Genomic DNA, 72,089 nt, shown 5'->3' with positions numbered 1-72,089 from the left:
TATTACCAGGATAAAATTCTTATGAGATTGTATAAACCACCTCAACTTTTAGATGATGCCACTTGGGCTGAGCTCCATCAAGTAGTCCTACCCGTCACCTTAAGAGAGCCAGTGATGGAGATCGCTCATGGGAACCTAGCCGGCCATCATGGGATCAGGAAAACTTGTGAGAAGCTACTTAATGAGTTTTATTGGCCCGGTCTTAGGAAGGATGTTGCCTCATTTGTTAATTCTTGCCACACTTGCCAGGTAATGGGAAACCCAACCAGAATATCCTCCTTATCCTCTTCAGCCCATCCAGGTGCCTGAAGAACCATTCTCAAAATCATCATCATTGACATCGTGGGCCCATTACCCAAAACAAAGAAAGGTAACCAATACATCCTCACTGTCATGTGCCCTACCACCCGTTACCCAGAAGGTTTCCCTATCAAAACATCTCTGCCAAAACTGTTGTATCCAAACTTACACACTTGTTTACCACTTTTGGCATCCCCAGGGAGATTCAGAGTGACCGTGGCACTAATTTCACGAGCGATCTCTTCACGGCAGTTCTCACCGAGCTTGGCATCACACAAACTTTATCTACGGCGTACCATCCACAGTCACAGGGAGCTTTAGAAAGATGTCACCAAACACTGAAGGCTCTTCTTCGTAAATTTTGTCACGATCAGGACCAGGACTGGGACGAGGCTCTACCTTACGTCCTGTTTGCCATAAGAGAGACCCCTAACGAGTCCCTTGGAGTCTCCCCCTTTGAGTTACTGTATGGCCATAAGGTAAGAGGTCCCCTTAAAGTCATCAAGGACCAATTGCTTAATAACACCTCAAGCAAACTTGTCACTGTCACCCAGTATTTAGTTAAACTTAAAGACACACTAACCAAAGTTCGCTCCTTTGCCCGTGACAACCTCAAACAAACTCAAAGAGGACATGAAGAAACACTTTGACACTAGAGCTAAAGTTAGGGAGTTCAAACCAGGTGATAAAGTCCTTGCCTTTATTCCAGTCCCAGGATCACCCCTGCAAACTAAATACCATGGTCCCTATACAATCAATGAGAAGATCAGTGAACAAAATTACATTATAGACACTCCTAACCGCCGGAAAAGTACCCAGAAAATACACATTAACTTACTTAAATTATATAAAACTAGAGCTGGCCTTGCACCTGGCTCACCAGAGAGACCTGTATGTTCTATTTCGTTAGAAACCACCACCACTCATGCAGAAGGGACAAATAATTCATCCATATTATGTAACCCATCTAATTACCTGTCCCATCAGATTCTCTCATCCTCTCAATCAAAAGACATCCTATCCATCCTTCACCAGTTTAATGTGTTCAATGATCATCCAAACCTGTGTAACCTCACCTCTCATGACGTCAAGCTCCTCCCCGGCACCTCTCCTCTTCGTCACCCTCCATATCGCATAAGCCCCAGGAAACGTGACCAGATGAGGCAAGAGGTGGACTATCTACTCGAGCAGGGGCTGGCGAAACCCAGCCAGTCTCCTTGGGTGTCACCTTGTCTACTCGTCCCCAAGGAAGATGGACAGCTGCGTCTCTGCACCGACTACCGCAGGGTCAACGCTGTGACAGTCCCAGACGCCTACCCCCTGCCACGGATAGACGACTTGATCGATGAGGTGGGAAGGTCCCAGTATATAACAAAGCTGGATTTATTGAAGGGCTATTATCAAATTCCCCTCACAGAGAGAGCACAAGAGATATCCGCTTTCATCACTCCCTTTGGGCTCTACCAATATAATGTAATGCCTTTTGGGATGAGGAATGCCCCTTCAACCTTCCAGAGAGCCATGGATTATCTGTTACAGGATCTTATTGGAGTGTCCGTTTACCTAGACGACATTCTAATTTTTACAGAGCATTGGGAGCAGCACCTTACGAGACTCAGGGATGTGCTGACAAGGCTGCAGGCAGCCCACTTCACCGTGAAGCTGGCTAAGACTACCTTCGGCCGAGCAACGGTGACGTACCTGGGCCACGTGGTGGGCAATGGCAGAGTACGACCCAAGGAAGCCAACATCTCTGCCATCCTTGAATACCCTGCCCCCACTACTCGGAAGGCCCTGCGGCGCTTTCTGGGCATGGCAGGGTATTACAGGAGGTTCTGCCCTAACTTCGCGGCCGCCACTGTCCCTCTCACACGGCTCACGAGTGGAGCCGTACACTACTTGTGGACAGAGGATGGCCAGGCCGCCTTCGACCAACTCAAGAACTTCCTGGCCCAGGGTCCTGTACTCATCGACCCAGACTTCACTCAGCCCTTTGCCCTGCAGACTGATGCCAGTGATGCCGCTCTTGGTGCTGTATTACTGCAGGAGGTGGAGGGTATCCTTCATCCAGTGGCGTACCACTCCAGCAAACTTAATATCCACCAGAGAAGATACAGCACCATTGAGAAAGAGCTCCTGGCCATCGTCTCAGCAATCCAGAAATTCGAATGCTACATACAGCCTGCTCAAGAACCACTCCAAGTCTACACAGACCACAATCCATTGGCCTTCCTCAATCGCAGCAAGTTTACCAATCAGCGACTTCTCAGATGGTCCCTGTTTCTCCAGCCCTACAACCTGAATGTCAACCACTTAAAAGGGAGGGAGAACATCATCGCCGACGCCCTCTCTCGCATCTAAAAACGCGACGTGACCAGAAGTCAACCACTCCGACTCCCCTGGGCAACACCGGCTACCTACAACTCCACATCAACCCAGTGGTGTCGTCTTCAGGGGGGAGGTATTACTGCAACCAGACTATCTCTGTTGCTAACTACTGAATTATCAATTATTGTACCTGTTGCTCCCTGAGCTAGCTTCGGCTAAGGCTTTAGGCTTATCAAATAGCCTTGGGCTATTTCAGAGGCATTGTCGAAACCTCCACAAAGTGTGAGAGTTAGTCTCATCTCAAAGGCCAAAGTGTACTCATCTCCTGAGGGTTCGGCTAGCAGCAACAACAACTCTCACGTCATCAGCCGAGTCAGTGAGTCAGTAACCACTTACAAAGTGACCAGTGAACTATAGGAGGTGAACAATACTATTTTCTCATATCTCATCATTTCTGTGTCCATCTTATCTTTTCATTCATCCATTCATCAGTGATTATCATCCATTTATTCATTGGTGGTGGTTATTATTATCTATTATTATTGTGTGTCATTGTGTGGGTTTCTTGTGTTTTCTTTTTCTCATTGTTATCTGTGTGTCATTTTGTCTTTGGTTTAATCTTCGTTTTGGTATATTATCTTGTTATGCTTAATGACCTTCACACCATTTACTTGATTTAAACGACCATAAGGTCTTAAGAGCAAGTAACGTAATTACTCTCACTTGCTACAGGTGTTGTTAATATTGTTGTTTCTTACTTATACATTAAATTTATGTTAAGGACTATCTTCGTATTTTCATCACCTCATTTAATGTTCGGGTAACCAGTTTCTTAAATTATCACCCTAGACAAAACTACTGTGTCGCTCGTAACAATATATATAGATTATTTCATAGGTATTTTGTATACATATTTTTATACGCATGTACATTATTTAATGTGTGTTTTGTATATATATTTTTATGCAAATTTACTTTATTTTATGTGCCTTTTTGTACATATATTTTTATAGAAATTTGTGTTATTTTATTTGTATTTTCTTGTTTTCTAATACAAATTTACATTATTTTATTCGTATTTTGTTTATTTATTTTGATACGAATTACATTATTATATGTGTATTTTGTAAAAAAAAAAATTACGTATTTACATTATTTAATGAGTATTTTGTATATATATTTTATACAGATTCACTTTATTATATGTGTATTTTTAAAATATTTTGATACAAATTTACATTATTTTATGTACTTTGTATGTATATTTCAATTCAAATTTAGCTTATTTTAAGTGTATTTTGTATATCTATTTTCATACAAATTTAACTACTTTTGTGTATTTTTGTGTATAGTTTTCAACAGATTTACATTATTTAATGTGTATTTTGTATATTTATATTTATACAAATACACATTCTTTTATTGGTATTTTGTTTATTTATTATGATACGAATTTACATTATTTTATGTGTATTTTGTATACATTTTTTTATACGTATTTACTTAATTTTATGTGTATTTTGTATATATATTTTTATAGAAATCTACCTTATTTCATGTGCATTCGTATATATATTTTGAAACAAATTTACATTGTTTATATGTATTTTGCATATCTATTTTTGTGTATTCTGTATTTATTTTTGTTATACATATTTACATTATTTAATGTTTATTTTGTTTATATATTTTATTCAAATTTACGTTATTTTTATGTGTATTTGTTTATATATTTTCAAACAAATTTACTTTATTTATGAGTATTTTGTATATGTATTTCAATACAAATTTTCCTAATTTTATGTGTATTTTGCATATCTATTTTCAAACAAATTTAATTTATTTTTGTGTATTTTTTAATATATTTTCACACAAATTTTAGTTCTTTTATATGCATTTTGTATATATATTTTCCTAAAAATATACATTCTTTTATTGTAATTTTGTTCATTTATTTTCATACGAATTTACATTATTTTATGTGTATTTTGTATATATAATTTTCTACTTATTTTAATTATTTTATGTGTATTTTGTATATACATTTTCATAAAAATTTACGTTATTTTATTTTGTGTATTCGTATATATTTTGATACAAATTTTATACAAATTCATGTTATTTTATGTTTATTTGTATATATATTTTCATACAAATTTATATTATTTTATGTGCATTTCTACATTTATTTCATAATTAATTTACCTTTTTTTATGTTTATTTTGTATATTTATTTCATTAAATTTAAAATTATTTTATGTGTATATTTGTAATTGTATTTAGGTTATTTTATATTTATTTTCTTTATATATTTACATTCAAAATTACAATATTTTATTGGTATTTTCTTAATTTAATTCGATACGAATTTAGATTATTTCATAGGTATTTTGTATAAATATTTTTATACTCATTTACATTATCTAATGTGTGTTTTGTATATCTATTTTTATGCAAATTTATTTTATGTGCATTTCTGTACATATATTTTTATAGAAATTTACGTTATTTTATGTGTATTTTGTATATGTTTTCTCATACAAATTTACATTATTTTATTGGTATTTTGTTTATTTATTTTCATACGAATTACATGATTATATGTGTATTTTGTATATATATTTTTTTATACGCATTTACACTCTTTAATGTGTATTTTGTTTATATATTTTTATACAAATTTACGTTATTATATGTGTATTTGTATAAATATTTTGAGACAAATTTGCTTTATTTTATGTATTTTGTATATATATTTCAATTCAAATTTAGCTTATTTTGTGTGAATTTTATATATCTATTTCCATACAAATTTATTTATTTCTGTGTATTTATGTATATAGTATTATATAAATTTACGTTATTTTATGCGTATTTTTTATATTTATATTTATACAAATACATTGGTATTTTGTTTATTTATTTTGATACGAATTTGCATTATTTTATATGTATTTTGTATACATTTTTTTTATTCGTATTTAATTCATTTTATGTGTATTTTGTATATATATTTTCATAGAAATCTACGTTATTATATGTGTATTCGTATATAAATTTTGAGACAAATTTACATTGTTTTATATGTATTTTGCATATCTATTTCAATACAAATTTAAATTAGTGTATGTGTATTGCGTATAATTATTTTAATACAAATTTAAATTTCTTATGTGTATTTTGGTATATATATTTTTATAAAAAAATGCGTTATTTTATGGGTATTTTTCTTCTTTATTTTCATACAAATTTACATTATTTTATTAATATTCTGTGTATTTATTTTGATACGATTTTACAATATTCTATTTGTGTTTTCTATATATTTTTTATACATATTTACATTATTTAGTTTGTATTTTGTATATATATTTTATACAAATTTACGTTATTTTAAGTGTATTTGTTTATGTATTTTCATTCAAATTTACATTATTTTATGTGTATTTTATATAGGTATTTCAACACAAATTTACCTAATTTTATGTGTATTTTGTATATTTATTTTCATATAAGTTTAAATTATTTTTGTGTATTTTTGTATATATTTTTATACAAATTTAGGTTATTTTATGTATATTTTGTATATCTATTTTCATACAAGTACACATTCTTTTATCGATATTATGTTTAATTATTTTGACGCGAATTTACATTATTTAATGTGTATTTTGTATATATATTTTTATACGTATTTACATCCTTTCATGTGTATTTTGTATATATATTTTATACAAATGTACGTTATTTTATGTGTATTTGTTTTCATTTCATACAAATTTACATTATTTTATGTGTATTTTGTACATGTATTTAAATACAAATTTAACTAATAATATATTTATTTTGTATATCTATTTTCATACAAATTTAAATTATTTTTTTGTTTTTTTTTAATATATTTTTATACAAATTTTCGCTATTTTATTTGTATTTTGTATATTTATTTTCCAACAAATATACGTTCTTTTATCGGAATTTTGTATATTTATTTTGATACGAATTTACATTAATTTAGGGGTAGTTGGTATATATATTTTTATACTTATTTACATCATTATATATGTATTTTGTATGCATATTTTCATAGAAATTTACTCTATTTTAGGTGTATTCGTATATATCTTTTGATACAAATTTACATTATTTATGTGTATTTTGCATATCTATTTTGATATAAATTTACTTTATTGTATGTGCATTTTTTATATTTATTTTAATACAAATTTAATTATTTTATGTGTATTTTTGTATATTTATTTTTACTACATTTACATTATTGATATTCTGTTTTTTTTTTATACGATTTAACATTATTCTATGTGTATTTTGTATATATATTTTTTTATACTTATTTACATTATTTAATGTTGATTTTGTATATATATTTTATCCAAATTTACGTTATTTTATGTGTATTTCTTTATATATTTTCATTCAAATATACATTATTTTATGTGTATTTTGTATATGTAATTCAATACAAATTTGCCTAATTATATGTATATTTTGCATATCTATTTTCAAACTAATTTAACTTATTTTTGTGTATTTTTGTATATATTTTTATACAAATTTTAGCTATTTTACTTGTATTTTGTATATATATTTTCTTACAAATATACATTCTTTTATTGGAATTTTGTCTATTTATTTTGATACGAATTTACATTATTTTATGTGTGTTTTGTATATATATACTTTTCTACGTATTTAAATTATTTTATGTGTATTTTGTATATCATAAAAATTTACGTTATTTTCTTGTGTGTATTCCTATATATTTTGATACAAATTTTATACAAATTCATGTTATTTAAGTGTATTTGTATAAATATTTTCATACAAATTTAGATGTGTATTTTGTATAATTTTTTTTATACGTATTTACTTAATTTTATGTGTATTTTGTATATATATATTTTTATAGAAATCTACTTTATTTTGTGTATTCCTATATATATTTTCAAACAAATATTTCAATTCAAATTTACCTTAATGAATATGCATTTTGTATATTTATTTTAATACAAATTTAAATATTTTATGTGTATTTTGGTATATATATATTTTCTAAAAAATGCGTTCATTTATGGGTATTTTCCATCTTTATTTTCATACAATTTTACATTATAATATTTATATTCTGTGTATTTATTTTGATACGATTTTACCCTATTCTATTTATGTTTTGTATATATTTTTTTCATTCATATTTGCATTATTTAATGTGTATTTTGTATATATATTTTTTACAAATTTACGTTATTTAAAGTGTATTTGTTTATATATTTTCATTCAAATTTACATAATTTTATTTGTATTTTGTATATGTATTTCAATACAAATTTACCTAATTTTATGTGTATTTTGTATATTTATTTTCATTCAAATTTAAATTATTTTTGTGTATTTTTTTATGCATTTTTTTATTTTAATTTTATAGAAAACTACTTTTCTTTATGTGTATTCGTATATATATTTTGAAATAAATTTACCTTGTTTTATGTGTGTTTTGCATATCTATTTCCATACAAATTTAACATATTGTTTGTTCATTTTGTATATTAATTTTAATACAAATTTAATTATTCAATGTGTATTTTTGTATATGTATTTTTATAAAAATATGCTTTATTTTATGGGTATTCTGCATCTTTATTTTCATACAAATTTACTTTATTTTATTGACATTCTCTGTATTTATTTTGATACAATTTTACATTATTCCACGTGTATTTTGTATATATATTTTATAAAAATTTAAGCTAAATTTGAATTGAAATATATATACAAAATACATAAAAATAATATAAATTTGATTCAAAATATTTATACAAATACACATATAATAACGTAAATTTCTTTAAAAATATATAAACAAAATACACATTAAATAAAGTAAATACGTATAAAAAAATACGTACAAAATACACATATAATCATGTAATTTGTATCAAAATAAATAAACAAAATACCAATTAAATAATGTAAAATTGTGTGAGAAAACATATACAAAATACACATAAAATAACGCAAATTTCTATAAAAATATATGTACAAAAATGCACATAAAATAAAGTAAATTTGCATAAAAATATATATGCAAAACACTCATTAGATAATGTAAATGAGTAAAAAAATATGTATATAAAATACCTATGAAATAATCTAAATTCGTATCGAATTAAATTAAGAAAATACCAATAAAATAATGTAATTTTGGATGAAAATATATATAGAAAATATATATAAAATAACCTAAATACAAATACAAATATACACATAAAATATTTTAAAATTAAATGAAATACATAAAAAAAATAAACATAAAATAAGGTAAATTTGTAATGAAATATATATAAAAATAAACATAAAATAATATAAATTTGTATGAAAATATATATACAAATACACATAAAATAGCATGAATTTGTATAAAATTTGTATCAAAATATATACGAATACACACAATAAAATAACGTAATTTTTTATGAAAATATATATACATAATACACATAAAATAATGTAAATACGTAGAAAAATATATATACAAAATACACATAAAATAATGTAAATTTGTATGAAAATGTATATACAAAATACACATTAAATAATGTAAATATGTATAAAAAAATATATACAAAATACACATAGAATAATGTAAAATTGTATCAAAATAATTGCACAGAATATCAATAAAATACTATAAATCTGTAACAAAGATGTATACAAAATACCCATAAAATAATGTAAATTTAAAAAAAATATATACAAAATACACATAAAATATTTGAATTAGTATTAAAATAAATATACAAAATGCACATCCTATAAGTTAAATTTGTATAGAAATAGATATACATAATACATATAAATACAATCAAATTTTTTTCAAATATATATACGAATACACATAAAATAACGTAGATTTCTATGAAAATATATATACAAAATACACATAAATGATGTAAATACGTATAAAAATATATACAAAATACATAAAATAATGTAAACTCGTATCAAAATAAATAAACAAAATACTAATAAAGAATGTATATTGTATAAATATAAATATAAATACAAATAAAATAACGTAGATTTATATGAAACTAAATGCAAAAATACACAAAAGTATTTAAATTTATGAAAATAAATACACACATAATAATGTAAAATTTGTATAAAATATACAAAAATACATAAAATAATGTAATTGTAAAATAAATATACAAATACACATATAAATAATGTAAATTTGTATAAAATATATACAAAATAATAAAATAATGTAAATTGTATAAAATATATAAAATACACATAATAAAATAATGTAAATTCTATAAAATATATATACAAAATACATAAATAAAAGTAAATTTGCATAAAAAATATATACACTAAACACACATTAGATAATGTAAATGAGTATAAAAATATGTATAAAAAATACCTATGAAAAAAATCTAAATTCGTATCGAATTAAATTAAGAAAATACCTATAAAATAATGTAATTTTGGATGAAAATATATATAAAAAATACACCTAAAAATACCTAAATACAAATACAAATATACACATAAAATAATTTAAGATTGAATGTAATAAATATACAAAATAATCATAAAATAAGGTAAATTTGTAATGAAAACTATGTAAAAATACACATAAAATAATATATATTTCCCTATAATAAAGCATATTTTTATAAAAATACATATACAAAAATACACATTCAATAAATAAATTTGTATTGAAATTAATATACAAAATGCACATACAATAAGGTAAATTTTTATTAAAAAAATATGCAAAATACACATAAAACAATGTAAATTTGTTTCAAAAAATATATATGAATACACATAAAATAACGTAGATTTCTATAGAAATATATATACAAAATACATTTGAGATGCTGTAAATACGTATAAAAATATATATACAAAATAGACATTAAATAATGTAAATTCGTGTCAAAATAAATAAACAAAATATCAGTAAAAGAATGTGTATTTGTATGAAAATAGATATACAAAATACACATAAAATAACGTAATAATTTAGATTTGTTTGAAAATAAATGTACAAAATACACATAAAATTAGGTAAATTTGTATTGAAATACATATACAAAATACACATAAAATAATGTAAATTTGAATGAAAATACATAAACAAATACCCTTAAAATAACGTAAATTTGTATAAAATATATATACAAAATACACATTAAATAATGTAAATATGTATAAAAAAAAATATATTCAAAACCAAAATAGAATAATGTAAAATCGTATCAAAATAAATACACAGAAAATTAATAAAATAATGTAAATTTGTATGAAAATAAAGGAGCAAAATACCCATAAAATAACGCATTTTTTTTTATAAAAATATATATACCAAAATACACATGAAAAATTTAAATTTGTATTAAAATAAATATACAAAATGCACATACAATAAGGTAAATTTATATTGAAAAAGATATGCAAAATACATATAAAACAATTAGATTTTTTCATAAGTATTATGTGTACATATTTTTATACTCATTTACATTATCTAATGTGTGTTTTGTATATATATATATGTGCATTTTTGTACATATATTTTTTATAGAAATTTGCGTTATTTTATGTGTATTTTGTATATGTTTTCTCATACAAATTTACATTATTTTATTGGTATTTTGTTTATTTATTTTGATACGAATTACATGATTATATGTGTATTTTGTACATATTTTTTTTTACGTATTTACATTATTTAATGTGTATTTTGTTTATATATTTTTATACAAATTTACGTTATTATATGTGTATTTCTATAAATATTTTGATACAAATTTACATTATTTTATGTATTTTGTATATATATTTCAATTCAAATTTAGCTTATTTTATGTGTATTTTGTATATCTATTTCCATACAAATTTAATTACTTTTGTGTATTTATGTATATAGTTTTATATAAATTTACGTTATTTTATGTGTATTTTGTATATTTATATTTATACAAATACACATTCTTTTATTAGTATTTTATTTATTTATTTTGATACGAGTTTACATTATTTTATCTGTATTTTGTATACATTTTTTTATACGTATTTACTTCATTTTATATGTATTTTGTATATATATTTTTATAGAAATCTACGTTATTTTATGTGTATTCGTATATATATTTTGAAACAAATTTACATTGTTTTATATGTATTTTGCATATCTATTTCAATAGAAATTTACCTTATTGTGTGTGCATTTCGTATATTTATTTTAATACAAACTCAAATATTTTATGTGTATTTTGGTATATATATTTAAAAAAAAAATGCGCTATTTTAAGGGTATTTTGCATCTTAATTTTCATACAAATTTACATTATTTTATTAATATTCTGTGTATTTATTTTGATACGATTTTAAGTTATTCTCTTTGTGTTTTGTATATATTTTTTTATACATATTTACATTATTTAATGTGTATTATGTATATATATTTTATACAAATTTACGTTATTTTAAGTGTATTTGTTTATATATTTTCATTCAAATTTACATTATTTTATGTGTATTTTGTAAATGTATTTCAATACAAATTTACCTAATTTTATGTGTATTTTGTATATATATTTTCATACAAATTTAAATTATTTTTTGTGTATTTTTGTATATAGTTTTATACAAATTTATGTTATTTTATGTGTATTTTGTATATCTATTTTCATACAAATACACATTCTTTTATTGATATTTTGTTTATTTATTTTGTCGCGAATTTACATTATGTAATGTGTATTTTGTATATATATTTTTATACGTATTTACATCATTTCATGTATATTTTGTATATATATTTCTATAGAAATCTACGTTGATTTATATGTATTCGTACATAGATTTTGAAACAAATTTACACTGTTTTATGTGTATTTTGCATATTTTTTCAATACAAATTTACCTTATTTTATGTGCATTTTGTATATTAATCTTAATACAAATTTAATTATTCCCTGTGTATTTTTGTATATGTATTTTTATAAAAATATGCTTTATTTTATATGTATTTTGCATCTTTATTTTCATACAAATTTACATGATTATATTGATATTCTGTTTATTTTTTTTAAACGATTTTACATTATTCTATGTGTATTTTGTATATATTTTATACAAATGTACGTTATTTTATGTTTATATGTTTTCATTTCATAAAAATTTACATTATTTTATATGTATTTTGTACATGTATTTAAAGACAAATTTAACTAATTATATGTGTATTTTGTATATCTATTTTCATACAAATTGAAATTATTTTTGTGTTTTTTTTGTATAAATTTTTATACAAATTTTCGTTATTTTATGTATATTTTGTATATTTATTTTCCTACAAATATACGTTCTTTCATCGGAATTTTGTTTATTTATTTTGATACGAATTTACATTATTTTAGGTGTACTTGGAATATATATTTTTTACTATTTACATAAGTTTATGTGTATTTTGTATGTATATTTTCATAGAAATTTACTCTATTTTATGTGTATTCGTATATATATTTTGATACAAATTTACATTATTGATGTGTATTTTACATATCTATTTCAATACAAATTTACTTTATTGTAAATTTATTTCAATACAAATTTAATTATTTCATGTGTATTTTTGTATATATATTTTTATGCAAATATGCGTTATTATATGTGTATTTTGCATCTTTATTTTCATACAAATTTACATTATTTAATTCCTATTCTGTTTATTTATTTTGATACGATTTAACATTATTCTATGTGTATTTTTTTATATATATTTTTATACATACTTACATTATTTAATATATATTTTGTATATATATTTTATCCAAATTTACGTTATTTTATGTGTATTTGTTTATATATTTTCATACAAATTTACAATAATTTATGTGTATTTTGTATATGTATTTCAATGCAAATTTGCCTAATTTTATGTGTATTTTGCATATCTATTTTCAAACAAATTTAAATTATTTTTGTGTATTTTTGTATATATTTTTATACAAATTCTAGCTATTTTATTTGTATTTTGTATATTTATTTTCCTACAAATATACATTCTTTTATTGGATTTTTTTTTTTTTTATACGAGTTTACATTATTTTATGGGTATTTTGTATATATTTTTTTCTACGTATTTACATTATTTTATGAGTATTTTGAATATATATTTTAATAAAAATTTGCATTATTTTATTGTGTGTATTCGTATTTATATTGATTCAAATTTTATACATATTCATTCAATCTTAAATTATTTTATGTGTATATTTGTATTTGTATTTAGAGAAATTTATGTGTATTTTCTATATATATTTTCATCCAAAATTACATTATTCTATAGATATTTTCTTAATTTAATTCGATACGAATTTAGATTTTTTCATAGGTATTTTGTATACATATTTTTACACTCATTTACATTATCTAATGTGTGTTTTGTGTATATATTTTTTATGCAAATTTACTTTATTTTATGTGCATTTTTGTACATATATTTTTATAGAAATTTCCGTTATTTTATGAGTATTTTGTATATGTTTTCTCATACAAATTTACATTATTTTATTGGTATTTTATTCATTTATTTTGATACGAATTACATGATTATATGTGTATTTTGTACATATTTTTTTATACGTATTTACATTATTTAATGTGTATTTTGTTTATATATTTTTATACAAATTTACGTTATTATATGTGTATTTGTATAAATATTTTGATACAAATTTACATTGTTTTATGTTTTTTGTATGTATATTTTAATTCAAATTTAGCTTATTATTGTGTATTTTTGTACATAGTTTTATATAAATTTACTTTATTTTATGTGTATTTTGTATATTTATATTTATACAAATACACATTCTTTTATTAGTATTTTGTTTATTTATTTTGATACGAGTTTACATTATTTTATGTGTAATTTGTATATCTTTTTTTTATACGTATTTACTTCATTTTATGTGTATTTTGTATATAAATTTTTATTGAAATCTACGTTATTTTATGTGTATTCATATATATATATATATATATATATATATATATATATATATATATATATATATATATATATATATATATATATATATATATATTTTGAAACAAATTTACATTGTATTATATGTATTTTGCATATCTATTTCAATATAAATTTACCTTATTGTATGTGCATTTTGTATATTTATTTTAATTCAAATTCAAATATTTAATGTGTGTCTTGGTATATATATTTAAAAAAAAAAAGCGTTATTTTATGGGTATTTTGCATCTTAATTTTCATACAAATTTATATTATTTTATTAATATTCTGTGTATTTATTTTGACACGATTTTACATTATTCTATTTGTGTTTTGTATATATTTTTTTATACATATTTACATTATTTAATGTGTATTTTGTATATATATTTTATACAAATTTACGTTATTTTAAATGTATTTGTTTATATATTTTCATTGAAATTTACATTAGTTTATGTGTATTTTGTAAATGTATTTCAATACAAATTTACCTAATTTTATGTGTATTTTGTATATTTTTTCATACAAATTTAAATTATTTTTGTGTATTTTTGTATATAGTTTCATACAAATTTAGGTGATTTTATGTGTATATTGTATATCTATTTTCATACAAATACACATTCTTTTATTGATATTTTGTTTATTTATTTGACGCGAATTTACATAATTTAATGTGTATTTTGTATATATATTTTTATACGTATTTACATCATTTCATGTGTATTTTGTATATATATTTCTATAGAAATCTACGTTGATTTATGAGTATTCGTAGATAGATTTTGAAACAAATTTACACTGTTTTATGTGTATTTTGCATATTTTTTCAATACAAATTGACCGTATTGTATATCCATTTTGTATATTAATTTTAATACAAATTTAATTATGCTATGTTTATTTTTGTATATGTATTTTTATAAAAATATGCTTTATTTTATGGGTATTTTGCATTTTTATTTTCATACAAATTTACATTATTTTATTGATATTCTCTGTATTGATTTTGATACGATTTTATATTATTCTATATGTATTTTGTTTATATATTTTATACAAATGTACGTTACTTAATGTGTGTTTGTTTTCATTTCATACAAATTTACATTATTTTATGTGTATTTAGTACATTTACATTATTTTATGTGTATTTAGTACATGTATTTAAATACAGATTTAACTAATTATATGTGTATTTTGTATATCTATTTTCATACAAATTGAAATTATTTTTGTGTATTTTTGTATATATTTTATATAAATTTTCGCTATTTTATGTGTATTTTGTATATTTATTTTCCTACAAATATACGTTCTTTTATCGGAATTTTGTGTATTTATTTTGACAGGAATTTACATTATTTGAGGTATATATGATATATATATTTTCATACGTATTTACATCATTTTATATGTATTTTGTATGAATATTTTCATAGAAGTTTACTCTATTTTATGAGTATTCGTATATATATTTTGATACAAATTTAGATTATTGATGTGAATTTTCCATATCTATCTCAATACAAATCTACTTTATTGTATGTGCATTTCGTATATTTATTTTAATACAAATTTACTTATTTTATATGTATTTTTGTATATATATTTTTATACAAATATGCGTTATTATATGAGTATTTTGCATCTTTATTTTCATACAAATTTACATTATTTTATTGATATTCTGTTTATTTATTTTGATACGATTTAACATTATTCTATGTGTATTTTGTATATATATGTTTATACATATATACATCACTTAATGTATATTTTGTATATATATTTTGCCTAATTTTATGTGTATTTTGCATATCTATTTTCAAACAAATTTATATTATTTTTTTGTATTCTTGTATATATTTTTTTACAAATTTTACTTATTTCATTTGTATTTTGTTTATATATTTTCCTACAAATATATATTCCTTTATTGGAATTTTGTTGATTTATTTTGATACGAATTTACATTACTTTATGTGAATTTTGTATATATATTTTTCTACGTATTTACATTATTTTATATGTATTTTGTATATATATTTTCATAAAAAATTACGTTATTTTATTTTGTATATTCGTAAATATTTTGATACAAATTTTATAGAAATTCATATTATATGATGTGTATTTGAATATATATTTTCATAAAATTTTACATTATTTTATGTGTATTTTTACATATATTTCATTACAAATTTACTTTATTTTATGTTTATTTTATATATTCATTTCATGCAATTTTAAATTATTTTATGTGTAAATTTGCATTTGTATTTAGGTTATTTCATGTGTATTTTTTTTATATATTCTCATCCAAAATTACATTATTTTATGGGTATTTTGTTAATTTAATTCGATACGAATTTAGATTATTTCAAAAGTATTTTGTATACATGTTTTAATACGCATCTACATTATTTAATGTGTGTTTTGTATATATATTTTTATGCAAATTTACTTTATTTTATTTGCATTTTTGTACATATATTTTTAAAGAAATTAGCGTTATTTTATATGTATTTTGTGTATGTTTTCTCATACAAATTTACATTATATTATTGGTATTTTGTTTATTTATTTTGATTCGAATTACATGATTATATGTGTATTTTGTACATATTTTTTATACGTATTTACATTATTTAATGTGTATTTTGTTTATGTGTTTTTATACAAATTTACGTTATTATATGTGTATTTGTTAAAATATTTTGATACAAATTTACATTATTTTGATGTATTTTGTATATATATATATATATATATATATATATATATATATATATATATATATATATATATATATATATATATATATATATATATATATATATATATATATATATATATATATATCAATTCAAACTTAGCTTATTATGTGTATTTTGTATATCTATTTTCATACAAATTTAACTACTTCTGTGTATTTTTGTATATAGTTTTATATAAATTTACGTAATTTTATGTGTATTTTGTATATTTATATTTATACAAATACACATTCCTTTATTGGTATTTTGTTTATTTATTTTGATACGAATTTACATTATTTTATATGTATTTTGTATACATTTTCTTATACGTATTTACTTCATTTTATGTGTATTTTGTATATATATTTTTATAGAAATCTACGTTATTTAATGTGTATTCGTATTTATATTTTGAAACAAATTTACATTGTTTGATATGTATTTTGCATATCTATTTCAATATAAATTTCCCTTATTGTATGTGCATTTTCTAGATTTATTTTTAAATAAATTAAATTTTTTATATGTATTTTGGTATATATATTTAAAAAAAAATGCGTTATTTTATGGGTTTTTTGCTTCTTTATTTTCATAAAAATATACATTTTTTATTAATATTCTGTGTATTTATTTTGATACGATTTTACATTATTCTATTTGGGTTTTGTATATATATTTTTTTATACATATTTACATTACTTAATGTGTATTTTGTATACAAATTTACGTTATTTTAAGTGTATTTGTTTATGTATTTTCATTCAAATTTACATTATTTTATGTGTATTTTGTAAATGTATTTCAATACAAATTTACCTAATTTTATGTGTATTTTGTATATATTATTTTCAAACAAATTTAAATTATTTTTGTGTATTTTTGTGTATAGTTTTATACAAATTTAGGTTATTTTATGTGTATATTGTATATCTATTTTCATTCAAATACACATTCTTTTATTGATATTTTGTTTATTTATTTTGACGCGAGTTTACATTATTTAATGTGTATTTTGTATATATATTTTTATACGTATTTACATAATTTCATGTGTTTTTTGTATATATATATTTCTATAGAAATCTACGTTATTTTATGTGTATTCGTATATATTTTGAAACAAATTTACACTGTTTTATGTGTTTTTTGCATATTTTTTCAATACAAATTTTTCTTATTGTATGCGCATTTTGTATATTAATTTTAATTCAAATTTAATTATTCTATGTGTATTTTTGTATATGTATTTTTATAAAATATGCTTTATTTTATGTGAATTTTGCATCTTTATTTTCATACAAATTTATATTATTTTATTGATATTCTGTGTATTTATTTTGATACGATTTTACATTATTCCATGTGTATTTTGTATATATATTTTATACAAATGCACGTTATTTTATGTGTATTTGTTTTCATTTCATACAAATTTACATTATTTTATGTGTATTTTGTACATGTATTTAAAGACAAATATAACTAATTATATGTGTATTTTGTATATCTATTTTTATACAAATTGAAATTATTTCTGTGGTTTTTTTTTTTGTATATATTTTTATACAAATTTTCGTTATTTTATGTGTATTTTGTATATTTATTTTCCTACAAATATTCGTTCGTTTATCGGAATTTTGTTTGTTTATTTTGACACGATTTTACATTATTTTAGGTGTATTGGGTATGTATATTTTTATACTATTTACATCATTTTATATGTATTTTGTATGTATATTTTCATAGAAATTTACTCTATATTATGTGTATTCGTATATATATTTTGATACAAATTTACATTATTGATGTGTATTTTGCATATCTATTTCAATACAAATTTACTTTATTGTATGTGTATTTTGTATATATATATATATATATATATATATATATATATATATATATATATATATATATAGATATATATATATATATATATATATATATATATATATCAATACAAATTTAATTATTTAATGTGTATTTTTGCATATATATTTTTATGCATTTATGCGTTATTATATGGGTATTTTGCATCTTTATTTTCATACAAATTTATATTATTTTAATGATATTCTGTTTATTTATTTTGATACGATTTAACATTATTCTATGTGTATTTTGTATATATATTTTTATACATATTTACATTATTTAATGTATATTTTGTATATATATTTTATCCAAATTTACGTTATTTTATGTGTATTTGTTTAAATATTTTCATTCAAATTTACATTATGTGTATTTTGTAAATGTATTTCAATGGAAATTTGCCTAACTTTATGTGTATTTTGCATATCTATTTTCAAACAAATTTAAACTATTTTTGTGTATTTTTTTTTGTATTTATTTTTATACAAATTTTTATACAAATTATTTTATTTGAATTTTGTATATATATTTTCCTACAAATATACATTCTTTTATTGGAATTTTGTTTATTTATTTTGATACGAGTTTACATTATTTTATGTGTATTTTGTATATATATTTTTCTACGTATTTACATTATTTTATGTGTATTTTGTATATATATTTTAATAAAAATTTACATTTTTTTATAGTGTGTATTCGTATTTATTTTGATACAAATTTTATACAAATTCATGTTATTTATGTGTATTTGTATATATATTTCCATGCAAATTTATATTATTTTATGTGTATTTTTACATATTTTTCATTCCAAATTTACTTTATTTTATGATTGTTTTGTATATTTATTTCATTCAATCTTAAATTATATTATATGTATATTTGTATTTGTATTTAGGTAATTTTATGTGTTTTTTCTATATATATTTTCATCCAAAATTACATTATTTTATTGGAATTTTCTTAATTTAACTCGATTCGAATTTCGAGTTTTTCATAGGTATTTTGTATACATATTTTTATACTCATTTACATTATCTATTGTGTGTTTTGTATATATATTTTTATACAAATATTCGTTATTATATGGGTATTTTGGATCTTTATTTTCATACATATTTACATTATTTTATTGATATTCTGTTTATTCATTTTGATACGATTTAACATTATTCTGTGTGTATTTTGTATATATATTTTTTTATACATATTTACATTATTTAATGTTTATTTTGTATACATATTTTATCCAAATTTACGTTATTTTATGTGTATTTGTTTATATATTTTGATACAAATTTATATTATTTTATGTGTATTTTGTATATGTATTTCAATACAAATTTGCCTAATTTTATGTGTATTTTGCATATCTAATTTCAAACAAATTTAAATTATTATTGTGTATTTTTGTATATATTTTTATACAAATTTTTGTTATTTTATTTTTATTTTGCATATATATTTTCCTATAAATATACATTCTTTTATTGGAATTTTGTTTATTTATTTTGATACGAATTTACATGATTTTATGTATATTTTGTATATATATACTTTTCTACGTATTTAAATTATTTCATTTGTATTTTGTATAAATATTTTCATAAAAAAATACGTTATTTTATTGTGTGTATTCGTATATATTTTGATAAAAATTTTATACAAATTCATGTTATGTTTGTTTGTTTATTTTGTATATTTATTTCATTCAATTTTGTTATTTTATGTGTATATTTGTATTTGTATTTAGGTTATTTTATGTGTATTTTCTATATATATATTTTCATCCAAAATTACATTATTTTATGGGTATTTTCTTAATTTAATTCGATACGAATTCAGATTATTTCATGGGTATTTTGTATACATATTTTTATACTCATTTACATTATCTAATGTGTGTTTAGTATATATATTTTTGTGCAAATTTATTGTATGTGCATTTTTGTACATATATTTTTATAGAAATTTGCGCTATTTTATGTGTATTTTATATATGTTTTCTCATACAAATTTATATTATTTTATTGGTATTTTGTTTATTTATTTTGATACGAGTTATATGATTATATGTGTATTTTGTACAATTTTTTTATAAGTACATACATTATTTAATATGTATATTGTTTATATATTTTTATACAAATTTACGTTATTATATGTGTATTTGTATAAATAGTTTGATACAAATTTACTTTATTTTATGTATTTTGTATATATATTTCAACTCAAATTTAGCTTATTTTGTGTGTATTCTGTATATCTATTTTCATACAAATTTTATTACTTTTGTGTATTTTTGTATATAATTTTATATAAATATACGTTATTTTATGTGTGTTTTGTATATATACATTTATAAAAATACACATTTTTTATTGGTATTTTGTTTATATATTTTTCTACGTATTTACATTATTTTATGTGTATTTTGTATATATATTTTCATAAAAATTTACGTTATTATATGTGTATTTGTATAAAAAATTTGACACAAATTTTCATTATTTGATGTATTTTGTATATATATTTCAATTCAAATTAAGCTTATTTTATGTGTATTTTGAATATCTATTTTCATAGAAATTTAATTACTTTTGTGTACTTTTGTATATAGTTTATACAAATTTACGTTATTTTATGTGTATTTTGTATATCTATATTTATACAAATACATATTCTTTTATTGGTATTTTGTTTATATATTTTGATACGAATTTACATTATTTTATGTGTATTTTGTATACATTTTTTATACGTATTTACCTCATTTTGTGTGTATTTTGTATATATATTTTATAGGAATCTATGTTATTTTATGTGTATTCGTATATATATTTTGAAACAAATTTATATTGTTATATATGTATTTTGCAAATCTATTTCAATACAAATTTACCTTATTGTATGTGCATTTTGTATATTTATTTTAATACAAATTCAAATATTTTATGTGTATTTTGGTATATATATTTTTATAAAAATTGCGTTATTTTATGGGTATTTTGCATCTTAATTTTCATACAAATTTACATTATTTTATTAATATTTTGTGTATTTATTTTGATACTATTTTAATTATTCTATTTGTGTTTTGTAAATATATTTCTATATACATATTTACATTATTTAATGTATATTTTGTATATATATTTTATACAAATTTACGTTATTTTAAGTGTATTTGTTTGTATATTTTCACTCAAATTTAGTTATTATTGTATGTGTATTTTGTATATGTATTTCAATACAAATTTTCCTAATTTTATGACTATTTTGTATATTTATTTTCATACAAATTTTTATTATTTTTGTGTATTTTTGGATATAGTTTCATACAAATTTAGGTTATTTTATGTATATTTCATAAAATAACGTAGATTTGTATAAAAATATATATACAAAATGCACATAAAATGACGTAAATACGTATAAAAAATGTATACAAAATACACATAAAATAATGTAAACTCGTATCAAAATAAATAAATAAAATACTAATAAAAGAATGTTTATTTGTATAAATATAAATATACAAAATACACATAAAATAACGTAAATTTATATAGAACCATACACTAAAATCCACAAAAGTAATTAGATTTGTATGAAAATAGATATACAAAAAACACATAAAAAAACCTAAATTTGAATTGAAATATATATACAACATACATAAAATATTGTAAATTTGTATCAAAATAATTATACAAATACACATATAATAACGTAAATTTGTATAGAAATATATAAACAAAATACACATTAAATAATGTAAATACGTATAAAGAAATATGAACAAAATACACATATAATCATGTAATTCGTATCAAAACAAATAAACAAAATACCAATAAAATAATATAAATTTGTATCAGTAAACGTGTATGTTGCATATTTTTTCAATACAAATTTACCTTATTATATACGCATATTGTATATTAATTTTAATATATGTGTATTTGAATATATATTTTGACAGAAATTTACATTATTTTATGTATTTTCTATATTTATTTCAATTCAAATTTAGCTTATTTATGTGTCTTTTGTATATCTATTTTCATACAATTTAATTATTTTTGTTTATTTTTGTATATAGTTTTATACAATTTTACGTTATTTTATGTGTATTTTGTATATTTATATTTATACAAGTAAACATTCTTTTATTGGCATTTAGTTTATTTATTTTGATACGAATTTACATTATTTGATGTGTATTTTGTATACATTTTCTTATACGTATTTACTTCATTTTATGTGTATTTTGTATATATATTTTTTTAGAAATCTACGTTATTTTATGTGTATTCGTATATATATTTTGAAACAAATTTACTTTGTTTTATGTGTATTTTGCATATCTATTTCTATACAAATTTACCTTATTTTATGTGCATTTTGTATATTTATTGTAATACAAATTTAAATATTTTATGTGTATTTTGGTATATATATTTTCATAAAAATTGCGTTGTTTTATGGGTATTTTGCATCTTTATTTTCATACAAATTTACATTATTTTATTAATATTCTGTGTATGTATTTTGATACTATTTTACATTATTCTATTTGTGTTTTGTATATATTTTTTTATACATATTTACATTATTTAATGTGTATTTTCTATATATATTTCATACAAATTTACGTTATTTTAAGTGTATTTGTTTATATATTTTCATTCAAATTTACATTATTTTATGTGTATTTTGTATATGTATTTCAATAGAAATTTAACTAGTTTTATGTGTATTTTGTATTTATATTTTCATACAAATTTAAATTATTTTTGTGTATTTTTTTAATAGAGTTTTATACAAATTTACAATATTTTATGTGTATTTTGTATATCTATTTTCATACAAATACACATTCTTTTATTGATATTTTGTTTATTTATTTTAAAGCGAATTTACATTTTTTACTGTGTAGTGTGTAGATATCTGTTTATACGTATTACCGTCATTTCATGTGTATTTGGTAGATATATTTCTATAGAAATATACGTTATTTTATGTGTATTCGTATATATATTTTCAAACAAATATACATTGTTTTATGTGCATTTTGTATATTTTTTCAATACAAATTTCCCTTATTGTACGTGCATTTTGTATATTAATTTTAATACAAATTTATTTATTCTATGTGTATTCTTGTATATGTATTTAAATATGCTTTATTTTATGGGTATTTTGCATCTTTATTTTCATACAAAATTACATTATTTTATTGATATTCTGTGTATTTATTTTGATACGATTTTACATTATTCTATGTATATTTTGTATATCTATTTTATACAAATGTACGTTATTTTATGTGAATTTGTTTTCATTTCATACAAATTTACATTATTTTATGTGTATTTTGTACATGTATTTAAATACAAATTTAACTAATTATATGTGTATTTTGTATATCTATTTTCATACAAATTGAAATTTATTTTTTTGTTTTTTTGTATATACTTTTATTCAAATGTTCCTAATTTTATGTGTATTTTGTATATTTATTTTCCTACAAATAGACGTTCTTTTATCGGAATTATGTTTATTTATTTTGATACGAATTTTCATTTTTTTAGGTGTATTTGATATATATATTTTTATACTTATTTATATAATTTTATATGTATTTTGAATATATATTTTCATAGAAATTTACTCTATATGTATATACAAAAAAACACAAAAAATATTTAAATTTGTATGAAAATAAATATACAAAATACACATAAAATTAGGTAAATTTGTATTGAAATACATATACAAAATACACTTAAAATAATGTAAATTTGAATGAAATTATATAAACAAATACACTTAAAATGACGTTAATTTTTATAAAATATATATAAAATACACATTAAATAATGAAAATATGTATAAAAAATATATACAAAACACAAATAGTATAATATAAAATCGTATCAAATATATACAGAATATTAATAAAATAATGTACATTTCTATGAAAACTAAGATGAAAAATACCTATAAAATAACGCATTTTTCAAATTATATACCAAAATACACATAAAATATTTTAATTTGTATTAAAATAAATATACAAAATGCACATACAATAAGGTAAATTTGAATTGAAATAGATATGCAAAAAACATATAAAACTATGTAAATTTGTTTCAAAATATATATACGAATACACATAAAATAACGTAGATTTCTATAAATATATATATACAAAATACAAATAAAATTAAGTAAATACGAATCAAAAATGTATACAAAATACATAAAACAATGTAAATTCGTATAAATATAAATAAACAAAATACCAATAAGAGAATGTGTATTTGTATAAATATAAATATACAAAATGCACATAAAATAACGTAAATTTGTATAAAACTATATACAAAAATACACAGAAGTAATTAAATTTGTATGAAAATAGATATACAAAATACACAGAAAATAAGCTAAATTTGAATTGAAATATATATACAAAATACATAAAATAAAGTAAATTCGTTTCAAAATATTTTTAACAAATACACATATAATAACGTAAATTTGTAAAAAAATATATATAAACAAAATACACATTAAGTAATGTAAATACGTATAAAAAATATTTACAAAATACACCAATAATCAAGTCATTCGTATCAAAATAAATAAACAAAAAACTAATTAAATAATGTAAATTTGTATGAGAAAACATATACAAAATACACATAAAATAACGTTTTAAGTTTCTATATAAATATATGTACAAACAGGCACATAAAATTAGTTTGCATAAAAAAAATATATACAAAACACACATTAGATAATGTAAATGAGTATAAAAATATGTATACAAAATACCTATGAAATAATCTAAATTCGTATCGAGTTATATTAAGAAAATAACAATAAAATAATGTAATTTTGGATGAAAATATATATAAAACACACATAAAATAACCTAAATACAAATACAAATATACACATTAAATAATTTAAAATTGAATGAAATAAATATACAAAATAAATATAAAATAAGGTAAATTTGTAATAAAATATATGTAAGAATACACATAAAATAATATAAATTTGTATGAAAATATATATACAAATACATATAAAATAACATGAATTTGTATAAAATGTTTCAAAATATATACGAATACACACAATAAAATAACGTAAATTTTTATGAAAATGTATATATAAAATACACATAAATAGTTTAAATACGTAGAAAAATATATATACAAAATACACATAAAATAATGTAAATTCGTAAAAAATTAAATACACAAAATTCCAATAAAAGAATGTATATTTGTAGGAAAATATATATACAAAAAACAAATAAAATAACTAAAATTTGTATAAAAACATATACAAATATACACAAAAATAATTTAAATTTGTTTGAAAATAGATATGCAAAATACACATAAAGTTAGGCAAATTTGTATTGAAATACATATACAAAACTCACATAAAATAATGTAAATTTGTATGAAAATATATAAACAAATACATATAAAATCACGTAAATTTGGATAAAATATATATATACAAAATATACATTAAATATTTTAATTATGTATAAAAATATATTATATTATATATATTTTTATTGATATTTGCGTTATTTATGTGTATTTTGTATATGTTTTCTCATAGAAATTTACATTATTTTATTGGTATTTTGTCTATTTATTTTGATACGAATTACATGATTATTTTTGTATTTTTTACATTTTTTTATACGTATTTACATTATTAAATGTGTATTTTGTTTATATATTTTTATACAAATTTTCGTTATTATATGTGTATTTGTATAGGTATTTTGATACATATTTACATTATTTTATGTATTTTGTATATATATTTCAATTCAAATTTAGCTTATTTTATGTGTATTTTGTATATCTATTTATTTTAATACAAAATCAAATATTTTATGTTTTTTCGTATTTATATTTTTATAAAAAATGCGTTATTTTATGGGTATTTTGCATCTTAATTTTCATACATATTTACATTATTTTATTAATATTTTCTGTATTTATTTTGATACGATTTTACATTATTTTATTTGTGTTTTGTATATATTTTTTTATACATATTTACATTATTTAATGTGTTTTTTGTATATATATTTGATACAAATTTACGTTATTTTAAGTCTATATGTTTATATATTTTCATTCAAATTTACATTATTTTATGTGTATTTTGTATATGTATTTCAATACAAATTTACCTATTTTTATATGTTTTTTGTATATTTATTTACATACAAGTTTAAATTATTTTTGTGTATTTTTGTATATAGTTTTATACAAATTTAGGTTATTTTATGTGTATTTTGTATATCTATTTTCATACAAATACACATTCTTTTCATGATATTTTGTTTATTTATTTTGACACGAATTAACATTATTTAATGTGTATTTTGTATATATATTTTTATACGTATTTACATTATTTCAAGTGTATTTTGTAAATATATTTCTATAGAAATCTGCGTTATTGTATGTGTATTCGTATATATATTTTGAAACAAATTTACATTATTTTATGTGTATTTTGCATATTTTTTCAATACAAATTTACCTTATTTTATGTGCATTTTGTATATTAATTTTAATACAAATTTGATTAATCTATGTGTATTTTTGTATATGTATTTTTATAAAAATATGCTTTATTTTATGGGTATTTTGCATCTTTATTTTCATACAAATTTACATTATTTTATTGATATTCTGTGTATTTATTTTGATATGATTTTACATTATTCTATGTGTATTTTGTATATATATTTTATATAAAATGTATTTGTTTTCATTTCATACAAATCTACATTATTTTATGTGTTTTTTGTACATGTATTTAAATACAAATTTAACTAGTTTTATGTGTATTTTGTATATCTATTTTGTATGTATATTTTCATAGAAATTTACTCTATTTTATGAGTATTCGTATATATATTTTGAAACAAATTTACATTATTGATGTGTATTTTGCAAATCTATTTCAATACAAATTTACTTTATTGTACGTGCATTTTGTATATTTATTTTAATACAAACTTAACTATTTTATATGTATTTTTGTATATATATTTTTATGCAAATATGCGTTATTATATGGATATTTAAATTATTTTACGGGTATTTTGTATATACATTTTCATAAAAAAAATTACGTTATTTTATTGTGTGTATAAGTATATATTTTGATACAAATTTTATACAAATTCATGTTATTTAATGTGTATTTGTATATATATTTTCATACAAATTTATATTAATTTATGTGTATTTTTTCATATATTTCATTACAAATTTACCTTTTATTTTATGTTTATTTTGTATATTTATTTCATTCAATTTTAAATTATTTTATGTGTATACTTGTATTTGTATTTAGGTTATTTTATGTGTATTTTGTATATATATTTTCATCCAAAATTACATTATTTTATTGGTATTTCTTAATTTAATTCGATACGAATTTAGATTATTTCATAGGTATTTTGTATACATATTTTTATACTCATTTACATTATCTAAAGTGTTTTGTATATATATTTTTATGCAAATTTATTTTATGTTCATTTTTGTACATATATTTTTATAGAAATTTGCGTTATTTTATGATTATAGTTTTATATAAATTTACGTTATTTTATGTGTATTTTGTATATTTATATTTACACAAATACATTTTTTATTGGTATATTGTTTATTTACATTTATACGAATTTACATTATTTTATGTGTATTTTGTATACATTTTTTTATACGTATTTACTTAATATTATGTGTATTTTGTATATGTATTTTTTATAGAAATCTACGTTATTTAATGTGTATTCGTATATATACTTTGAAACAAATTTACATTATTTCATATGTATTTTGCATATCTATTTCAATACAAATTTACCTTATTGTATGTGCATTTTGTATATTTATTTTAATACAAGTTCAAATATTTTATGTGTATTTTGGTATCAATAATTTTATAAAAAAATGCGTTATTTTATAGGTATTTTGCATCTTAATTTTCATTTTATATGTACTTTGTATATATATTTTTATACGCTCTTACATTATTTAATATTTATTTTGAATATATATTTTTATACAAATTCATGGTATTTTATGTGTATTTGTATATATATTTTCATATAAATTTACATTATTGTATGTGTATTTTGTACATATATTTTATTACAAATCTACCTTATTTTATGTTTATTTTGTATGTGTATTTTGTATATTTATATATATCCAAATACACATTCTTTTATTGGTATTTTGTTTATCTATTTTAATTCGAATTTACATTATTTTATGTGTATTTTGAAATCATTTTTTTATACGTATTTACTTAATTTTATGTGTATTTTGTATATATATTTTTATAGAAATCTACGTTTTTTTTATTTGTATTCGTATATATATTTTGAAACAAATTTACATTGTTTTATATGTATTTTTGCATATCTCTTTCAATACAAATTTATCTTATTGTATATGCATTTTGTATATTTATTTCAATACAAATTTAAAAATTTTATGTGTATTTTGGTGTATATATTTTTATAAGAAATGCGCTATTATATTGGAATTTTGCATCTTTATTTTCATACAAATTTACATTATTTTATTAATATTCTGTGTATTTATTTTGATACGATTTTACATTATTCTATTTGTTTTTATATATACTTTTTTATACATATTTACATTATTTAATTTTTATCTTGCATATATATTTTATAACAATTTATTATCTATTATCTATTTTCATACAAATACACATTCTTTTCATGATATTTTGTTTATTTATTTTGACACGAATTTACATTATTTGATATGTATTTTGTATATATATTTTTATACGTATTTACATAATTTCATATGTATTTTGTATATATATTTAATAGATATTCAAAATACACATAAAATAACCTAAATTTGTATCAAACTATATACAAAAATACACAAAAATATTTTAAATTTGTATGAAAATAAATATACAAAATACACATAAATTAGGTAAATTTGTATGGAAATACATATACAAAATACACAAAATAATGTAAATTTGAATGAAAATACATAAACAAATACACTTAAAATAACGTAAATTTGTATAAAAAAATATATACAAAACACAAATAGAATAATGTAAAATCGTATCAAAAATACACAGAATATTAATAAAATAATGTAAATTTGTATGAAAATAAAGAGGCAAAATACCCATAAAATAACGCATTTTTTTTATTTATAAAAATATATATACCAAAATACACATAAAAAAATTTGATTTGTATTAAAATAAATATATAAAAAACACATACAATAAGGTAAATTTGTATTGAAATAGATACGCAAAATACATATAAAGCAAAGCAAATTTGTTTCAAAATATGTATACGAATACACATAAAATAACGTAGATTTCTATAAATATATATATACAAAATACACATAAAATGAAGTAAATACGTATAAAAAAATGTATACAAAATACACATATGTAAATTCGTATCAAAATAAATAAACAAAATACCAATAAAAGAATGTGTATTTGTATAAATATAAATATACAAAATACACATAAAATAACGTAAATTTATATAAAACTATATACATAAATACACAGAAGTAATTAAATTTGTATGAAAATATATACAAAATACACACAAAATAAGCTAAATTTGAATTGAAATATATATACAAAATACATGAAATAAAGTAAATTTGTATCAAAATATTTATACAAATACACATATAATAACGTAAATTTGTATGAAAATATAAACAAAATACACATTAAATAATGTAAATACGTATAAAAAAATGTGTACAAAATACACATATAATCATGTAATTCGTATCAAAATAAATAAACAAAATACCAATAAAATAATATAAATTTGTATGAGTAAACGTGTATGTTGCATATTTTTTCAATACAAATTTACCTTATTATATACGCATTTTGTATATTAATTTTAATACAAATTTAATTATTCGATGTGTATTTTAGTATCTGTATTTTTATAAACATATGCTTTATTTTTTGGGTATTTTGCATCTTTATTTTCATACAAATATACATTATTTTATTGATATTGTGCTCATTCATTTTGATACGAATTGACATTATTCTATGTGTATTTTGTATATATTTTTCATACAAATTTACGTTATTTTATGTGTATTTGTTTATATATTTTGACACAAATTTACAATATTTTATGGCTATTTTGTATCTACATTTCAAAAGAAATTTACCTAGTTTTATGTGTTTTTTGTATATCTATTTTCATACAAACTCAAATTATTTCTATGTATTTTTGTATATATTTTAATACAAATTTTAGTTATGTTATGTGTATTTTGTAAATTTATTTTCATTCATATATATATATTATTTTATTGGTGATTTGTTGATTTATATTGATACGAATTTACATTATTTTATATGTACTTTGTATATATATTTTTATACGCTTTTACATTATTTAATATTTATTTTGAATATATATTTTTATAAAAATTCATGGTATTTTATGTGTATTTGTATATATATTTTCATATAAATTTACATTATTTTGTGTGTATTTTGTACATATATTTTATTACAAATCTACCTTATTTTATGTTTATTTTGTATATGTATTTTGTATATTTATATTTATCCAAATACACATTCTTTTATTGGTATTTTGTTTATTTATTTTAAATCGAATTTACATTATTTTATGCGTATTTTGTATACATTTTTTTATACGTATTTACTTAATTTTATGTGTATTTTGTATATATATTTTTATAGAAATCTACGTTTTTTTATTTGTATTCGTATATATATTTTGAAACAAATTTACATTGTTTTATATGTATTTTTGCATATCTCTTTCAATACAAATTTACCTTATCGTATGTGCATTTTGTATATTTATTTCAATACAAATTTAAATATTTTATGTGTATTTTGGTATATATATTTTTATAAAAAATGCGCTATTTTATGGGAATTTTGCATCTTTATTTTCATACAAATTTACATTATTTTATTAATATTCGGTGTATTTATTTTGATACGAATTTACATTATTCTATTTGTTTTTTGTATATACTTTTTTATACATATTTACATTATTTAATGAGTATCTTGCATATATATTTTATACAAATTTATTATCTATTATCTATTTTTATACAAATACACATTCTTTACATGATATTTTGTTTATTTATTTTGACACGAGTTTACATTATTTGATATGTATTTTGTATATATATTTTTATACGTATTTACATAATTTCATATGTATTTTGTATATATATTTCTATAGAAATCTACTTTATTTTATGTGTATTCGTATATATATTTTGAAACAAATTTACATTGTTTTATATGTATTTTTGAATATCTCTTTTAATACAAATTTACCTTACTGTATATGCATTTTGTATATTTATTTCAATACAAATTTAAATATTTTATATGTATTTTGGTATATATATTTTTATAAAAAATGCGATAATTTTTGGGAATTTTGCATCTTTATTTTCATACATATGCTGCCGACCCGAGAGGTGTCTTGATAACTCCTCGAACCTCTTTCTTCTCAATTTCTGCAACATTCGCGGTCTTCGCTCTAATTTTCATTCTGTGGAACATCATCTCTCCTCCTCTAAACCTCACCTTCTCTTCCTTACCGAAACACAGGTTTCTGAGGCTACTGACAGCAATCTCTACTCTGTTCCCTCCTACTATCTCTATCCTAAATTTCAATCCAAAGCTGGATGTTGCGCCTACGTGCGCAACGACATCACTTGCTCTCGTGCCCACGACTTTGACTCTTCTGAATTTTCCACCATCTGGTTAAGACTTCACTGTCATTCTATTACTAAATACATCTGTGCTGTTTATCTCTCACCTAACTCTACCAACTATGTAAAATTCTTTGACTATTTGAATTCTAAAGTGGAGCACATCTTGACCCACTCTCCCTTCGCTGAAATCTCCATCTTAGGAGATTTCAATGTTCACCACCAGCTTTGGCTTTCATCCTCTTTCACTGACCATCCTGGTGAACAAGCCTACAACTTTGCTATCCTCAACGACCTAGAGCAGTTGGTCCAGCACCCTACACGTATTCCCGACCGTCTTGGAGATCGGCCCAACATTCTAGACCTCTTCCTTACCTCAAACCCTTCTGCTTATTCTGTCAAACTGTTCTCTCCGTTGGGCTCCTCCGATCACAATCTTATTTCTGCATCCTGTCCTATCGCTCCTGTACACCCTCTGGACCCACCGAAGAGGCGATGCTTCTGGCATTTTGCTTCAGCTCGGTGGGACGACCTGAGGATGTACTTTTCCGATTTCCCGTGGAATGATTATTGCTTCCAGGATAGAGACCCATCTGTGTGTGCTCAGCGCATCACAGAGGTGATTGTCTCTGGAATGGAGGCATACATTCCTCGTTCTTTCTCTACTCCTCACGCTAAAAAACCTTGGTTTAATCACGCTTGTTCTCGTGCTGTCAATGATAGAGAGGTAGCTCACAAAAGGTACCAGAGCCTTCAAACTAATGCTAATTATGAACTTTACATTTCTGCCCGAAATCGTGCCAAATCTATTCTCCGACTAACCAAAATTCTTTCATTAATAGAAAATGTCAAAACCTTGCTTTCTCTAACTCTTCCCGTGACTTCTGGCATCTAGCCAAAACATCTTCTCCAACTTCACTTCTTCATCTTTCCTCCACTCCTCAGTCCTGACGGCAACACTGCCGTCTCATCTATCTCTAAGGCTGAACTCTTCTCTCAAACTTTTCTAATAACTCCACTCTGGACGATTCTGGGCATATTCCTCCTACTCATCCCCCCTCTGACTCCTTTATGCCTGTTATAAAGATTCTTCAAAATGATGTTTTCTATGCCCTCTCTGGCCTCAATCCTCAGAAGGCTTATGGACCTGATGGAGTGCCTCCTATTGTCCTTAAAACTGTGCCTCCGTGCTGTCACCCTGCCTGGTCAAACTCTTTCGCCTCTGCCTGTCAACATCTACCTTTCCTTCTTGCTGGAAGTATGCCTTCATACAGCCTGTACCTAAGAAGGGTGACCGCTCCAATCCCTCAAACTACCGTCCTATTGCTTTACTTTCTTGTCTATCTAAAGCTTTTGAATCAATCCTTAACCGGAAGATTCAAAAGCACCTTTCCACTTCTGACCTTCTATCTGATCGCCAGTATGGGTTCCGCAAGGGGCGTTCTACTGGTGATCTCCTAGCCTTCTTAACTGACTCTTGGTCATCCTCTCTTAGCCGTTTCGGTGAAACTTTTGCTATTGCGCTGGACATATCAAAAGCTTTTGATAGGGTCTGGCACAAATCTTTGCTTTCAAAACTACCCTCCTACGGTTTCTATCCTTCTCTCTGTACCTTTATCTCCAGTTTCCTTTCTGACCGTTCTATTTCTGCCGTGGTAGACGGTCACTGTTCTTCTCCTAAATCTATTAACAGTGGTGTCCCACAGGGTTCTGTCCTATCTCCCACTCTTTTCTGTTGTTCATTGATGATCTTCTTTCCAAAACGAACTGTCCTATCCATTCCTACGCCGATGATTCCACTCTGCATTATTCAACTTCTTTTAATAGAAGACCCACCCTCAGGAACTTAACGACTCAAGGCTGGAGACTGCAGAACGCTTAGCCTCAGACCTTACTATTATTTCCGATTGGGGCAAGAAGAACCTGGTGTCCTTCAACGCCTCAAAACACAGTTTCTCCACCTATCCACTCGACACAATCTTCCAAACAACTATCCCCTATTCTTTGACAACACCCAGCTATCACCTTCCTCAACACTAAACATTCTCGGTCTATCCTTAACTCAAAATCTCAACTGGAAACTTCATATCTCATCTCTTACTAAATCAGCTTCCTCGAGGCTGGGCGTTTTGTACCGTCTCCGCCAGTTCTTCTCCCCTGCACAGTTGCTGTCCATATACAGGGCCTTGTCCGCCCTCGTATGGAGTATGCATCTCATGTGTGGGGGCTCCACCACACAGCTCTTCTGGACAGAGTGGAGGCTAAGGCTCTTCGTCTCATCAGCTCTCCTCCTCATACTGATAGTCTTCTACCTCTTAAATTCCGCCGCAATGTTGCCTCTCTTTCTATCTTCTATCGATATTTCCACGCTGACTGCTCTTCTGAACTTGCTAACTGCATGCCTCCCCCCCTCCCGCGGCCCCGCTGCACTCGACTTTCTACTCATGCTCATCCCTATACTGTCCAAACCCCTTATGCAAGAGTTAACCAGCATCTTCACTCTTTCATCCCTCACGCTGGTAAACTCTGGAACAATCTTCCTTCATCTGTATTTCCTCCTGCCTACGACTTAAACTCTTTCAAGAGGAGGGTATCAGGACACCTATCCTCCCGAAACTGATCTATCTTTCGGCCACGTCTTTGGATTCTTTTTAGGAGCAGTGAGTAGCGGGCTTTTTTTTTTATTAATGTTTGCTTTTTGTGTGCCCTTGAACTGTCTCCTTTGCTGTAAAAAAAAAAAAAAAAAAAAATACAAATTTACATTATTTTATTGATATTCTGTGTATTTATTTTGATACGATTTTACATTATTCTATTTGTTTTTTGTATATATTTTTTTATACACATTTACATTATTTAATGTGTATCTTGCATATATTTTATACAAATTTACGTTATTTTAAGTGTATTTGTTTTTATATTTTCATTCAAATTTACATTTATTTTAATTCGAAATTACATTGTTTTATGTGTATTTTGAATACATTTTTTTATACGTATTTACTTAATTTTATGTGTATTTTGTATATATATTTTTTTAGAAATCTACATTTTTTTATTTGTATTCGTATATATATTTTGAAACAAATTTACATTGTTTTATATGTATTTTTGCATATCTCTTTCAATACAAATTTACCTTATTGTATGTGCATTTTGTATATTTATTTCAATACAAATTTAAATATTTTATGTGTATTTTGGTATATATATTTTTATAAGAAATGCGCTATTTTATGGGAGTTTTGCATCTTTATTTTCATACAAATTTACATTATTTTATTAATATTCGGTGTATTTATTTTGATACGAATTTACATTATTGTATTTGTTTTTTGTATATACTTTTTTATACATATTTACATTATTTAATGAGTATCTTGCATATGTATTTTATACAAATTTATTATCTATTATCTATTTTTATACACATACACATTCTTTTCATGATATTTTGTTTATTTATTTTGACACGAATTTACATTATTTGATATGTATTTTGTATATATATTTTTATACGTATTTACATAATTTCATATGTATTTTGTATATATTTTTCTATAGAAATCTACTTTATTTTATGTGTATTCGTATATATATTTTGAAACAAATTTACATTGTTTTATATGTATTTTTGAATATCTCTTTTAATACAAATTTACCTTACTGTATATGCATTTTGTATATTTATTTCAATACAAATTTTAATATTTTATGTGTATTTTGGTATATATATTTTTATAAAAAATGCGATAATTTTTGGGAATTTTGCATCTTTATTTTCATACAAATTTACATTATTTTATTGATATTCTGTGTATTTATTTTGATACGATTTTACATTATTCTATTTGTTTTTTGTATATATTTTTTATACACATTTACATTATTTAATGTGTATCTTGCTTATATATTTTATACAAATTTACGTTATTTTAAGTGTATTTGTTTTTATATTTTCATTCAAATTTACATTTATTTTAATTCGAAAATACATTATTTTATGTGTATTTTGTATACATTTTTTTATACGTATTTACTTAATTTTATGTGTATTTTGTATATATATTTTATAGAAATCTACGTTTTTTTATTTGTATTCGTATATATATTTTGAAACAAATTTACATTGTTTTATATGTATTTTTGCATATCTCTTTCAATACAAATTTACCTTATTGTATGTGCATTTTGTATATTTATTTCAATGCAAATTTAAATATTTTATGTGTATTTTGGTATATATATTTTAATAAGAAATGCGCTATTTTATGGGAATTTTGCATCTTTATTTTCATACAAATTTACATTATTTGATTAATATTCGGTGTATTTATTTTGATACGATGTTACATTATTCTATTTGTTTTTTGTATATACTTTTTTATACATATTTACATTATTTAATGTGTATCTTGCATATATATTTTATACAAATTTATTATCTATTATCTATTTTCATACAAATACACATTCTTTTCATGATATTTTGTTTATTTATTTTGACACGAATTTACATTATTTGATATGTATTTTGTATATATATTTTTATACGTATTTACATCATTTCATATGTATTTTGTATATATATTTCTATAGAAATCTCCTTTATTTTATGTGTATTCGTATATATATTTTGAAACAAATTTACATTGTTTTATATGTTTTTGAATATCTCTTTCAATACAAATTTACCTTACTGTATATGCATTTTGTATATTTATTTCAATACAAATTTAAATATTTTATGTGTATTTTGGTATATATATTTTTATAAAAAATGCGATAATTTTGGGAATTTTGTATCTTTATTTTCATACAAATTTACATTATTTTATTGATATTCTGTGTATTTATTTTGATACGATTTTACATTATTCTATTTGTTTTTTGTATATATATTTTTATACACATTTACATTATTTAATGTGTATCTTGCATATATATTTTATACAAATTTACGTTATTTTAAGTGTATTTGTTTATATATTTTCATTCAAATTTACATTATTTGATGTGTATTTTGTATATGTATTTCAATACAAATTTACCTAATTTTATGTGTATTTTGTATATATATTTCTTTTCAAACAAATTTAAATTATTTTTGTGTATTTTTGTATATTGTTTTATACAAATTTAGGTTATTTTATGTACGCATTTACTTTATTTAGTGTGTGTTTTGTATATATATTTTTTTGCAAATTTACTTTATTTTATGTGCATTTTTGTACATATATTTTTATAGAAATTTGCGTTATTTATATATGTTTTCTCATACAAATTTACATTATTTTATTGCTATTTTGTTTATTTATTTTGATACGAATTACATGATTATATGTGTATTTTGTACATATTTTTTACACGTATTTACATTACTTAATGTGTATTTTGTTTATATATTTTTAAACAAATCTACGTTATTATATGTATTTGAATAAATATTTTGATACAGATTTACATTATTTTATGTATTTTGTATGTACATTTCAATTCAAATTTAGCTTAATTTAGCTGTATTTTGTATATATATTTTCATACAAATTTAATTACTTCTGTGTATTTTTGTATATAGTTTTATACAAATTTACGATATTTTATGTGTATTTTGTATATTTATATTTTTACAAATACACATTCTTTTACTGGTATTTTGTTTATTTATTTTGATACGATTTTTATGTATTTTTTGTATTCATTTTTTTATACGTATTTACTTCATTTTATGTATTTTGTACATATTTTTTAGAAATCTACGTTATTTTATGTGTATTCGTATATATATTTTGAAACAAATTTACATTGTTTTATATGTATTTTGCATATCTATTTCAATACAAATTTGCAAATTTACTTTATTTTATGTGCATTTGTATATGTTTTCTCATACAAATTTACATTATTTTATTGCTATTTTGTTTATTTATTTTGATACAAATGAAAATAGATAAACAAAATATTCATAAAATAAACTAAATTTGTATTGAAATATATATACAAAATACATAAAATAATGTAAATTTGTATCAAAATATTTTAACAGATGAGCATAAAATAACGTAAATTTGTTTTAAAATATACAAAATACACATTAAATAATGTAAATATGTATAAAAAAATATATACAAAACACAAATAGAATAATGTAAAATCGTATCAAAATAAATACACAGAATATTAATAAAACAATGTAAATTTGTATGAAAATAAAGATGCAAAATACCCATTAAATAACGAATTTTTATAAAAATATATATACCAAAATACACATGAAAAAATTAATTTGTATTAAAATAAATATACAAAATACACATACAATAAGGTAAATCTGTATTGAAATAGATATGCAAAATACATATAAAACAATGTAAATTTGTTTCAAAATATATATACGAATACACATAAAATAACGTAGATTTGTATAAAAATATATATACAAAATACACATAAAATGAAGTAAATACGTATAAGAAAATGTATACAAAATACACATAAAATAATGTAAATTCGTATCAAAATAAATAAACAAAATACCAATAAAAGAATGTGTATTTGTATAAATATAAATATACAAAATACACATAAAATAACGTAAATGTGTAAAATATATACACAAATCCACAGAAGTAATTAAATTCGTATGAAAATAGATATACAAAATACAGATAAAATAACCTAAATTTGAATTGAAATGTATATACAAAATACATAAAATAATGTAGATTTGTATCAAAATATTTATAAAAATACATATTATAACGAAAATTTTGATACGATTTTACATTATTCTATTTGTGTTTTGTATATATTTTTTTAAACATATTTACATTATTTAATGTGTATTTTGTATATATATTTCATACAAATTTACGTTATTATATGTGTATTTGTTTATATATTTTCTTTCAAATTTACATTATTTTTTGTGTATTTTGTATATGTATTTCAATACAAATTAACCTAATTTTATGTGTATTTTCTATATTTCTTTTCATACAAATTTAAATTATTTTTGTGTATTTTTGTATATAGTTTTATACAAATTTAGGTTATTTTATGTACGCATTTACATTATTTAGTGTGTGTTTTGTATATATATTTTTATCCATAGTTACTTTATTTTACGCTCATTTTTGGACAAATATTTTTAAAGAAATTAGCGTTATTTTATATGTATTTGTATATGTTTTCTCATTCAAATTTACATTATTTTATTGATATTTTGTTTATTTAGTTTGATACGAATTAAATGATTATATGTGTATTTTGTACATATTTTTTATACGTATTTACATTACTTAATGTGTATTTTGTTTATATATTTTTAAACAAATTTACGTTATTATATGTATTTTTATAAATATTTTGATACAAATTTACATTATTTTATGTATTTTGTATATACATTTCAATTCAAATTTAGCTTATTTTATCTGTATTTTGTATATCTATTTTTATAAGAATTTAATTACTTCTGTGTTTTTTGTATATAGTTTTATATAAATTTACGTTATTTTATGTGTATTTTGTATATTTATCTTTATACAAATACACATTCTTTTATTGGTATTTTGTTTATTTATTTTGATACGAATTTACATTATTTTATGTGTATTGTGTATACATTTTTTTATACGTATTTACTTCATTTTATGTGTATTTTGTATATATATTTTTATAGAAATCTACGTTATTTTATGTGTATTCGTATATATATTTTGAAACAAATTTACATTGTTTTATATGTATTTTGCATATCTATTTCAATACAAATTTACCTTATTGTATGTGTTTTTTGTATATTTATTTTAATACAAATTTAATTTTTTGATGTGTATTTTGGTATATATATTTTTATAAATAAAAAAATGCGTTATTTTATGGGTATTTTGCTTCTTTATTTTCATACAAATTTACATTATTTTATTAATATTCTGTGTATTTATTTTGATACGATTTTACATTATTCTATTTGTGTTTTGTACATTTTTTTTATACAAATTTACGTTATTTCAAGTGTATTTGTTTATGTATTTTCATTCAAATTTACATTATTTTATGTGTATTTTGTGTATGTATTTCAATACAAATTTACCTAATTTTATGTGTATTTTGTATATTTATTTCCATACAAATTTAAAATATTTTTGTGTATTTTTGTAATTAGTTTGATACAAATTTAGGTTATTTTATGTGTATTTTGTATATCTATTTTCATACAAATACACATTCTTTTATTTATATTTTGTTTATTTATTTTGACGCGAATTTACATTATTTAATGTGTATTTTGTATATATATTTTTATACGAATTTACATCATTTCATGTGTACTTTGTATAGTTTTAAACAAATTTATATTATTTAATGTGTATTTTGTATATATATATTTATACAAATACACATTCTTTTATTGGTATTTTGTTTATTTATTTTGATACTAATTTACATTATTTGATGTGTATTTTGTATACATTTTTTATTCGTATTTACTTAATTTTATGTGTATTTTGTATATATATTTTTATAGAAATCTACCTTATTTCATGTGTATTCGTATATATATTTTGAAACAAATTTACATTGTTTATATGTATTTTGCATATCTATTTTTGTGTATTCTGAATTTATTTTTATTATACATAGAATAATGTAAAATCGTATCAAAATAGGTACACAGAATATCAATAAAATAATTTAAATTTGTATGAAAATAAAGATGCAAAATACCCATAAGATAAAGCATATTTTTTTTAAAAATACATATACAAAAATACACAGAATATAATAGATAATAAATTTGTATGTAATATATATGCAAGATACACATTAAATAATGTAAATATGTATAAAAAAATATATATATACAAAAAACAAATAGAATAATGTAAAATCGTATCAAAATAAATACACCGAATATTAATAAAATAATGTAAATTTGTATGAAAATAAAGATGCAAAATTCCCATCAAATAGCGCATTTCTTATAAAAATATATATACCAAAATACACATAAAATATTTAAATTTGTATTGAAATAAATATACAAAATGCACATACAATAAGGTAAACTTCTGTTGAAAGAGATATGCAAAAATACATATAAAAAATTGTAAATTTCTTTCAAAATATATATACGAATACACATAAAATAACGTAGATTTCTATAAAAATATATATACAAAATACACATAAAATTAGGTAAATACGTATAAAAAAATGTAAACAAAATACTCATAAAATAATATAAATTCGAAACAAAATAAATAAACAAAATACCAATAAAAAAATGTGTATTTGTTCTGTGTATTTTTGTATATAGTTTTATACAAATTTACGATATTTTATGTGTATTTTGTATATTTATATTTATACAAATACACATTCTTTTACTGGTATTTTGTTTATTTATTTTGATACGATTTTTATGTGAATTTTGTATTCATTTTTTAATACGTATTTACTTCATTTTATGTGTATTTTGTATATATTTTTATAGAAATCAACGTTATTTGATGTGTATTCGTATATATATTTTGAAACAAATTTACATTCTTTTATATGTATTTTGCATATCTATTTCAATACAAATTTACCTTACAGTATGTGCATTTTTTATATTTATTTTAATACAAATTTTAATATTTTATGTGTATTTTGGTATATATATTTTTATAAAAAATGCGTTATTTTATGGCTATTTTGCATCTTTATTTTCATACAAATTTACATTATTTAATTAATATTCTGTGTATTTATTTTGATACGATTTTACATTATTCTATTTGTGTTTTGTATATATTTTTTTATACATATTTACATTATTTAATTAGTATTTTGTATATATATTTGATACAAATTTAAGTTATTTTAAGTGTATATGTTTATATATTTTCATTCAAATTTCCATTATTTTATGTGTATTTTGTATATGTATTTCAATACAAATTTACCTAATTTTATGTGTATTTTGTATATTTATTTTCATACAAATTTAAATTATTTTTGTGTATTTTTGTATATAGTTTTATACAAACTTAGGTTATTTTATGAGTATTTTGTATATCTATTTTCATACAAATACACATTCTTTTATTGATATTTTGTTTATTTATTTTGACGAGAATTTAAATTATTTAATGTGTATTTTGTATATAGGTATATATTTTTATACGTATTTACATCATTTCATGTGTATTTTGTATATATATTTCTATAGAAATCTACGTTATTTTATGTGTATTCGTATATAGATTTTTAAACAAATTTACGCTTTAATGTGCATTTTGTATATTTTTTCAATACAAATTTACCTTATTGTACGTGCATTTTGTATATTGATTTTAATACAAATTTAATTATTCTTTGTGTATTCTTGTATATGTATTTAAAAAAAAATGCTTTATTTTATGGGTATTTTGCATCTTTATTTTCATACAAAATTACATTATTTTATTGATATTCTGTGTATTTATTTTGATACGATTTTACATTATTCTATGTATATTTTGTATATCTATTTTATACAAATGTACGTTATTTTATGTGAATTTGTTTTCATTTCATACAAATTTATATTATTTTATGTGTATTTTGTACATGTATTTAAATACAAATTTAACTAATTATATGTGTATCTTGTATATCTAATTTCATACAAATTGAAATTTATTTTTTTGTTTTTTTGTATATACTTTCATTCAAATTTTCGTAATTTTATGTGTATTTTGTATATTTATTTTCCTACAAATATAATTTCTTTTATCGGAATTTTGTTTATTTATTTTGATACAAATTTTCATTTTTTTAGGTGTATTTGATATATATATTTTTATACTTATTTACATAATTTTATATGTATTTTGAATATATATTTTCATAGAAATTTACTCTATATGTATATACAAAAAAACACAAAAATTATTTAAATTTGTATGAAAATAAATATACAAAATACACATAAAATTAGGTAAATTTGTATTGAAATACATATACAAAATACACTTAAAATAATGTAAATTTGAATGAAATTATATAAACAAATACACTTAAAATGACGTTAATTTGTATAAAATATATATAAAAAATACACATTAATAATGAAAATATGTATAAAAAAATATATACAAAACACAAATAGTATAATATAAAATCGTATCAAAATATATACACAGAATATTAATAAATAATGTACATTTCTATGAAAACTAAGATGCAAAATACCTATAAAATAACGCATTTTTTATAAAATTATATATACCAAAATACACATAAAATATTTGAATTTGTATTAAAATAAATATACAAAATGCACATACAATAATGTAAATTTGTATTGAAATAGATATGCAAAAAACATATAAAACATATAAAATTTGTTTCAAAATATATATACGAATACACATAAAATAACGTAGATTTCTATAAATATATATATACAAAATACAAATAAAATTAAGTAAATACGAATCAAAAATGTATACAAAATACACATAAAATAATGTAAATTCGTATAAATATAAAAAAACAAAATACCAATAAGAGAATGTGTATTTGTATAAATATAAATATACAAAATGCACATAAAATAACGTAAATTTGTATAAAACTATATACAAAAATACACAGAAGTAGTTAAATTTGTATGAAAATAGATATACAAAATACACACAAAATAAGCTAAATTTGAATTGAAATATATATACAAAATACATAAAATAAAGTAAATTCGTTTCAAAATATTTTTAACAAATACACATATAATAACGTAAATTTGTAAAAAAAAATATATACAAAATACACATTAAGTAATGTAAATACGTATAATAAAATATTTACAAAATACACCAATAATCAAGTCATTCGTATCAAAATAAATAAACAAAAAACTAATTAAATAATGTAAATTTGTATGAGAAAACATATACAAAATACACATAAAATAACGTTTTAAGTTTCTATAAAAATATATGTACAAAAATGCACATAAAATTAGTTTGCATAAAAAAATATATACAAAACACACATTAGATAATGTAAATGAGTATAAAAATATGTATACAAAATACCTATGAAATAATATAAATTCGTATCGAGTTAAATTAAGAAAATAACAATAAAATAATGTAATTTTGGATGAAAATATATATAAAAAACACACATAAAATAACCTAAATACAAATACAAATATACACATTAAATAATTTAAAATTGAATAAAATAAATATACAAAATAAACATAAAATAAGGTAAATTTGTAATAAAATATATGTAAGAATACACATAAAATAATATAAATTTGTATGAAAATATATATTCAAATACACATAAAATAACATGAATTTGTATAAAATGTTTCAAAATATATACGAATACACACAATAAAATAACGTAAATTTTTATGAAAATGTATATATATAATACACATAAAATAGTTTAAATACGTAGAAAAATATATATATACAAAATACACATAAAATAATGTAAAATCGTAAAAAATTAAATACTCAAAATTCCAATAAAAGAATGTATATTTGTAGGAAAAAATATATACAAAAAACAAATAAAATAACTAAAATTTGTATAAAAATATATACAAATATACACAAAAATAATTTAAATTTTTTTGAAAATAGATATGCAAAATACACATAAAGTTAGGCAAATTTTATTGAAATACATATACAAAACTCACATAAAATAATGTAAATTTGTATGAAAATATATAAACAAATACATATAAAATCACGTAAATTTGGATAAAATATATATATACAAAATATACATTAAATATTTTAAATATGTATAAAAATATATTATATTATATATATTTTTATTGATATTTGCGTTATTTATGTGTATTTTGTATATGTTTTCTCATAGAAATTTACATTATTTTATTGGTATTTTGTCTATTTATGTTGATATGAATTACATGATTATTTGTGTATTTTTTACATTTTTTTATACGTATTTACATTATTTAATGTGTATTTTGTTTATATATTTTTATACAAATTTACGTTATTATATGTGTATTTGTATAGGTATTTTGATACATATTTACATTATTTTATGTATTTTGTATATATATTTCAATTCAAATTTAGCTTATTTTATGTGTATTTTGTATATCTATTTATTTTAATACAAAATCAAATATTTTATGTTTTTTCGTATTTATATTTTTATAAAAAATGCGTTCTTTTATGGGTATTTTGCATCTTAATTTTCATACATATTTACATTATTTAATGTGTATTTTGTATATATATTTTTATACGTATTTACATTATTTCAAGTGTATTTTGTATATATATTTCTATAGAAATCTGCGTTATTTTATGTGTATTCGTATATATATTTTGAAACAAATTTACATTATTTTATGTGTATTTTGCATATTTTTTCAATACAAATTTACGTTATTGTATGTGCATTTTGTATATTAATTTTAATACAAATTTGATTAATCTATGTGTATTTTTGTATATGTATTTTTATAAAAATATGCTTTATTTTATGGGTATTTTGCATCTTTATTTTCATACAAATTTACATTATTTTATTGATATTCTGTGTATTTATTTTGATATGATTTTACATTATTCTATGTGTATTTTGTATATATATTTTATATAAAATGTATTTGTTTTCATTTCATACAAATCTACATTATTTTATGTGTTTTTTGTACATGTATTTAAATACAAATTTAACTAGTTATATGTGTATTTTGTATATCTATTTTATGACTATTCGTATATATATTTTGATACAAATTTACATTATTGATGTGTATTTTGCATATCTATTTCAATACAAATTTACTTTATTGTACGTGCATTTTGTATATTTATTTTAATACAAACTTAACTATTTTATATGTATTTTTGTATATATATTTTTATGCAAATATGCGTTATTATATGGATATTTTGCATCTTTATTTTCATACAAATTTACATTATTTTATTGATATTCTCTTTATTTATTTTGATACGATTTAACATTATTCTATGTGTATTTTGTATATTTTTTTATACATATTTACATTATTTAATGTTCATTTTGTATATATATTTTATCCAAATTTACATTATTTTATGTGTATTTGTTTATATATTTTCATACAAATTTACATTATTTTATGTGTTTTTTGTATATATATTTTTCTACGTATTTAAATTATTTTATGTGTATTTTGTATATACATTTTCATAAAAAAATTACGTTATTTTATTGTGTGTATAAGTATATATTTTGATACAAATTTTATACAAATTCATGTTATTTAATGTGTATTTGCATATATATTTTCATACAAATATATATTATTTTATGTGTATTTTTTCATATATTTCATTACAAATTTACCTTATTTTATGTTTATTTTGTATATTTATTTCATTCAATTTTAAATTATTTTATGTGTATACTTGTATTTGTATTTAGGTTATTTTATGTGTATTTTGTATATATATTTTCATCCAAAATTACATTATTTTATTGGAATTTCCTAATTTAATTCGATACGAATTTAGATTATTTCATAGGTATTTTGTATACATATTTTTATACTCATTTACATTATCTAAAGTGTGTTTTGTATATATATTTTTATGCAAATTTATTTTATGTTCATTTTTGTACATATATTTTTATAGAAATTTGCGTTATTTTATGTATATGGTTTTATATAAATCTACGTTATTTTATGTGCATTTTGTATATTTATATTTATACAAATACACATTCTTTTATTGGTATATTGTTTATTTACATTTATACGAATTTACATTATTTTATGTGTATTTTGTATACATTTTTTTATACGTATTTACTTAATATTATGTGTATTTTGTATATGTATTTTTATAGAAATCTACGTTATTTTATGTGTATTCGTATATATATTTTGAAACAAATTTACATTATTTTATATGTCTTTTGCATATCTATTTCAATACAAATTTACCTTATTGTATGTGCATTTTGTATATTTATTTTAATACAAGTTCAAATATTTTATGTGTATTTTGGTATCAATAATTTTATAAAAAATGCGTTATTTTATAGGTATTTTGCATCTTAATTTTCATTTTATATGTACTTTGTATATATATTTTTATACGCTCTTACATTATTTAATATTTATTTTGAATATATATTTTATACAAATTCATGGTATTTTATGTGTATTTGTATATATATTTTCATATAAATTTACATTATTGTATGTGTATTTTGTACATATATTTTATTACAAATCTACCTTATTTTATGTTTATTTTGTATGTGTATTTTGTATATTTATATTTATCCAAATACACATTCTTTTATTGGTATTTTGTTTATCTATTTTAATTCGAATTTACATTATTTTATGTGTATTTTGAATAAAAATTTTTATACGTATTTACTTAATTTTATGTGTATTTTGTATATATATTTTTATAGAAATCTACGTTTTTTTATTTGTATTCGTATATATATTTTGAAACAAATTTACATTGTTTTATATGTATTTTTGCATATCTCTTTCAATACAAATATATCTTATTGTATATGCATTTTGTATATTTATTTCAATACAAATTTAAAAATTTTATGTGTATTTTGGTATATATATATTTATAAAAAATGCGCTATTTTATGGGAATTGTGCATCTTTATTTTCATACAAATTTACATTATTTTATTAATATTCTGAGTATTTATTTTGATACGATTTTACATTATTATATTTGTTTTTTGTATATACTTTTTTATACATATTTACATTATTTAATGTGTATCTTGCATATATATTTTATACAAATTTATTATCTATTATCTATTTTCATACAAATACACATTCTTTTCATGATATTTTGTTTATTTATTTTGACACGAATTTACATTATTTGATATGTATTTTGTATATATATTTTTATACGTATTTACATAATTTCATATGTATTTTGTATATATATTTAATAGATATTCAAAATACACATAAAATAACCTAAATTTGTATCAAACTATATACAAAATTACACAAAAATATTTTAAATTTGTATGAAAATAAATATACAAAATACACATAAATTAGGTAAATTTGTATGGAAATACATATACAAAATACACATAAAATAATGTAAATTTGTATAAAAAAATATATACAAAACACAAATAGAATAATGTAAAATCGTATCAAAATAAATACACAGAATATTAATAAAATAATGTAAATTTGTATGAAAATAAAGAATCAAAATACCCATAAAATAACGCATTTTTTTTATTTATAAAAATATATATACCAAAATACACATAAAAAAATTAGATTTGTATTAAAATAAATATATAAAAAACACATACAATAAGGTAAATTTGTATTGAAATAGATACGCAAAATACATATAAAGCAATGTAAATTTGTTTCAAAATATGTATACGAATACATAAAATTACGTAGATTTCTATAAATATATAAAAAAATACACATAAAATGAAGTAAATACGTATAAAAAAATGTATACAAAATACACATAAAATAATGTAAATTCGTATCAAAATAAATAAACAAAATACCAATAAAAGAATGTGTATTTGTATAAATATAAATATACAAAATACACATAAAATAACGTAAATTTATATAAAACTATATACATAAATACACAGAAGTATTTAAATTTGTATGAAAATATATACAAAATACACACAAAATAAGCTAAATTTGAATTGAAATATATATACAAAATACATGAAATAAAGTAAATTTGTATCAAAATATTTATACAAATACACATATAATAACGTAAATTTGTATGAAAATATATAAACAAAATACACATTAAATAATGTAAATACGTATAAAAAAATGTGTACAAAATACACATATAATCATGTAATTCGTATCAAAATAAATAAACAAAATACCATTAAAATAATATAAATTTGTATGAGTAAACGTGTATATTGTATATTTTTTCAATACAAATTTACCTTATTATATACGCATTTTGTATATTAATTTTAATACAAATTTAATTATTCGATGTGTATTTTTGTATCTGTATTTTTATAAACATATGCTTTATTTTATGGGTATTTTGCATCTTTATTTTCATACAAATATATACATTATTTTATTGATATTCTGCTTATTCATTTTGATACGAATTGACATTATTCTATGTGTATTTTGTATATATTTTTCATACAAATTTACGTTATTTTATGTGTATTTGTTTATATATTTTGACACAAATTTACAATATTTTATGGCTATTTTGTATATACATTTCAAAAGAAATTTACCTAGTTTTATGTGTATTTTGTATATCTATTTTCATACAAACTCAAATTATTTCTATGTATTTTTGTATATATTTTAATACAAATTTTAGTTATGTTATGTGTATTTTGTAAATTTATTCTCACTCATATATATATATATATATATATATATATATATATATATATATATATATATATATATATATATATATATATATATATATATATATATATATATATATATATATATATATATATATATATATATATATATATATATATATATTTTTTTATTGGGGTTGTGTTGATTTATATTGATACGAATTTACATTATTTTATATGTACTTTGTATATATATTTTTATACGCTTTTACATTATTTAATATTTATTTTGAATATATATTTTTATACAAATTCATGGTATTTTATGTGTATTTGTATATATATTTTCATATAAATTTACATTATTTTATGTGTATTTTGTACATATATTTTATTACAAATCTACCTTATTTTATGTTTATTTTGTATATGTATTTTGTATATTTATATTTATCCAAATACACATTATTTTATTGGTATTTTGTTTATTTATTTTAAATCGAATTTACATTATTTTATGTGTATTTTGTATACATTTTTTTATACGTATTTACTTAATTTTATGTGTATTTTGTATATATATTTTTATAGAAATCTACGTTTTTTTATTTGTATTCGTATATATATTTTGAACCAAATTTACATTGTTTTATATGTATTTTTGCATATCTCTTTGAATACAAATTTACCTTATTGTATGTGCATTTTGTATATTTATTTCAATACAAATTTAAATATTTTATGTGTATTTTGGTATATATATTTTTATAAGAAATGCGCTATTTTATGGGAATTTTGCATCTTTATTTTCATACAAATTTACATTGTTTTATTAATATTCGGTGTATTTATTTTGATACGAATTTACATTATTCTATTTGTTTTTTGTATATACTTTTTTATACATATTTACATTATTTAATGAGTATCTTGCATATATATTTTATACAAATTTATTATCTATTATCTATTTCTATACAAATACACATTCTTTACATGATATTTTGTTTATTTATTTTGACACGAATTTACATTATTTGATATGTATTTTGTATATATATTTTTATACGTATTTACATAATTTCATATGTATTTTGTATATATATTTCTATAGAAATCTACTTTATTTTATGTGTATTCGTATATATATTTTGAACCAAATTTACATTGTTTTATATGTATTTTTGAATATCTCTTTTAATACAAATTTACCTTACTGTATATGCATTTTGTATATTTATTTCAATACAAATTTAAATATTTTATGTGTATTTTGGTATATTTATTTTTATAAAAAATGCGATAATTTTTGGGAATTTTGCATCTTTATTTTCATACAAATTTACATTATTTTATTGATATTCTGTGTATTTATTTTGATACGATTTTACATTATTCTATTTGTTTTTTGTATATATATATTTTTTTATACACATTTACATTATTTAAAGTGTATCTTGCATATATATTTTATACAAATTTACGTTATTTTAAGTGTATGTGTTTTTATATTTTCATTCAAATTTACATTTATTTTAATTCGAAATTACATTATTTTATGTGTATTTTGTATACATTTTTTTATACGTATTTACTCAATTTTATGTGTATTTTGTATATATATTTTTATAGAAATCTACGTTTTTTTATTTGTATTCGTATATATATTTTGAAACAAATTTACATTGTTTTATATGTATTTTTGCATATCTCTTTCAATACAAATTTACCTTATTGTATGTGCATTTTGTATATTTATTTCAATGCAAATTTAAATATTTTATGTGTATTTTGGTATATATATTTTTATAAGAAATGCGCTATTTTATGGGAATTTTGCATCTTTATTTTCATACAAATTTACATTATTTTATTAATATTCGGTGTATTTATTTTGATACGATGTTACATTATTCTATTTGTTTTTTGTATATACTTTTTTATACATATTTACATTATTTCATGTGTATCTTGCATATATATTTTATACAAATTTATTATCTATTATCTATTTTCATACAAATACACATTCTTTTCATGATATTTTGTTTATTTATTTTGACACGAATTTACATTATTTGATATGTATTTTGTATATATATTTTTATACGTATTTACATAATTTCATATGTATTTTGTATATATATTTCTATAGAAATCTACTTTATTTTATTTGTATTCGTATATATATTTTGAAACAAATTTACATTGTTTTATATGTATTTTTGAATATCTCTTTCAATACAAATTTACCTTACTGTATATGCATTTTGTATATTTATTTCAATACAAATTTAAATATTTTATGTGTATTTTGGTAAATATATTTTTATAAAAAATGCGATAATTTTTGGGAATTTTGCATCTTTATTTTCATACAAATTTACATTATTTTATTGATATTCTGTGTATTTATTTTGATACGATTTTACATTATTCTATTTGTTTTTTGTATATATATTTTTTAAACACATTTACATTATTTAATGTGTATCTTGCATATATATTTTATACAAATTTACGTTATTTTAAGTGTATTTGTTTATATATTTTCATTCAAATTTACATTATTTGATGTGTATTTTGTATATGTATTTCAATACAAATTTACCTAGTTTTATGTGTATTTTGAATATTTCTTTTCAAACAAATTTAAATTATTTTTGTGTATTTTTGTATATAGTTTTATACAAATTTAGGTTATTTTATGTACGCATTTACATTATTTAGTGTGTGTTTTGTATAAATATTTTTTTGCAAATTTACTTTATTTTATGTGCATTTTTGTACATATATTTTTATAGAAATTTGCGTTATTTGTATATGTTTTCTCATACAAATTTACATTATTTTATTGATATTTAGTTTATTTATTTTGATACGAATTACATGATTATATGTGTATTTTGTACATATTTTTTATACGTATTTACATTACTTAATGTGTATTTTGTTTATATATTTTTAAACAAATCTACGTTATTATATGTATTTGTATAAATATTTTGATACAGATTTACATTATTTTATGTATTTTGTATGTACATTACAAATCAAATTTAGCTCATTTTAGCTGTATTTTGTATATATATTTTCATACAAATTTAATTACTTCTGTGTATTTTTGTATATAGTTTTATACAAATTTACGATATTTTATGTGTATTTTGTATATTTATATTAATACAAATACACTTTCTTTTACTGGTATTTTGTTTATTTATTTTGATACGATTTTTATGTATTTTTTGTATTCATTTTTTTATACGTATTTACTTCATTTTATGTGTATTTATTTTTATAGAAATCTACGTTATTTTATGTGTATTTTACAAATACACATTCTTTTATTGTTATATTGTTTATTTACATTTATACGAATTTACATTATTTTATGTGTATTTTGTATATATTTTTTTATACGTATTTACTTAATATTATGTGTATTTTGTATATGTATTTTTATATAAATCTACGTTATTTTATGTGTATTCGTATATATATTTTGAAACAAATTTACATTATTTTATATGTATTTTGCATATCTATTTCAATACAAATCTACCTTATTGTATGTGCATTTTGTATATTTATTTTAATACAAATTCAAATATTTTATGTGTATTTTGGTATCAATATTTTTATAAAAAGTGCGTTATTTTATAGGTATTTTGCATCTTAATTTTCATACAAACTTACATTATTTTATTAATATTCTGTGTATATATTTTGATACGAATTTACATTATTCTATTTGTGTTTTGTATATATTTTTTTACATATTTACATTATTTAATGTGTATTTTGATTATATATTTCATACAAATTTACGTTATTATGTGTATTTGTTTATATATTTTCTTTCAAATTTACATTATTTTATATGTATTTTGTATATGTATTTCAATACAAATTAACCTAATTTTATGTGTATTTTGTATATTTCTTTTCATACAAATTTAAATTATTTTTGTGTATTTTTGTATATAGTTTTATACAAATTTAGGTTATTTTATGTACGCATTTACATTATTTAATGTGTGTTTTGTATATATATTTTTATCCAAAGTTACTTTATTTTACGTTCATTTTTTGGACATATATTTTTATGGAAATTAGCGTTATTTTATATGTATTTGTATATGTTTTCTCATACAAATTTACATTATTTTATTGATATTTTGTTTATTTAGTTTGATACGAATTACATGATTATATGTGTATTTTGTACATATTTTTTATACGTATTTACATTATTTAATGTGTATTTTGTTTATATATTTTTAAACAAATTTACGTTATTATATGTATTTATATAAATATTTTGATACATATTTACATTATTTTATGTATTTTCTATATACATTTCAATTCAAATTTAGCTTATTTTATCTGTATTTTGTATATCTATTTTCATACGAATTTAGTAACTTCTGTGTATTTTTGTATATAGTTTTATACAAATTTACGTTATTTTATGTGTTTTTTGTATATTTATATTAATACAAATACACATTCTTTTATTGGTATTTTGTTTATTTATTTTGATATGAATTTACATTATTTTATGTGTATTTTGTATACATTTTCTTATACGTATTTACTTCATTTTATGTGTATTTTGTATATATATTTTTATACAAATCTACGTTATTTTATGTGTATTCGTATATATATTTTGAAACAAATTTACATTGTTTTATATGTATTTTGCATATCTATTTCAATACAGATTTACCTTATTGTATGTGTATTTTGTATATTTATTTTAATACAAATACACATTCTTTTATTGATATTTTAATTATTTATTTTGACACGAATTTACATTATTTAATGTGTATTTTGTATTTATATTTTTATACGTATTTACAACATTTCATGTGTATTTTGTATATATATTTCTATAGAAATCTACGTTATTTTATGTGTATTCGTATATATATTTTGAAACAAATCTACATTATTTTATGTGTATTTTGTATATATATTTCATTATAAATTTGCCTTATTTTAAGTTTATTTTTATATCTATTTTCATTCAAATTCAAATCATTTTATGTGTATATATTTATTTGTATTTACGTTATTTTATGTGTATTTTCTATATATATTTTCATTCAAAATTACATTATTTTATCGGTATTTTGTTCATTTATTTCGATACGAATTTAGATTATTTCATGTGTATTTTCTATAGATATACATAAAGAGTAAATTTCTATGAAAATATATATTCAAAATACATATAAAATTATGTAAATAAGTATAAAAATATATATATCAAATACACCTAGAAAAAATGAAAATTCGTATCAAAATAAATAAACAAAATACCAATAAAAGAATGTGTATTTGGATAAATATAAATATACTAAATACACATACAAAATAAACATAAAATAAGGTATATTTGTAATAAAATATATGTAAAAAATACACATAAAATAATGTAAATTTATATGAAAATATATATACAAATACACATAAAATGAATTTGTATAAAATATATATTCAAAATAAATATTAAATAATGGAAAAGCGTATAAAAATTTATACAAAGTACATATAAAATAATGTAAATTCGTATCAATATAAATCAACAAAACACCAATAAAATAATATATATTTGAATGAAAATAAATTTACAAAATACACATAACATAACTAAAATTTGTATTAAAATATATACAAAAATACATAGAAATAATTTGAGTTTGTATGAAAATAGATATACAAAATACACATAAAACTAGGTAAATTTCTTTTGAAATGTTTATACAAAATACCCATAAAATATTGTAAATTTGTGTCAAAATATATAAACAAATACACATAAAATAACGTAAATTTGTATGAAAAATATATACAAAATACACATAGAATAATGTCAATTGCTATCAAAATGAATGAGCGGAATATCAATAAAATAATGTAAATTTGTATGAAAATAAAGAGACAAAATACCCAAAAAATAAAGAATATGTTTATATAAATACAGATACAAAAATACACATCGAATAATTAAATTTGTATTAAAATTAATATACAAAATGCGTATATAATAAGGTAAATTTGTATTGAAAAAATATGCAACATACACGTTTACTCATACAAATTTATATTATTTTATTGGTATTTTGTTTATTTATTTTGATACGAATTACATGATTATATGTGTATTTTGTACATATTTTTTTATACGTATTTACATTATTTAATGTGTATTTTGTTTATATATTTTCATACAAATTTACGTTATTATATGTGTATTTGTATAAATATTTTGATACAGATTTAATTTATTTCATGTATTTTGTATATATATTTCAATTCAAATTTAGCTTATTTCGTGTCTATTTTGTATATATTTTCATACAAATTTAATTACTTCTGTGTATTTTTGTATATAGTTTTATATAAATTTACGTTATTTTATGTGTATTTTGTATATTTATATTCATACAAATACACATTCTTTTATTGGTATTTTGTTTATTTATTTTGATACGAATTTACATTATTTTATGATATATATTTTATCCAAATTTACATTATTTTATGTGTATTTGTTTATATATTTTCATACATATTTACATTATTTTATGTGTTTTTTGTATATATATTTTTCTACGTATTTAAATTGTTTTATGTGTATTTTGTATATACATTTTCATAAAAAAATTACGTTATTTTATTGTGTGTATAAGTATATATTTTGATACAAATCTTATACAAATTCATGTTATTTAATGTGTATTTGTATATATATTTTCATACAAATTTATATTATTTTATGTGTATTTTTTCATATATTTCATTACAAATTTACCTTTTTTATGTTTATTTTGTATATTTATTTCATTCAATTTTAAATTATTTTATGTGTATATTTGTATTTGTATTTAGGTTATTTTATGTGTATTTTGTATATATATTTTCATCCAAAATTACATTATTTTATTGGTATTTCTTAATTTAATTCGATGCGAATCTAGATTATTTCATAGGTATTTTGTATACATATTTTTATACTCATTTACATTATCTAATGTGTGTTTTGTATATATATTTTTATGCAAATTTATTTAATGTTCATTTTTGTACATATATTTTTATAGAAATTTGCGTTATTTTATGTATATAGTTTTATATAAATTTACGTTATTTTATGTGCATTTTGTATATTTATATTTATACAAATACACATTATTTTATTGGTATATTGTTTATTTACATTTATACGAATTTACATTATTTTATGTGTATTTTGTATACATTTTTTTATACGTATATACCTAATTTTATGTGTATTTTGTATATGTATTTTTATAGAAATCTACGTTATTTTATGTGTATTCGTATATATATTTTGAAACAAATTTACATTATTTTATATGTCTTTTGCATATCTATTTCAATACAAATTTACCTTATTGTATGTGCATTTTGTATATTTATTTTAATACAAGTTCAAATATTTTATGTGTATTTTGGTATCAATAATTTTATAAAAAATGCGTTATTTTATAGGTATTTTGCATCTTAATTTTCATTTTATATGTACTTTGTATATATATTTTTATACGCTTTTACATTATTTAATATTTATTTTTAATATATATTTTTATACAGATTCATGGTATTTTATGTGTATTTGTATATATATTTTCATATAAATTTACATTATTTTATGTGTATTTTGTACATATATTTTATTACAAATCTACCTTATTTTATGTTTATTTTGTATGTGTATTTAGTATATTTATAATTATCCAAATACACATTCTTTTATTGGTATTTTGTTTATTTATTTTAATTCGAATTTACATTATTTTATGTGTATTTTGTATACATTTTTTTATACGTATTTACTTAATTTTATGTGTATTTTGTAAATATATTTTTATAGAAATCTACGTTTTTTTATTTGTATTCGTATATATATTTTGAAAGAAATTTACATTGTTTTATATGTATTTTTGCATATCTCTTTCAATACAAATTTACCTTATTGTATGTGCATTTTGTATATTTATTTCAATACAAATTTAAATATATTATGTGTATTTTGGTATATATATTTTTATAAGAAATGCGCTATTTTATGGGAATTTTGCATCTTTATTTTCATACAAATTTTCATTATTTTATTAATATTCGGTGTATTTATTTTGATACGATTTTACATTATTCTATTTGTTTTTTGTATATACTTTTTTATACATATTTACATTATTTCATGTGTATCTTGCATATATATTTTATACAAATTTATTATCTATTATCTATTTTCATACAAATACACATTCTTTTCATGATATTTTGTTTATTTATTTTGACACGAATTTACATTATTTGATATGTATTTTGTATATATATTTTTATACGTATTTACATAATTTCATATGTATTTTGTATATATATTTCTATAGAAATCTACTTTATTTTAAGTGTATTCGTATATATATTTTGAAACAAATTTACATTGTTTTATATGTATTTTTGAATATCTCTTTCAATACAAATTTACCTTACTGTATATGCATTTTGTATATTTATTTCAATACAAATTTAAATATTTTATGTGTATTTTGGTATATATATTTTTTAAAAAAATGCGTTAATTTTTGGGAATTTTGCATCTTTATTTTCATACAAATTTACATTATTTTATTGATATTCTGTGTATTTATTTTGATACGATTTTACATTATTCTATTTGTTTTTTAGATATATTTTTTTATACACATTTACATTATTTAAAGTGTATCTTGCATATATATTTTATACAAATTTACGTTATTTTAAGTGTATTTGTTTATATATTTTCATTGAAATTTAAATTATTTGATGTGTATTTTGTATATGTATTTCATACAAATTTACCTAATTTTATGTGTATTTTGTATATTTCTTTTCAAACAAATTTAAATTATTTTTGTGTATTTTTGTATATAGTTTTATACAAATTTAGGTTATTTTATGTACGCATTTACATTATTTAGTGTGTGTTTTGTATATATATTTTTATGCTAATTTACTTTATTTTATGTGCATTTTTGTACATATATTTTTATAGAAATTTGCGTTATTTGTATATGTTTTCTCATACAAATTTACATTATTTTATTGGTATTTTGTTTATTTATTTTGATACGAATTACATTATTATATGTGTATTTTGTACATATTTTTTATACGTATTTACATTACTTAATGTGTATTTTGTTTATATATTTTTAAACAAATCTACGTTATTATATGTATTTGTATAAATATTTTGATACAGATTTACATTATTTTATGTATTTTGTATGTACATTTCAATTCAAATTTAGCTTAATTTAGCTGTATTTTGTATATATATTTTCATACAAATTTAATAACTTCTGTGTATTTTTGTATATAGTTTTATACAAATTTACGATATTTTATGTGAATTTTGTATATTTATATTTATACAAATACACTTTCTTTTACTAGTATTTTGTTTATTTATTTTGATACGATTTTTATGTGTATTTTGTATTCATTTTTTTATACGTATTTACATCATTTTATGTGTATTTTGTATATATTTTCATAGAAATCAACGTTATTTTATGTGTATTCGTATATATATTTTGAAACAAATTTACATTGTTTTATATGTATTTTGCATATCTATTTCAATACAAATTTACCTTACAGTATGTGCATTTTTTATATTTATTTTAATACAAATTTTAATATTTTATGTGTATTTTGGTATATATATTTTTATAAAAAATACGTTATTTTATGGCTATTTTGCATCTTTATTTTCATACAAATTTACATTATTTTATTAATATTCTGTGTATTTATTTTGATACGATTTTACATTATTCTATTTGTGTTTTGAATATATTTTTTTATACATATATACATTATTTAATTAGTATTTTGTATATATATTTGATACAAATTTACGTTATTTTAAGTGTATATGTTTATATATTTTCATTCAAGCTTCCATTATTTTATGTGTATTTTGTATATGTATTTCAATACAAATTTACCTAATTTTATTGGTATTTTGTATATTTATTTTCATACAAATTTAAATTATTTTTGTGTATTTTTGTATATAGTTTTATACAAACTTAGGTTATTTTATGAGTATTTTGCATATCTATTTTCATTCAAATACACATTCTTTTATTGATATTTTGTTTATGTATTTTGACGAGAATTTAAATTATTTAATGTGTATTTTGTATATATATTTTTATACGTATTTACATCATTTCATGTGTATTTTGTATATATATTTCTATAGAAATCTACGTTATATTATGTGTATTCGTATATAGATTTTTAAACACATTTACACTTTTATGTGTATTTTGCATATTTTTTCAATACAAATTTACCTTATTGTATATGCATTTTGTATATTAATTTTAATACAAATTTAATTATTCTATGTGTATTTTTGTATATGTATTTTTATAAAAATATGCTTTATTTTATGGGTATTTTGCATCTTTATTTTCATACAAAATTACGTTATTTTATTGATATTCTGCTCATTCATTTTGATACGATTTGACATTATTTTATGTGTATTTGTTTATATATTTTGACACAAATTTACAATATTTTATGGGTATTCTGTATATATATTTCAAAAGAAATTTACCTAGTTTTATGTGTATTTTGAATATCTATTTTCATACAAACTCAAATTATTTTTATGTATTTTTGTATATTATTACTGCAACCAGACTATCTCTGTTGCTACCACTGAATTATCAATTATTGTACCTGTTGCTCCCTGAGCTAGCTTCGGCTAAGGCTTTAGGCTTATCAGATAGCCTTGGGCTATTTCAGAGGCATTGTCGAAACCTCCACAAAGTGTGAGAGTTAGTCTCATCTCAAAGGCCAAAGTGTACTCATCTCCTGAGGGTTCGGCTAGCAGCAACAACAACTCTCACGTCATCAGCCGAGTCAGTGAGTCAGTAACCACTTACAAAGTGACCAGTGAACTATAGGAGGTGAACAATACTATTTTTCTCATATCTCATCATTTCTGTGTCCATCTTATCTTTTCATTCATCCATTCATCAGTGATTATCATCCATTTATTCATTGGTGGTGGTTATTATTATCTATTATTATGGTGTGTCATTGTGTGGGTTTCTTGTGTTTTCTTTTTCTCATTGTTATCTGTGTGTCATTTTGTCTTTGGTTTAATCTTCGTTTTGGTGTATTATTTTGTTATGCTTAATGACCTTCACACCATTTACTTGATTTAAACGACCATTAGGTCTTAAGAGCAAGTAACGTAATTACTCTCACTTGCTACAGGTGTTGTTAATATTGTTGTTTCTTACTTATACATTAAATTTATGTTAAGGACTATCTTCGTATTTTCATCACCACATTTAATGTTCGGGTAACCAGTTTCTTAAATTATCACCCTAGACAAAACTACTGTGTCGCTCGTAACATTATTGGGGGCCTGTCCGGGATGATATGTAGTGGATTATTATAACTAATTCATTGTTATTTTCCACCACTTCATCTTCGCTAATCATTTATTGTTTCATGTATGTTCGTTCACCCCTAGTATCACTCTTATTACTTTTGTAATCACTGTGTCACTGTGTTTGTTGGTGCTGTTTCATGTGCAACGTGATTGAGTGTAGGGATTGACTGTGCCTTTAATAACTAACCACGCAAAGGCCTAGCGTGGAGACTTTATCAGTTCCTCATACTCTTAATTACGTTTTGCTCTGTTCGAATCTTTCCTGTGAGACACTTTCTCCCATAGCCTACGAGACTCATTTTCTTTAGGAACCACTGACGTTCCGAATCAATTCAATACTTCACTCGACTCATAACTTGACCAGCTCAAACTCAAACGAGTACTTAATGCCAGATCCTGTTTGCAGATGTGGGTATTGCATTCTCTGGTCATTCTCCACTGGCTCGTTATCTTCGTCGAAGTGTTATCTCTTCAGGGGTCGCTCCCCTATCAATTAATCTCATGCCAGGATTGTGAACTAGTTAATAGTTCAGGAGATTACTGTGTCACATTCCAAGCATCACTTTTAACCATTAGTGGTTACTAACAACTTTCGTACAACCGTTAAATCGACTTGTACATCAATCAAAATGGTGTTCAACGTAGAAGAGTTTGTCGGTAATCCCTCTGTGGAGGAACTTAAAACAGCAACTGTAACTGTGGAACAACTTAAATATATTGCTACAAACTATAATATTCCCTTCACTAGTCAAACAAGAAAACCCGAGTTGATGTCCCTAATTCTAGCTCATCTGGGTGACCCTGAGGAGGAGGCTGACCACCTCATGGAAAGTCCTACCTCTTTGGGTTCTGCAAACCCCGCAATCGCCCTAGAGATAGAGAGGGTGAAAATGCAGGCACTCCAGATGAAGCTAGAATATGAAAAAGAAGCAAAAGCACTTGAAAGGGAAGAGAAAGCACGCGAACGTGAACATCAACTCAGCGTGCTTCAGCTGCAGTCCTCAGACGGGGGGACTCGAACCCCTAATAGGTTGCAGATAACCAAATTTCTTCCTCTTATGCCTCAATTCTCGGATTACGATCCAGAAGCATTCTTTCGGGAATTCGAATCCTCTGCCATTCACTTCGATCTACCTAAGGAGGACTGGACATGGCTAGTCAAGCCCAAACTCAACGGTAAGGCCTTGGCAGTCCTAGACAATATCGAAGACAACTCAGATTACGAGGTAGTAAAAAGCGCTATTTTAGCAGCTTATGCAGTCACCACAGAGAGATATCGACAAACCTTCCGCAACATGAACAAGACATCTGGTCAAACATACTTGGAGTTTGCATCAGAGAAACTCCGAGCTTTGAGACACTGGCTTAAGTCGGCAGCTGTAACCACATATGACGATCTGGTAAACCTTGTAGCTCTAGAGGAATTCAAAAGGAAGATACCATACTCAATCATGTTGCACATCACTGATAAGGATGAGACTGAACTCTTAAAAGCCGCCAAATTGGCGGATGTCTTTTCACTAATACATCGCTCTATGCCCTCAGGAGACAAGAAACTTCAGCCTGTGGGTAAGTCAGGTGCAAGCTATAGCAAGGATGTAAAACCCGCAGAGAGTAGTGGTAGTGCCAAGTCTTTTCTCTCTTGCAGTTTTTGTAAAAAGGTGGGCCATCTCATAAAGAATTGTCCTGATCCTAGGTGTAAAGTAGCAAAGACCTCTACATTCTCTAAACCAGTCGCCTCTCTCAACACTCCTTCAGTACTTCCTCCCACTGACCCTTTTCAACCCTTCAGGTCTCAAGGTACTGTGGCTCTCAACACGGACTCTGAAGGGCACCCTCTCCAGATTATGCGGGATACTGCCTCTGCCCAATCTATCATTTTAAAATCCGCTCTTCCAGGGATTGAGCAGCAGTACACGGGGGAGAAGGTACTCCTTAAAGATTTTCATCAAACCTTTCCCATACCTCTGGCTAGGGTGCACTTAAACTGTCCGTTGGTTGTGGGAGCAGTTACCATTGCTGTCAGTGAGGATAATTCTATTCCTATCCCTAATGCTAATTTCCTGTTGGCTAATGATCTGGCTGGGGGACTAGTCGTTCCACCTATCATAACTAATGTCTCCCCATTGCATTACAACCCTACAGCTGACATGGAAAAGGAGCAGCCTAACATTTTTCCTGAATGTGCAGTCACTGAGCACAGTCTGTTGCCGCTGCTCCAGAGCCACCTCAGCCCTTACCAACCACCCTCCATCCTACGCCTCACGTTGGGGTTGGTAAGGTATTCACTGACCACTTACTTGCTGAGGCTCAAAAGACGATACCACCCTGTCTCGATTTCATACCCAAGCTATACCTAAAGACCAGATCACTTCCTCACCTTCTTTCTATTACCAGGATAAAATTCTTATGAGATTGTATAAACCACCTCAACTTTTAGATGATGCCACTTGGGCTGAGCTCCATCAAGTAGTCCTACCCGTCACCTTAAGAGAGCCAGTGATGGAGATCGCTCATGGGAACCTAGCCGGCCATCATGGGATCAGGAAAACTTGTGAGAAGCTACTTAATGAGTTTTATTGGCCCGGTCTTAGGAAGGATGTTGCCTCATTTGTTAATTCTTGCCACACTTGCCAGGTAATGGGGAAACCCAACCAGAATATCCCTCCTTATCCTCTTCAGCCCATCCAGGTGCCTGAAGAACCATTCTCAAAAATCATCATTGACATCGTGGGCCCATTACCCAAAACAAAGAAAGGTAACCAATACATCCTCACTGTCATGTGCCCTACCACCCGTTACCCAGAAGGTTTCCCTATCAAAAACATCTCTGCCAAAACTGTTGTATCCAAACTTACACACTTGTTTACCACTTTTGGCATCCCCAGGGAGATTCAGAGTGACCGTGGCACTAATTTCACGAGCGATCTCTTCACGGCAGTTCTCACCGAGCTTGGCATCACACAAACTTTATCTACGGCGTACCATCCACAGTCACAGGGAGCTTTAGAAAGATGTCACCAAACACTGAAGGCTCTTCTTCGTAAATTTTGTCACGATCAGGACCAGGACTGGGACAAGGCTCTACCTTACGTCCTGTTTGCCATAAGAGAGACCCCTAACGAGTCCCTTGGAGTCTCCCCCTTTGAGTTACTGTATGGCCATAAGGTAAGAGGTCCCCTTAAAGTCATCAAGGACCAATTGCTTAATAACACCTCAAGCAAACTTGTCACTGTCACCCAGTATTTAGTTAAACTTAAAGACACACTAACCAAAGTTCGCTCCTTTGCCCGTGACAACCTCAAACAAACTCAAGGAGACATGAAGAAACACTTTGACACTAGAGCTAAAGTTAGAGAGTTCAAACCAGGTGATAAAGTCCTTGTCTTTATTCCAGTCCCAGGATCACCCCTGCAAACTAAATACCATGGTCCCTATACAGTCAATGAGAAGATCAGTGAACAAAATTACATTATAGACACTCCTAACCGCCGGAAAAGTACCCAGAAAATACACATTAACTTACTTAAATTATATAAAACTAGAGCTGGCCTTGCACCTGGCTCACCAGAGAGACCTGTATGTTCTATTTCGTTAGAAACCACCACCACTCATGCAGAAGGGACAAATAATTCATCCATATTATGTAACCCATCTAATTACCTGTCCCATCTCTCATCCTCTCAATCAAAAGACATCCTATCCATCCTTCACCAGTTTAATGTGTTCAATGATCATCCAAACCTGTGTAACCTCACCTCTCATGACGTCAAGCTCCTCCCCGGCACCTCTCCTCTTCGTCACCCTCCATATCGCATAAGCCCCAGGAAACGTGACCAGATGAGGCAAGAGGTGGACTATCTACTCGAGCAGGGGCCAGTCTCCTTGGGCGTCACCTTGTCTACTCGTCCCCAAGGAAGATGGACAGCTGCGTCTCTGCACCGACTACCGCAGGGTCAACGCTGTGACAGTCCCAGACGCCTACCCCCTGCCACGGATAGACGACTTGATCGATGAGGTGGGAAGGTCCCAGTATATAACAAAGCTGGATTTATTGAAGGGCTATTATCAAATTCCCTTCACAGAGAGAGCACAAGAGATATCCGCTTTCATCACTCCCTTTGGGCTCTACCAATATAATGTAATGCCTTTTGGGATGAGGAATGCCCCTTCAACCTTCCAGAGAGCCATGGATTATCTGTTACAGGATCTTATTGGAGTGTCCGTTTACCTAGACGACATTCTAATTTTTACAGAGCATTGGGAGCAGCAACTTACGAGACTCAGGGATGTGCTGACAAGGCTGCAGGCAGCCCACTTCACCGTGAAGCTGGCTAAGACTACCTTCGGCCGAGCAACGGTGACGTACCTGGGCCACGTGGTGGGCAATGGCAGAGTACGACCCAAGGAAGCCAACATCTCTGCCATCCTTGAATACCCTGCCCCCACTACTCGGAAGGCCCTGCGGCGCTTTCTGGGCATGGCAGGGTATTACAGGAGGTTCTGCCCTAACTTCGCGGCCGCCACTGTCCCTCTCACACGGCTCACGAGTGGAGCCGTACACTACTTGTGGACAGAGGATTGCCAGGCCGCCTTCGACCAACTCAAGAACTTCCTGGCCCAGGGTCCTGTACTCATCGCCCCAGACTTCACTCAGCCCTTTGCCCTGCAGACTGATGCCAGTGATGCCGCTCTTGGTGCTGTATTACTGCAGGAGGTGGAGGGTATCCTTCATCCAGTGGCGTACCACTCCAGCAAACTTAATATCCACCAGAGAAGATACAGCACCATTGAGAAAGAGCTCCTGGCCATCGTCTCAGCAATCCAGAAATTCGAATGCTACATACAGCCTGCTCAAGAACCACTCCAAGTCTACACAGACCACAATCCATTGGCCTTCCTCCATCGCAGCAAGTTTACCAATCAGCGACTTCTCAGATGGTCCCTGTTTCTCCAGCCCTACAACCTGAATGTCAACCACATAAAAGGGAGGGAGAACATCATCGCCGACGCCCTATCTCGCATCTAAAAACTCGACTTGACCAGAAGTCAACCACTACGACTCCACTGGGCAACAACGGCTACCTACAACTACAAATCAACCCAGTGGTGTCGTCTTCAGGGGGGAGGTATTACTGCAACCAGACTATCTCTGTTGCTACCACTGAATTATCAATTATTGTACCTGTTGCTCCCTGAGCTAGCTTCGGCTAAGGCTTTAGGCTTATCAGATAGCCTTGGGCTATTTCAGAGGCATTGTCGAAACCTCCACAAAGTGTGAGAGTTAGTCTCATCTCAAAGGCCAAAGTGTACTCATCTCCTGAGGGTTCGGCTAGCAGCAACAACAACTCTCACGTCATCAGCCGAGTCAGTGAGTCAGTAACCACTTACAAAGTGACCAGTGAACTATAGGAGGTGAACAATACTATTTTTCTCATATCTCATCATTTCTGTGTCCATCTTATCTTTTCATTCATCCATTCATCAGTGATTATCATCCATTTATTCATTGGTGGTGGTTATTATTATCTATTATTATGGTGTGTCATTGTGTGGGTTTCTTGTGTTTTCTTTTTCTCATTGTTATCTGTGTGTCATTTTGTCTTTGGTTTAATCTTCGTTTTGGTGTATTATTTTGTTATGCTTAATGACCTTCACACCATTTACTTGATTTAAACGACCATTAGGTCTTAAGAGCAAGTAACGTAATTACTCTCACTTGCTACAGGTGTTGTTAATATTGTTGTTTCTTACTTATACATTAAATTTATGTTAAGGACTATCTTCGTATTTTCATCACCACATTTAATGTTCGGGTAACCAGTTTCTTAAATTATCACCCTAGACAAAACTACTGTGTCGCTCGTGACATTATATTTCAATACAAATTTTAGCTATGTTATGTGCATTTTGTAAATCTATTTTCATTCAAATATATATTATTTTATTGGTATTTTGTTGATTTATATTGATACGAATTTACATTATTTTATATGTACTTTTTATATATATTTTTATACGCATTTACATTATTTAATATTTATTTTAAATATATAATTTTATACAAATTCATGGTATTTTATGTGTATTTGTATATATATTTTCATATAAATTTACATTATTTTATGTGTATTTTGTACATATTTTTCATTACAAATTTACCTTATTTTATGTTTATTTTGTATGTGTATTTTGTACATTTATATTTATACACGTTTACTCATACAAATTTATATTATTTTATTGGTATTTTGTTTATTTATTTTGATACGAATTACATGATTATATGTGTATTTTGTACACATTTTTTTATACGTATTTACATTATTTAATGTGAATTTTGTTTATATATTTTTATACAAATTTACGTTATTATATGTATATTTGTATAAATATTTTGATCCCAATTTACTTTATTTCATGTATTTTGTATATATATTTCAATTCAAATTTAGCTTATTTTGTATGTGTTTTGTATATATTTTCATACAAATTTAATTACTTCTGTGTATTATTTATATAGTTTTATATAAATTTACGTTATTTTATGTGTATTTTGTATATTTATATTTATACAAATACACATTCTTTTATTGGTATTTTGTTTATTTATTTTGATACGAATTTACATTATTTTATGTGTATTTTGTATACATTTTTTATACGTATTTACTTCATTTTATGTGTATTTTGTATATATATTTTTATAGAAATCTACGTTATTTTAGGTGTATTCGTATACATATTTTGAAACAAATTTACATTGCTTTATATGTATTTTGCATATCTATTTCAATACAAATTTACCTTATTGTACATATAAAACAATGTAAATTTGTTTCAAAATATATGTACGAATACACATAAAATAACGTAGATTTCTATAAAAATATATATGCAAAATACACATAAAATTAAGTAAATACGTATAAAAAAATATAAACAAAATACACATCAAATAATGTAAATTCGAAACAAAATAAATAAACAAAATACCAATAAAAGAATGTGTATTTGTATAAATATAAATGTACAAAATACACATACAAAATAAACATAAAATAAGGTAAATTTGTAATGAAATATATGTACAAAATACACATAAAATAATGTAAATTTATATGAAAATATATATACAAATACACATAAAATACCATGAATTTGTATAAAATTATATACTCAAAATAAATATTAAATAATGTAAATGCGTATAAAAATATATATACAAAGTACATATAAAATAACGTAAATTCGTATCAATATAAATCAACAAAATACCAATAAAATAATATTTATTTGAATTAAAATAGATTTACAAAATACACATAACCTAACTAAAATTTGTATTGAAATATATACAAAAATACATAAAAATAATTTGAGTTTGAATAAAATAGATATTCAAAATACACAAAAAACTAGGTAAATTTCTTTTGAAATATATATACAAAATACCTATAAAATATTGTAAATTTGTGTCAAAATATATAAACAAATACACATAAAATAACGTAAATTTGTATGAAAAATATATACAAAATAAACATAGAATAATGTCAAATCGTATCAAAATGAATGAGCAGAATATCAATAAAATAACGTAAATTTGTATGAAAATAAAGATGCAAAATACCCATAAAATAAAGCATATTTTTATAAAAATACATATTGAAAAATACACATAGAATAATTAAATTTGTATTAAAATTAATATACAAAATGCATATACAATAAATTTAAATATGATTATATTAAATGAAATAAATATACAAAATAAACATAAAATAAGGTAAATTTGTAATAAAATATATGTAAGAAAACACATAAAATAATATAAATTTGTATGAAAATATATATACAAATACACATAAAATAACATGAATTTGTATAAAATTTGTTTCAAAATATATACGAATACACACAATAAAATAACGTAAATTTTTATAAAAATGTATATATAAAATACACATAAAATAATTTAAATACGTAGAAAAATATATATACAAAATACACATAAAATAATGTAAATTCGTAAAAAAATAAATACACAAAATTCCAATAAAAGAATGTATATTTGTAGGAAAATATATATACAAAAAACAAATAAAATAACTAAAATTTGTATAAAAATATATACAAAAATACACAAAAATAATTTAAATTTTTTTTGAAAATAGATATGCAAAATACACATAAAGTTAGGCAAATTTGTATTGAAATACATACACAAAACTCACATAAAATAATGTAAATTTGTTTGAAAATATATAAACAAATACATATAAAATAACGTAAATTTGGATAAAATATATATACAAAATATACATTAAATATTTTAAATATGTTTAAAAATATATTATATTATATATATTTTTATTGATATTTGCGTTATTTATGTGTATTTTGTATATGTTTTCTCATAGAAATTTACATTATTTTATTGGTATTTTGTCTATTTATTTTGATACGAATTACATGATTATTTGTGTATTTTGTACATTATTTTTATACGTATTTACATTATTCAATGTGTATTTTGTTTATATATTTTTATACAAATTTACGTTATTATATGTGTATTTGTAAAAGTATTTTAATACAAATTTACATTATTTTATGTATTTTGTATATATATTTCAATTCAAATTTAGCTTATTTTATGAGTATTTTGTATATCTATTTATTTTAATACAAAATCAAATATTTTATGTTTTTTCGTATATATATTTTTATAAAAAATGCATTATTTTGTGGGTATTTTGCATCTTAATTTTCATACAAATTTACATTATTTTATTAATATTTTCTGTATTTATTTTGATACGATTTTACATTATTTTATTTGTGTTTTGTATATATTTTTTTATACATATTTACATTATTTAATGTTTTTTTTGTATATATATTTGATACAAATTTACGTTATTTTAAGTCTATATGTTTATATATTTTCATTCAAATTTACATTATTTTCAGTGTATTTTGTATATGTATTTCAATACAAATTTACCTAATTTTATATGTTTTTTGTATATTTATTTTCATACAAGTTTAAATTATTTTTGTGTATTTTTGTATATAGTTTTATACAAATTTAGGTTATTTTATGTGTATTTTGTATATCTATCTTCATACAAATACACATTCTTTTCATGATATTTTGTTTATTTATTTTGACACGAATTAACATTATTTAATGTGTATTTTGTATATATATTTTTATACGTATTTACATTATTTCAAGTGTATTTTGTATATATAATTCTATAGAAATCTGCGATATTTTATGTGTATTCGTATATATATTTTGAAACAAATCTACATTGTTTTATGTGCATTTTGCATATTTTTTTAATACAAATTTACCTTATTGTATATGCATTTTGTATATTAATTTTAATACAAATTTCATTAATCTATGTGTATTTTTGTATATGTATTTTTATAAAAATATGCTTTATTTTATGGGTATTTTGCATCTTTATTTTCATACAAATTTACATTATTTTATTGATATTCTGTGTATTTATTTTGATATGATTTTACATTATTCTATGTGTATTTTGTATATATATTTTATATAAAATGTATTTGTTTTCATTTCATACAAATCTACATTATTTTATGTGTTTTTTGTACATGTATTTAAATACAAATTTAACTAGTTATATGTGTATTTTGTATATCTATTTTGTATGTTTATTTTCATAGAAATTTACTCTATTTTATGAGTATTCGTATATATATTTTGATACAAATTTACATTATTAATGTGTATATTGCATATCTATTTCAATACAAATTTACTTTATTGTACGTGCATTTTGTATATTTATTTTAATACAAATTTAATTATTTTATATGTATTTTTGTATATATATTTTTATACAAATATGCGTTATTATATGGATATTTTGCATCTTTATTTTCATAAAAATTTACATTATTTTATTGATATTCTCTTTATTTATTTT

Source organism: Eriocheir sinensis, chromosome 68 (assembly GCF_024679095.1).
Source record: "Eriocheir sinensis breed Jianghai 21 chromosome 68, ASM2467909v1, whole genome shotgun sequence".
NCBI lineage: Eukaryota > Metazoa > Arthropoda > Malacostraca > Decapoda > Varunidae > Eriocheir > Eriocheir sinensis.
Note: the sequence above shows the minus strand (reverse complement) of the source record.